Consider the following 72,089-nt stretch of genomic DNA (forward strand, 5'->3'; position numbering starts at 1 on the left):
AGGTGACATTGGAGTATCTAGGTGACATTAGGGTTTTGGTTGATTTGTGTCTTAAGGTGTTATTCTAGTATGAACTCTAGGGATGTTTGTGACACTTATAGGAATAGCCCAACGGATTGATTGGAAATAATAACTTTGAGGTGGTTTCATACCCTACCATAATCTCTTCGTTCGTTCTCCGCTATTAGTGACTTGGATTGACTCTTTGTTGCATGTTCAGGGATAGTTATGTGATCCAATTATGATATTACTGTTGAGGGAACTTACACTAGCGAAAGTATGAACCCTAGGCCCAACAACGTCTACAAGAAGAAGGTTGTGTAGTAGACATCAAGCTCTTTTCTGGCGCTGTTGTCGGGGAGGTTAGCGCTTGAAGGTATATCTTTAGATCTTGCAATCGCTTTTAGTTTCTTATTTTAGCACTAGTCTAGTTTATAAAAGAAAACTACAAAAAAAATGGAATTGAGTTTGTCTCATACGCTTCACCTTTTTAATATCTTTCGTGAGTATGATGGGAAGGATAATTGTGCTCAAGTGCTAGAAGAAGAATTACATAGAATGCTTGGCACTAAATATTTCAATGATGAGCATGATTGCAATGTTGTTAGTATGAATTTTTTGAATATCCATTATACTAATGATGATTGCATCAGTTATGATAAAAATGCCTCCTATAAACATGTTAATTTTTGTGGAGTGCATTGGGTTTGTAAGTACACACCAAATAGGGAAGATAGATATTGCAAGAGGAATAAGTACTTAGAAACCAAATTGTTGCAAGAAGAGCTAGACGAATGTGCTGAAAATTTAATTTTTCTTAGCCCTACTTGTGAACTTTGCAATGAATGTGATCATTTTAGTACCCAATGCAAATTGTTTCATGATCGTATCATGTCCAAAAATTGTGATGACTTGATTTCCCTTGCACATCATAATGAACTTAGTTTGCTCTTGGGTTATGAAGAAATTAAACATATAACTAAGGATATTCCAAAATTTGCCCTTGATAAAGTTCTTCATTTTGATCTAGAGAAAATTTATATGTATTGTGCGGGGAATTGCATTGAAAATCCTTATGCCAATTACATAAAAAAAAGAAAACAAATAGAGGATGAAGAGAATACTAACGAAAGGGAAGAGACTTCCCATTATCCTCCTATTATTTCTTATGATGAATCAGGTAACGAGGAGGAGCCTTATATTCAACCAATCTCATTAATAAGGAGCTCCAAAAAGAGGATTGAACCCACACATGATGTGCGGAAGAAGAAAAGAAAAAGGAAGAGAGGTAAAAAGGTATCTGTCCCAAATAAGGTTGCTCCTATTATTGTTGTGCCTCATGAAAATGATGATGATACACATGATGATGATCTCATTATGCCTATTGCTTGTTGTGATGATTATGATTGGGAAGATAATAATACTTCTTATGATCTTAAAAATCTTTTTGGCACTTGCTTGGAAGAATATGATAATTGCTATACTATTGGTGCTATCCATACTATTAATGATGAGAGTGATTATGCTTATAATATGAAAAGGCCCAAGCTTGAGGATGCTATGTTTGATGAAGATGATGTTTTCGAGAATATATTTGCTGCAATTAATGTTTGTCCCAAGCTTGGGTATGCTACGTTTAACAAAGATGATATTTTTAGTCTCCCAAGTTTAGATATGCAAATTTATAATGATGATAGCATGCCTCCTACCTATGATAATTATTGTGATGATACATATGCTATAAAAAGTAGTGAGGATTATATTTATAAAACTTGTCATGATTATGGTTACCCCTTTTATGAACATTACTCTTTTAATGTGGAAACAATTTATAGTATCCAAGTCTCTTATGATACTCCCACTATCCTGAATGAGAAGAATTTTGCCTATGTGGCGAGTAATAAAATTTATATGCTTGTAGATCATGAAAAGAATCTTTATGTGATAGTTATATTGTTGAATTCATTCATGATGCTACTGAAAATTATTATGAGGGAGGAATATATGCTTGTAGGAATTGCAATAATATCAAGTTTCCTCTCTATGTGCTTAAAGTTTTAAAGTTATGCTTGTTCTGCCTTCCTATGCTAGTTGATTATTGTTCCCATAAGTTATTTGCTCACAAAATACCTATGCATAGGAAGTGGGTTAGACTTAAATGTCATAGTTATATTCTTCATGATGCTCTCTTTATGTTTCAATGCATATCTTTTATGTGAGCATCATTGAAATCATCATGCCTAGCAAGGGGCGTTAAACGATAGCGCTTGTTGGGAGGCAACCCAATTTTATTTCAGTTCCTTGCTTTTTGTTCCTGTTTAGTAATAAATAATTCATCTAGCCTCTGTTTAGATGTGGTTTTATGCTTTTAATTAGTGTTTGTGCCAAGTAGAACCTTTGGGAAGACTTGGGGTAAGTCTTGTTGATCATGCTGTCAAAAACAGAAACTTTTGCGCTCACAAGAATTGCTGCCATTTTCATTTGGAGAGTGCTATTTAGTTAATTCTTTTTGAAGATTATTAATAGATAGATTCCTCAGGTCCAGCAATTTATTTTATAATTTTTGGTGTTCCAGATCTTGCGCTAGCTACAGATTACTACAGACTATTCTGTTTATGACAGATTCTGTTTTGCGTGTGTCGTTTGCTTATTTTGATGAATATATGGCTAGTAAAATAGTTTATGAACCATAGAGAAGTTGGAACACAGTAGTTATAACACCCATATAAATAAAGAATGAGTTCATTACAGTACCTTGAAGTGGTCTTTTGTTTTGTGTTGTGAAGTTTTCAAGTTTTGGGTAAAGATTCGATGGACTATGGAATAAGGAGTGGCAATAGCCTAAGCTTGGAGATTCCCAAGGCACCCCAAGGAAATATTCAAGGACAACCAAGAGCCTAAGCTTGGGGATGCCCCGGAAGGCATCCCCTTTTTCGTGTTCGTTCATCGGTAACTTTACTTGGAGCTATATTTTTATTCGCCACATGATATGTGTTTTGCTTGGAACGTCAATTTATTTTGTTAGGATTTGCTTGCTGTTATTTAGAAAAATGTTTTGCATCTTTTATTCCAATAAAAGTGGCATTGATAGCCTCCACTATGCCTATTTTAGAAGTCCACATGTTGCTGTTTGAAAACAGAAAGTTTACCGCTGTTGCAATAATTCCCTAGAAAATTCAGAATGTGATAAAATGTTGAAACCTTTTGCATATTAAGCTCTGATAAATTTACTATAGTGGGAATTTTATCTCATAATTTTTGAAGCTAGGGAAGTATGGATGTTGCTGCATTCTTTACAGACTATCCTGTTTAGGCAGATTGCTGTTATGTTTGCATTGTTTGCATATGTTTGCTTCTTTAATGATTCTATTTGAGGATAGGACTATTAAATATGCAGAGGTATTTAGTATGCAATGTTGAATAATAATTTTAGTGATTCTCTACAGTAGAGTATGATAAGGTTTTTGCAATGGTTTATACTAACTTATCTCACGAGTCCTTGTTGAGTTTTGTGTGGATGAAACTTTTGAGATTTAGGGAGACCATGATATGAGAGGAATTAAGGAGACACAAAAGCTCAAGCTTGGGGATGCCCAAGGAACCCCAAGATAATATTTCAAGAAGTCTCAAGCATCTAAGCTTGGGGATGCCCTGGTTGGCATCCCACCTTTCTTCTTTAACAACTATCGGTTAGTATCGGTTTATCCTAAGTTTTTGCTTCTTCACATGCTATTTTCCATTCTTAGAATGTCATTTTATTTTTCTTTGCTTGATTTTTGAATAGAATACCAAGATCTGAAATTATTAAATGTTAGAGAGTCTTCACATAGTTGCATAATTATTCGACTACTCATTGATCTTCACTTATATCTTTCGGAGTAGTTGGTTGTTGCTCTAGTGCTTCACTTATATCCTTTTAGAGCACGGTGGTGGTTTTATTATATAGAAATAGATGAACTCTCATGCTTCACTTATATTATTTTGAGAGTCTTAAATATCATTTTAATTTGCTTAAAATCCTAATACGCGAGGTATACAAGATTAGTAAAAACTTTCATATAGAGTATTGAATACTAAGAGAAGTTTGATGCTTGATGATTGTTTTGAGATATGGAGGTAATAATATAAAAGTCGTGCTAGTTGAGTAGTTGTGAATTTGAGAAATGCTTGTGTTGAAGTTTGCAAGTCCCATAGCATGCACGTATGGTAAACGTTGTGTAACAAATTTGAAACATGAGGTGTTATTTGATTGTCCTCCTTGTGAGTGGCGGTCGGGGACGAGCGATGGTCTTTTTCTACTAATCTATCCCCCTTGGAGCATGTGCGTTGTGCCGAGGTTTTTGATGACTTGTAGATTTTTGCAATAAGTATGTGAGTTATTTATGACTAATGTTGAGTCCATGGATTATACGCACTCTCACCCTTCCATCCTTGCTAGCCTCCTCGGTACCATGCATTGCCCTTTCTCGCATTGAGAGTTGGCGCAAACTTCGCCAGTGCATCCAAATCCCGTGATATGATACGCTCTGTCATAGATAAACCTCCTTATATCTTCCTCAAAACAGCCACCCTACCTACCTATTATGGCATTTCTATAGCCATTCCGAGATATATTGCCATGCAACTTTCCATCATTCCGTTCATCATGACACATTCATCATTGTCATATTCCTTAGCATGATCATGCAGTTGACATCGTATTTGTGGCAAAGCCACCATTCATAATACTTTCAAATATGTCACTCTTGGTTCATTGCATATCCCGGTACACCACCGGAGGCATTCATATAGAGTCATACTTTGTTCTAGTATCGAGTTGTAATCATTGAGTTGTAAATAAATAGAAGTGTGATGATCATCATTATTAGAGCATTGTCCCAAGTGAGGAATAAAAAAAAGAGAAAGGCCATAAAAAAGAGAAGGCCCAAAAAAGGAGGAAGGACATAAAAAAAAGAAAAGGCCCAAAAAATGAGAGAAAAAGAGAGAAGGGACAATGTTAGTATCCTTTTACCACACTTGTGCTTCAAAGTAGCACTATGATCTTCATAGTAGAGAGTCTCTCATGTTATCACTTTCATATACTAGTTGGAATTTTTCATTTTAGAACTTGGCTTGTATATTCCAACAATGGGCCTCCTCAAGTGCCCTAGGTCTTCGTGAGCAAGCAAGTTGGATGCACACCCACTAGTTTCTTTTGTTGAGCTTTCATACATTTATAGCACTAGTGCATCCGTTGCATGGCAATCCCTACTCCTTGCATTAACATAAATCGATGGGCATCTCCATAGCTCATTGATTAGCCTCGTTGATGTGAGACTTTCCTCCTATTTTTCTTCTCCACATAAACCCCCTCATTATATTCTATTCCACCCATAGTGCTATGTCCTTGGCTCGCGCTCATATATTGCGCGAAAGTTTATAGGTTTGAGATTACTAAAGTACGAAACAATTGCTTGGCTTGTCATCGGGGTTGTGGATGATGAGAGCATTCTTGTGTGACGAAAATGGAGCATGACTAAACTATATGATTTTGTAGGGATGAATTTTCTTTGGCCATGTTATTTTGAGAAGACATGATTGCTTAGTTAGTATGCTTGAAGTATTATCATTTTATGTCAATATGAACTTTTGTCTTGAATCTTATGGATCTGAATATTCATACCACAATTAAGAAAATCATATTGAAATTATGCCAAGTAGCACTCGGCATCAAAAAATTTGTTTTTATCATTTACCTACTCATGGACGAGCAGGAATTAAGCTTGGGGATGCTGATACGTCTCCAACGTATCTATAATTTTTGATTGCTCCATGCTATATTATCTACTGTTTTGAATGTTTATGGGCTTTATTATACACTTTTATATCATTTTGGGACTAACCTATTAAACCAGAGCCCAGTGCCAGTTTCTGTTTTTACCCTGTTTTAGGGTTTCGAAGAAAAGGAAAATCTAACGAAGTCTAATTGACCTGAAACTTCACGGAACTCATTTTTGGAAGGAAAGAAGCCCAGAAGACATGGAGTGCACATCGGGGGATCTGCGAGGAGGTCATGAGGCAGGGGGGCGCGCCCTCCACCCTCGTGAGCCCCTCGTGGCCCCCCTAACGTACTTCTTCCGCCTATATATCTCCATATACCCTAGAAACATCCGTGAGCATAATAGATCGGGAGTTCCGCCGCCAAAAGCCTCCGTAGCCACCGAAAACCAATCTAGACCCGTTCCGGCACCCTGCCGGAGGGGGCAATCCTTCTCCGGTGGCCATCTTCATCATCCCGGTTCTCTCGATGACGAGGAGGGAGTAGTTCTCCCTCGGGGCTGAAGGTATGTACCAGTAGCTATGTGTTTGATCTCTCTCTCACTCTCGTGTTCTTGAGGTGATACGATAATGATGTATCGCGAGCTTTGCTATTATAGTTGGATCCTATGATGTTTTCTCCCTCCTCTAGTCTCTTGTAATGAATTGAGTTTCCCCTTTGAAGTAATCTTATCAGATTGAGTCTTTAAAGATTTGAGAACACTTGATGTATGTCTTGCCGTGGATATCTGTGGTGACAATGGGATATCACGTGATTCACTTGATGTATGTTTTGGTGATTAACTTGCGGGTTCCGCCCATGAACCTATGCATAGGGGTTGGCACATGTTCTCATCGTGATTCTCCGCTAGAAACTTTGGGGCACTCTTTGAGGTTCTATGTGTTGGTTGAATAGATGAATCTGAGATTGTGTGATGCATATCGTATAATCATACCCACGGATACTTGAGGTGACATTTGAGTATCTAGGTGACATTAGGGTTTTGGTTGATTTTGTGTCTTGAGGTGTTATTCTAGTACGAACTCTAGGGCTGTTTGTGACACTTATAGGAATAGCCCAACGGATTGATAGGAAAGAATAACTTTGAGGTGGTTTCGTACCCTACCATAATCTCTTCGTTCATTGTCCACTATTAGTGACTTTGGAGTGACTCTTTGTTGCATGTTGAGGGATAGTTTTGTGATCCAATTATGATATTACTGTTGAGGGAACTTACACTAGCGAAAGTATGAACCCTAGGCCTTATTTCTACCATTGCAATACCGTTTACGCTCACTTTTATCATTCGTTACCTTGCTGTTTTTACATTTTTCAGATTACAAAAACTATTATCTACCATCCATATACCACTCGTTTCACCATCTCTTCGCCGAACTAGTGCACCTATACAAGGGACTCTTTGTTATTCGGTTGCAGGGTTGCTTGAGAGAGACCATCTTCATCCTACGCCTCCTACGGATTGATAAACCTTAGGTCATCCACTTGAGGGAAATTTGCTACTGTCCTACAAATCTCTGCACTTGGAGGCCCAACAACGTCTACAAGAAGAAGGTTGTGTAGTAGACATCAGGCATCCCCAGGCTTTGAATTTTATGTATCCTTAGATTATCTTGGGGGTGCCATGGGCATCCCCAAGCTTAGGCTCTTTCCACTCCTTATTCCATAATCCATCAAATCTTTACCCAAAACTTGAAAACTTCACAACACAAAACTCAAAGTACAAAATCTTGTGAGCTCCGTTAGCGAAAGAAAACAAAAGACCACTTAAAGGTACTGTAATGAAATCATTCTTTATTTATATTGGTGTTAAACCTACTGTATTACAACTTCTCTATGGTTTATAAACTATTTTACTAGCCATAGATTCATCAAAATAAGCAAACAAGACACGGAAAACAGAATCTGTCAAAAACAGAACAGTCTGTAGTAATCTGTATCTAGCGCAATATATGAAACCCGAAAAATTCTAAAATAAATTTCTGCACGTGAGGAATTTATCTATTAATCACTTTCAAAAAGAATTAACTAAATATCACTTTCCAAATAAAAATGGCAGCAGTTCTCGTGAGCGCTATAGTTTCTGTTTTTTATAGCAAGTGTAACAAGACTTTCCCCAAGTCTTCCCAACGGTTCCACTTGGCACAAACACTAATTAAACACAAAAAACACAACCAAAACAGAGTCTAGATAAATTATTTATTACTAAAAAGGAGCAAAAATCAAGGAATAAAAATAAAATTGGGTTGCCTCCCAACAAGCGCTGTCGTTTAACGCCCCTAGCTAGGCATAACAAGCAAGGATAGATCTAGGTATTGCCATCTTTGGTAGGCAATTCATAAGTGGCTCTCATAATAGATTCATAAGGTAATTTAATTTTCTTTCTAGGGAAGTGTTCCATGCCTTTCCTTAACGGAAATTGGAATCTAATATTTCCTTCCTTCATATCAATAATTGCACCAATCGTTCTATGGAAAGGTCTACCAAGAATAATAGGACATGAAGGATTGCAGTCTATGTCAAGAACAATAAAATCTACGGGCACATAATTCCTATTTGCAACAATAAGAACATCATTAATTCTTCCCATAGGTTTCTTAATAGTGAAATCCGCAAGGTGCAAGTTTAGAGAGCAATCATCAAAATCACGGAAGCCTAGCAAATCACACAAAGTCTTTGGAATCGTGGAAACACTAGTACCAAAATCACATAAAGCATAGCATTCATGATCTTTAATTTTAATTTTAATAGTTGGTTCCCACTCATCATAAAGTTTTCTAGGGATAGAAACTTCCAATTCAAGTTTTTCTTCATAAGATTGCATCAAGGCATCAACGATATGTTTAGTAAACGCTTTATTTTCACTATAAGAGTGAGGATAATTTAGCACGGATTGCAACAAGGAAATAGAATCAATCAAAGAGCAATTTTCATAGTTAAATTCGTTGAAATCCATAATAGTGGGTTTAGCAACATCTAGGGTTTTAATTTCTTCCATCCCACTTTTATCAATTTTATCATCAAGATCAAAAAAATTCTGAATTCTTGGAACGCCTTCTAGGTAAAAGTGGATCATATTCAGTCCCATCATTATAAAGATTCATATTGCAAAAGAAAGATTTAATAGGGGACACATCAATAACTTTTAGTTCTTCATCTTTATTTTCATAGGAACTAGAAGAACACGCTCTTATAAAGGCATCTTTCTTAGCACACATCCTAGCGGTTCTTTCTTTGCACTCATCAATGGAAATTCTCATGGCTTTGAGAGACTCATTGATATCATGATTAGGTGGAATAGATCTAAGTTTCAAAGAATCAACATCAAGAGAAATTCTATCAACGTTCCTAGCCAACTCATCGATCTTAAGCAATTTTTCTTCAATCAAAGCACTAAAATTCTTTTGCGAAGTAATAAAATCTTTAATATTAGATTCAAAATCAGAGGGCATCTTATTATAATTTCCATAAGAATTGTTGTAGGTATTACCATAATTATTAGAGGGATTACTAGGATAAGGCCTAGGATTGAAATTTCCTCTATATGCGTTGTTACCAAAATTGTTTCTACCAAAAAAATTCACATCCATAGATTCATTATTATTCTCAATCAAATTAGACAAGGGCATACCATTAGGATCAGAAGAAACACTCTTACTATCAAATAATTTCATAAGTTCATCCATCTTTCCACTCAAAACATTAATTTCTTCTATCGCATGCACCTTTTTATTAGTAGATCTTTCAGTATGCCATTGAGAATAATTAACCATAATATTATCTAGGAGTTTAGTAGCTTCTCCTAAAGTGATTTCCATAAAAGTGCCTCCCGCGGCCGAATCTAAAAGATTTCTAGAAGCAAAATTCAATACGGCATAAATTTTTTGTATAATCATCCACAAATTTAAACCATGGGTAGGGCAATTACGTATCATTAGGTTCATTCTCTCCCAAGCTTGTGCAACATGTTCATGATCAAGTTGCTTAAAATTCATAATATCATTTCTAAGAGAGATGATCTTAGCGGGAGCAAAATACTTAGAGATAAAAGCATCTTTGCATTTGTTCCATGAATCAATACTATTTTTAGGCAAAGACAAAAACCAAGCTTTAGCGCGATCTCTAAGCGAAAAAGGAAATAGCTTCAATTTAACAATATCATTATCCACATCTTCCTTCTTTTTCATATTACATAAATCAACGGAGCTATTTAGATGGGTAGCAACATCTTCACTAGGAAGGCCAGAAAACGGATCTTTCATGACAAGATTCAACAAATCATTGTTGTTGGTATTGGTGAAGTCACATAATTTAGTGTTATCTTGAGCCATCGTGACAAGCAAGCAAACTAACACACAAGAAAACAAAAAGCAAGCGGGCAAAAAGAGGCAAATAGAGAAAGAGAGGGAGGATAGAGAGAGAGGGCGAATAAAACGGCAAGGGTGAAATGGGAGAGAGGAAAACGAGAGGCAAATGGCAAATAATGTAATGTGGGAGATAAGGGTATGTGATGGGTACTTGGTATGTTGACTTTTGCGTAGACCTCCTCGGCAACGGCGCCAGAAATCCTTCTTGCTACCTCTTGAGCACTACGCTGGTTTTCCCCGAAGAGGAAGGGATGATGCAGAAAAGTAGCGTAAGTATTTCCCCTAGTTTTGAGAACCAAGGTATCAATCCAGTAGGAGGCTACGCGCCAGTTCCTCGCATATGCACAAAACAAATATATCCTCGCAACCAACGCGATAAGGGGTTGTCAATCCCTACATGGCCACTTACGGGAGTGAGATCTGATAGATATGGTAAGATATTATTTTTGGTATTTTTGTGATAAAGATGCAAAGTAAAGTAAAAGCAAAGTAAAAAGCAAAGGAAATAACTAAGTAGTAGGAGATTAATATGATGAAGATGGACCCGGGGTCCATAGGTTTCACTACAGGCTTCTCTCGAGAGCATAAGTATTCTATGGTGGGTGAACAAATTACTGCTGAGAAATTGACAGAATTGAGCATAGTTATGAGAATATCTACGCATGATCATGTATATAGGCATCACATCCGAGACAAGTAGATCGACTCTTGCCTGCATCTACTACTATTACTCCACTCATCGACCGCTATCCAGCATGCATCTAGAGTATTAAGTTAAAAACAGATTAACGCTTTAAGCAAGATGACATGATGTAGAGGGATAAACTCATGCAATATGATGAAAACCCCATCTTGTTATCCTCGATGTCAACAATACAATACGTGCCTTGCTGCCCCTATTGTAACTGGGAAAGGACACCGCAAGATTGAACCCAAAGCTAAGCACTTCTCCCATTGCAAGAAAGATCAATCTTGTAGGCCAAACCAAACTGATAATTTGAAGAGACTTGCAAAGATAACCAATCATACATAAAAGAATTCAGAGAAGATTCAAATATTGTTCATAGATAGACTTGATCATAAACCCACAATTCATCGGTCTCAGCAAACACACGCCGCAAAAAGAAGATTACATCGAATAGTTCTCCACAAGAGAGGGGGAGAACATTGTATTGAGATCCAAAAAGAGAGAAGAAGCCATCTAGCTAATAACTATGGACCCGTGGGTCTGAGGTGAACTACTCACACTTCATCGGAGGGGCTATGGTGTTGATGTAGAAGCCCTCCGTGATCGACGACCCCTCCAGCGGAGCTCCGGAACAAGCCCCAAGATGGGATCTCGTGGATACAGAAAGTTACGGTGGTGGAATTAGGGTTTTGGCGCCGTATCTGATCGTTTGGGGGTACGTAGGTATATATAGGAGGAAGGAGTACGTCGGTGGAGCAATAGGGGGCCCACGAGGGTGGAGGGCGCGCCTGCGTGGGGGGTAGGCGCGCCCCCTACCTCGTGGCCTCCTCTTTTGTGTCTTGAGGTAGGGTCCAAGTCTCCTGGGTCTTGTTCGTTGAGAAAATCACGTTCCCGAAGGTTTCATTCCATTTGGACTCCGTTTGATATTCCTTTTCTTCGAAACCCTAAAACAGGCAAAAAATGGCAATTCTGGGCTGGGCCTCCGGTTAATAGGTTAGTCCCAAAAATAATATAAAAGTGGATAATAAAGCCCAATAATGTCCAAAACAGTAGATAATATAGCATGGAGCAATCAAAAATTATAGATACATTGGAGACGTATCAGTGCCATGCATGGTTATACTTATGTTATCTCGCAACCGATTTTTCATAGGAAACTACGATGTCATGCATGTTATGTAATCATGTTTTGTCCTCACAAACAAATTCTTCAAGGTAACTAATAGACCATGCATTGTTATATACTCATGTTCTGTGGGCAAAAATTTTGTGAGGATATTATTCTAGCCATTGATTGCTGAAGGGCAAATATAGGTATGTACACATGGTAAGCATTACACGATTTCACTACTTCCAAATATAGAGTTCTCCATATGCACATTTACTTCCCTAATGTATGGTTACATGAAACTAACAGTGTAGTGCATGTTTCTACATCATGAAAATGAGGAAACTAACATGGCCATTGATACACACTCATATTTAGTAGTAGTATATAGATTACTGTAAAATAAGGAGAATATCCACATATTCCTAACCGTTTGATTATTCAGGGGTACAAATTGGCTGTAATGACATGGTCACAATCGCATGAATTAACTATTCCAAATATAGCTGATTTACGGCGTCTCTAATACATTGCCATAGTTCTACTCAAATTCTGCTCAAATAGGGATATGCCAATCATCACAAAAAGTTCAAACAGTGTCATGGCGTCATCATTAACATGAGACGGAAACAACTTACACGCGCCGTCCCAGCAATACGTGGTGCCATCTGCTTTGTCGATCGCGTAGGTGATGCCATTATGTTCAATAACATCACAGAAGTGTGTATCAGCTTTGACGATGATCCACTATGAGCTGAGTTGTCTCGAGCTAAAGAAGGCACCGATGTAAAGATAGGCGAGTCCGTGGTCAAACAAGGCAATTAGCTTGAAGTCTGTGTAATTCGCATGTCATGTGGGCACTTGGCAGATTACAACCTTCTGCAAAACAATGTCTGTCCAACTGACGTGGTAATCTAGATGACTTGGACTGCAATGGTAAAACTATATATAATCCAACAGAGGAAGGATAATCTCATGGGAGGTCTGGAAGTTCACGGGCACCAACTTTTTACCGTCTTCCCCTTCTCTAAAGGCAGCCATCCAGTGGGACTTCATGCCGACCAAGCACATACCTGCCAAGAAGTTTCGAGCGATGGTGATCGGATTGAAGTTGAGGGAAATGATGTACGGCGACCCACTACATACCTGCAAAGAAGTTTCGGCTAATAGAGATCGGATTGAAGTTGAGGGGCATCATGTACGCATCCATATCATGGTGAGCTAATCTCGCAAGACCAGATAGCAGCAATCTGGGTGTCTTGAAAAGCTTAGGCCTTGCTTCAACGATGGCCGTGTGCATGTCCCTTGAGCATGCAGCCAGCCGCAGGGCGCTCAACATATCCATACACGAACAACAGAGGTCGAGGATGTCACTGGGGAGACTACTCCAATCGCGGCTCATATGGATGCTGCGCGGTTCGCGTTCGGCCATGGTGGAGTTTGGAAGGTGGGGGTTTTGGGGGGCTTGATTTATGGGGGAGAAGGTTGTCGGTGCAAGCGAGGCAACGGTACACGGCGACACAGTGAGATGGAGACGGAGATGGACATGGAGTGGTGCTATGGGAGGGGAGAGGGAGACAAGGTGACCCATGCTAATGTGTTGTACAGCGGCGGTGACAGACTGCACAGTGCACAGGGTGAGGCTGACTTTGGTAACCCGAACATGCCGCCTGGACTAGTGTCAGGCGCAGGGTGTTGTCACTTCACTCTGAGGACCGGATGAATAGTATTTTTACCATCAAGTGTACCATAGTTGTACTACTACTAATAGTAGGAACTTGAGTACTCCTGTACTGTATAGCGGAAATAGGTCTCCCGTGCTAGCATGCCTGTTCACTTCATCCTCCAGGTATCATCCATATTGCGAGCAGAACCAAATTCCTGTGCATGCGGAAGCGCGAAGATGGGCCTTTTCTTTTTTGATGAGGATAACCGTGTATTCCTTAACTAGAGAATGTTGTGTCTCCCAGACACACGCCAATATCCATCTAAACCAGCCACGGCGCATTTTTTATTTGTTTGCATAGGTCCCACCTATCAGGAAGGATGGGCACGTACACGAACAGGTACGACTCCTCAGTCTACCCGCATAGCCTTTTTGTTTTTCTACCTAGCTGTCTAATCAACTGCCTGCACTCCACTTCTCCCATTTACTTCTCCATCGGGAACCGATTTTCCTCGGCTTCTTCACCTCCCCTTCGTCTTCATTTGCATCCAAACCCCACTACGTTCACATTGTTTTAACCTCTTTAAATAATAATATACTACTTCAGTTAGACTAGCCATATAATCCTAATTCTCCAAACCATAGCCCTACGTTCCAGCGGTTCCAAATGGCGAAAGAGATCAAGATGCAGGTTTTTAGCATCCAACATGTCCTCGTCGAAGGCTCATTGAGCATAGTTGCCACCATCACCGTCCACCCAAGGGTTGTTCGGAAGTGGATCAACAATGTATCCAACTCCCTCGAAAAGGTAGAGACGAGGGTCATCGGTCTCGATGCAGAGTACACGGAGCTTACCACTGGGAAGATCCAACACGCCGCCGTACTTCAGCTGTGCCTTGAAGATGATGTTTTTGTGTACCACATCATACAAGCGCCCTCCATACCAGGTGAGCTTCATGATTTTTTGTCTCAGGAGGACATATACTTCTGTGAGGCAGCCATCGAAGGGGACAAACAGAAGCTGGAGCCATACAACCTTGCTTTGAAAAGCATCGCTGACCTACAAACCATAATCAAAATTCCTGTAGAAGATTGTGATAAACAGACACCATCCCTATTCGACGTAGGAAATTTTGTGCTCGGTACAAATCTTCATAAGGGTGACGAGACAGTGGCATTAAGGTCATCTCGATGGGAGATTTATCCCTTGACGTACGAGCTGATAAAATATGCTGCCCTCGATGCCCGTGTGAGTTTCGAGATAGCTACAAGGTCCAAAGAGCTTGTTGCGAAGCCGTCTCCCCACAGAAAATGTGAACAAGAAGAAGAAGAAGAAGAAGAAGAAGAAGAAGAAGAAGAAGAAGATAAGGCTACACCAGTAGCAGGGCATTATGGATGGATGAACTATTTCCTCTCTTGTACAAAAAAAATATTCCCTCTCAGTGTATATTGATATAGATGGACTATTTTGATGGTGTGCATGTCTTTGGAACAAGTACATAGTAGCGTGGCTCCCCTTGACTATAAGGAACTATTAATCCTCCTAGCTTTCTCTACTACTCCTTCTAGTCATCGGTATGCAATGCATGTGTCCGTAGACATGACAGCTTTTCCATGGAAGTTCAATTACGACGACCATCACGTTTCATCCACTGCCACTCGCGATTCCCACGACGCCGCTCGAACCCACGGCACCACGTCCCCCGACGTGTGCCTCACCACTCTCGGCCGCACCGCCCTCTGCCTTTGTGTGCATGACATGTGGGCCACCTTAAATGCGGCGAGCATCAAGTTTCTACCATAGCAAACGTGATTCCCACGATGCCGCATGAACCCAGGACACCACACGTCCCCCGACCTGCGGCTCACCCCTCTCGGCCCCACTACCCCTCTGGGTTCGGGAGCATTACATGTGGACCAGCCACCTATCGGGTCCACATGTTATTGACTCAAAGGCAGGTGTAGTAAGGCGCTGAAGCTCAGTCCCGAGGGCCCTGAGAGGGAAATGTAACTCCTGCGCCAGGCTGGTGCTACCGCTGCACGAACTCGTGCCAAACTCGAGATTTGTTTCTTTACTATACATGCACGCAACGATTTAATGGACATTGTAATCTCAAAATGTGATGGGGAGCTCTAAATTTGAATTTGAAACTTATAAAACAAAAGATTCAAAACAAATAAACTGGGAGAGAGGGAGTATATCGTAGGATGTGTCCCATACGAAACAAGTCCCCTGATTTGTCACCGCGAAGATGCGGTTAGAAAGGAGCACAGCGTCTACGTACTCGTACGGCAACAAATTGGCTGCAGACAGCACGGTCCACCTTTGACCGCCATGTGCAAGGTTCGTGCTATCTTATTCAATCTCAACGTGGTTCCATCGTACCAATTCATGCGGTGGCCTTTTGCATGGCTGATCCCAATGTTGGACAAAGGTTCTACGGGAACGGTGTCACCGTTGTAAATGTTGTGCAAATTGATGTTGGTACCCTCCCGTACATATGCAAGCCAATCTCCACTCGCACCGAGCCTAACCTGAGAAACAGTGGGCAGGGGGAGAATTAGGGAATGGACACGGAAGTAGTCTTTAGAATGTATTTACTACATCATCAAACTCATCTTACCTGCTCATCGGAGGAAATCCGAGTGCCCCTCAATGTTGGCATCTCAAGGGGCGTCAACTTGCAACTACGTCCATGCCGCGCTGGAGAGACCCCCAAGGAAACATCCTCGTGCGTTCCACAGAACATCAAGATGCATTTGTATGAGTAGTTTATCTTGGGAGAGAAAAGGATGAACGAGGGAAGGCCTCTAGAGATAGAGATAGACACTACTACTACCAATGTGCTGGCCCATGCGTTGCAATGGATCCAAAGTAGTAGAATAAAACTTGTTCATGTGCTTGAAATATAAACACTCTAGTTTTGATATACATGTGTCAGGAGACATGACAGCTTGTCCATGGAAGTTGAACCTCGGCGACCATCATGTTTCTTGTTTGTACCACTTCCACACCCACACGCGATTCCCACGACACCGCTCCAACCCTACCTGTAAGCATGACGTCCGCCGACGTGGACATGGATCCTCTGACGTGGCTATCACTGCCTTACCCTGCCTTTCCTTCACTGACAAGTGGGACCCACACTTGAGGGTCCCACATGTCAGTGAAATAATGGTAGGATTGTTCATGTCAGGGGATCCTCATCCCCCGATGTGCGCCTCATCCCTCTCGGCCCCACCGCTCCTCTGCCTTTGTGTGCATGACATGCGGGCCAGCTGAACTGCGATGACCATTAACTTTCTACCACAACCACACCCGATTGGGCGCGGTTTGCCTGCTCTGCTGCTTTGCTCCAATCCGTACTCCCGCACCATCGAATTTTCATCCAGCGGCTGTGACACATTTCGTCCCGGGCATCAATCCTCAGCTGGAGTACTTCTGTACTATAGGTAGTACCCGCCGGTGTGGCCATCTACGCCTCGTAATGCCCCAACGCCCAGCTGTGGCACCCTCGGCACGGCCACGACACCACCAGCCGGTTCATCTCGAACGAATGAGTCGCGAACCACACCACCACCATGAGAATAACATGTGGGCCAGCCGCATTTAAGGTCCGCATGTCATTAACTCATAGGCCGGGCACTAAGCCACTGAAGTTCGATCCCGTCGGCCCTGAGAGGGAAATGTAACTCCTGCGGCAGGCCTTGTGGTGCTCCCACAGGACGATCGATCTCGTGCCAAACCCGGAATTTGTTTCTTACTACTACTCCCAACTACTAGTAAGGTACACGTGCATTGCACGCATGAGATTCTGGTGGTTTGTGCATTATGCTTCTACATGTGGAGTCTTCTAGATTCTACATGTGGCAAAATCTTGTGGAATGTAGATGATATCCAACGGCCAGTAGTGCTCGGATTTGCCATCTTTGTACTGTCGGATTGGCTTCATCCAACGACCAACTTTCAAAGTTATTCACACACTATATAGGGGTATAGATGTTTGGTTTGCAGCCTAAGGTTGCCACGTCTAAGCTTAGAGGTGCCACAAGTGTGTTTGCTTGCATTCTCGTCTCAGCATAGTTGTTCCCTCTTCATGCATGCTCAACTCAACACCCCTCTTCATGTATGCTCTCTTCATGCATGCTTCTAGTGTATTTGTGCTAAGCTAGTGTGGACTCAGGCACCCTCCATACACTCTACCAAACACCCAAAAGTGGGTCGAGAAGGGAACTCTTGGGATCATGCACCCTTCATACACCCTACCAAACACACCAGGCATGTGTTTGGTTCATTGCTACACTTGTGGCTTGCCACACTTTTCTAGCTACAAGGTCCACATGTCATAGACTCAACTTCTTGCCAAATCTTGCCACACTTGTGGTGGCCATTTTGTTAGCCACATTTTTTGTGGCAGACACTTTGCCTAAGCTTAGTTGTGGCAAAGTTAGTCATGAATGAAGTTCAACCATGGAGTCTTCTAGATTCTACATGTGGCAGAATCTGGTGGAATGTAGATGATATCCAACGGCCAGTAGTGCTTGGATTTGCCATCTTTGTACCGTCGGATTGGCGCTAGTGCAGAACCGGGCAATAGCACCGGTTCGTAAGGCCGGCACTAAAGTGTGCTCACTAAAGGCCCCCCCACATTAGTACCGGTTCAGCACAAACCGGTGCTAAAGGGCAACCATGTTGCACGAGCCAACTCTGGGGGCCGGGAGCCCTTTAGTACCGGTCGGTAACACCAACCGGTACTTAAATCTTTGGGGGGTTTTTGGTTTTATGATTTCTTTTTCATTTAATTTTGTGTTTTCCATTTTAATTCTTTTTCGTTTGCTGGTATTTTACGATACTACACATTGTACACGTTATGCATATATATATATATATATAAATAGAATTTCTAGTAGAACCAATCATATATATATCATCAATGTCTCACAAACCACCATATTAATTCACACATACACACATGTATGGCTATATACAATTTCTCCTACATATGCATGTTGCCTTCGGAGCCAGTGGCATTAGCCTAATTGGTGCCTTCGGAGCACGATGACAATTGGAAGTGGTTCATGACCTGGTCGATGGGGGCGGTAGCGGGTAATAGTATTCTCCCTTCGGATTTATGACCTGGTCGAGCAAAAATCCCGCTATTTCCTCTTGAAGTGCTTCTACGCGCTCCGTTTCTAGGAGCTTGTCCCGCACCTCTTTGAACTGTTAAGAAGGAGATCGATATGCATGTGTATTAGTTGTGTGACTAGATATCGATAATGGTGTAAAAATTGTTAATAGTGTTCTGACAAGCGTACCCATTCCTGTCTTTGAGATCTGCTCCTTTCGGACGCCATCATGCGAATGTTCTCGCAAACGCAGAATGCACACAGATTAGTCCCCTGCGCCTGCTTCAGGGCCTTTATTACGAGAATGGAATTTAATTTGATCAGATAATAATTAATCAAGCATGATAATTAAAGAGATGGCAGCTAGCTAGCTAGCTAGTACTACTTAATTACTTACCTTGTGTCGAAACCATTTCAGCTGTCGTTTCCATTCGCCTTCCGTGACGCTGATGAACCTTGCCCAAGCCCTGCCCGCCGACAAAGAAAATGAATAAAGGGGTTATTAAATAGTTCATATCATGAAATGACGAACTAAATAGGCCGAGATATATAGTTAATAATGATTGAAATTACCTGTTGACTATCCCAAACAAGATGTTATAGTCACTATTTGCTTTGAGTAGTGAGTCCAGTATTTGAACTGTTCCGGCGTCAACTTTAATGATACACAAGATCCAGTGAAATCTGCATGCACACACGTTTGCATGTCTTAATTAAGCAGGCATATGTAAGCAAAAACATGTAGCTAGCTAGTAGGCAAAAACAGAGAATTTGTAGTACAAGAAAGTGTGACTCACTGGAAGTTGTAAGGAAGTAGTATATCTTCATTGTATTTGAGGCGCTTCAAGAACTCTAGCATGCTGTCCTCTACCTGCTTTTCATGATGCTCGTTTATTGTCCATGTGTATTCATTAACGGTGTTTGGGTCAATGAACCCAATGCCATAGCGTCCACCTTTTCTCATTTCATACATCTTCATCCTGCATAATACCATAGAAAAGAATATAGTGAGGATAATTACAGGTAATGATTGATCAAAAGGATCACTACAGCTAGCTTGAGACTTAAATTACAGAAAGAAATCACTTACATACAATAGCAACTGACTATAGATTTGTCGAGTGCGTCTTGATTGTATAACTGAAATAGTTCAGAATACTCAACGGTCACAGGTTTCTCATGGTAGTAATGATCCTTCTTGACTTGCACCATGATGGACTCTCGATAGGATCTCTTGGTAATGTCCATGTACCATTGATGCAATTCATACATTCTCGTTGGGAGCTTCTTGACCTCTTCTGTCTTGAACAAAGGTTGGCCCCGGGCATATTTACGTTTTAGTTCCTCCTCTGTAAGCACAGGCCTGTCCTCGATCTCGAGGAGTTGTCCAACAGTGATTTTGAGAGTTTCAGCCTGCATTATATGCTCCTGGGTTATTACCACGTCGCCCACCTCGAGAACATAAACTGTTTGGCCACAATAATATTGGGCACGCGTACTGTCACGTGTTGTTGGCGGCACAACAAGCGGGGGGGTCGATTGCGCCGCCTATTCTCCCAGCTGGGCAACGGTTTTCCCGCATTTTTTGACAGCTGCTTGTTGTTTGCTCGAGCTCGAGCTCGCCTCCTTTTGTAGACGTTGTCGATGTAACTTCCTGATGTGGCGCTCATAGTCTGTGTCAACAGGCTTAGGAGCTGGTGGTTGAGCCATAGGAATGAAGTGGTCAACTACTTCCACAGGCACTTTCTCCCTTGGCGGTGGTGGCGGTTTCTGTCCAAAATGGGTGTCGACTTCTGCCCGCACTATGGCATTGGTTTGCTCCTCAGTCCTGCCGTAAGCCCTCTTAGGAAGAGGAGTAGTGAGGTTTGGACCATATTTATATCGCTTGCCTCCGCCTGTACTTCCTGTACTATGAGCTCGACTCGTACCGCTACGCACCATAGCTGCGGGGTGTCTCTTCTGCGATTGCTGAGGCGGCGGAGACGGCTGACGGGGCTGAGTTGGACGAGGAGGGGTGGCCTGAAGCTGTGCCGGACTTGCAGTGGCCTGAGGTTGTGCCTAACTTGGAGGAGTAGTGGCCTGACACTTTGCCGGACTTGGAGGAGGAGGAGTGGCCTCACGCGTTGGTGGACATGGAGGAGCGGGAGTCTGCTGACTCGATGGCGTACTTCGACGAGGAGTCTGGTGACGCGGTGTCGGTGGCCTTCGAAAGATGATGCAATCCTTTCTCCATAGGATGATACGATGTTTGGCATCTCCGAGTGTGTGCTCCTCGTCACCTCCAGGAATGTCAAGCTCTAGCCCTGAATATTGGTCCACCACCTCATCAACCATGACACGAGCATGGCCTGCTGGAATCGGGTTGCAATGGAAGGTTGCATCAGGGGAATTTGTATAAGCAACGCCGTCTGCCACCTTCAAGGATATGTTCTTAATTTTGAAGTGTAGCTCGCAGTTAGTGTTCTCCGCGATGTCATCCACGGGGTATCTATCCAGCATTGCGTCAAACGGGGCGGAACCCACGCTACTTCTCGGCATGGATGGGGCGGTGGTATCCAATGCTGGATCATCCGCTAGCTGCTGCAGCTGCTGAGACCCCCTTTGCTGGCTAAGTGAGTCGATCTGCTCCTGCTGCTGCTGAAATTTGATTGCCAAGTCCGCGTGCGCTGATTCTAGGCCTTGAAGGCGTTCATAGTCGAGCTTCCTCTGCTCCTCCTCCATCTTCCTCTTCTTCTCCTCCGCAATCTTCCTCTTCGTCTCCTCCGCAATCTTCTTTCTCGCACGGGTTCTGTAGTCGGCGTTCCAGCCCGAAAACCCCTCATACCACGGAATAGCGCCCATGCCTCGTGTTCTTCCCAGGTGTTCAGGATTTCCCAGGGCACGCGTAAGCTCATCGTTCTCTCTGTTGGGCTCGAACAACCCGGATCGAGCCTCTTCTATTGCAACAAGTAGCTTATCTTCGGCTCCGTCCAGACATGCCTTATTGGAAACTTTGCCTGTCTTCGGGTCCAACTCCCCCCCATGCGCATAGAACCAAGTCCTGCACCTGGGGGGCCAGCTCAATGTTTCTGGAGTGACACTTGCATCCAGCATCTCTTTCACAGACTTATCCCACTTAGGCATTCCCACCGCATAGCCACCTGGCCCCAGCTTATGGAACTTATCATTTTTTGCGGCATTGGCCTTGTTTATTCTTGACCGTTCTTTAGATAATTCTGAATCCTTGAATTTCATGAAATCGTCCCAATGAGCACTTTGATTCTCTAGTGTTCCCTCGAATACTGGAGTCTTCCTTCCTCCCTTGACGTACTTGTCCCATTCACGATTCTTGTGGTTCTTGAATGCAACCGCCATCTTCCTAAGAGCAGCGTCCTTGACTTTCTGCACATCTGCTTCTGTGAAATGATCTGGTAGGGTGAAATGTTCCATGAGAGTATCCCAAAGCAGACTTTTTTGTCTGTCGTCGACAAAAGTAAGATCTGTACGTGGCTTTGCTGGCTCTCTCCAATCTTGAAGGGAGATCGGGAGTTGGTCCTTCACAAGAACTCCGCACTGACGAACGAACTTGTCCCCAATCTTCTTAGGCGCTAATGGTTCGCCATTAGGTTTGATTGCCTCGATATTATACTTTACGCCCTCCTTCAACTTTTTGTTCGGGCCTCGTTTCGTCCTATTGCCTGAAGATTTGCTCAATCCGGATGGCTGAAAGAAGAAAGATCAATTCGTTAATATATCTTCAACTCATTTAAAACATGTGATGGTCACCAGATGCCTGCTTCTATAAATATATATACCTCTCCAGTGTTGTCATAATCGTAGTTCATGACTTCATCAATTCGGTCGTCGCGATCGAATATCATATCACCCTCTCCGGTGTTGTTTAGAAATTCGGAGCCGTCATAATCTTCTTCACTCTGATCATCATCTGGCCCGCGTATTATATCGAACATGGTCTGTTCTCCCTCTCTGTCGGTATTGTCCGCCATAGCTTTTATTTAACTATGCCAAAAGAAATATAAAACAATTTAGTATTCAAATTACATCGTCTCGAATAATAGATATAATCTCGAATACATCGTCTCGAATAATAGATATAATCTCGAATACATCGTCTCGAATAATAGATATAATCTAGAATACATCGTCTCGAATAATAGATATAATCTCGAATACATCGTCTCGAATAATATATAATGTCGAATACATCGTCTTGAATATTATATATCGAGTACATCACTGGCTAGGTAGATAATAAAGATCAAATACTACAGAAGAATCTAGGACACTCGCGGTTCCTGCGGCGTGGGCGGTTGACACCCAAAGAGAAGGAACCCTCACAGGATCATAGCTAAAGTGAGATCCCTGAAGAAACTGCCAGGTATTGGAGAACCTGCCGCCCTCTAACGCAACCATGTAGTGATGGACGTGCTCGTCCTCCTCCCTGACACGGCGACGTACCACCTCCGGCGGGGCCGGCTCCCTCCGCACCGAAACTGGCCCACGCGAACGCCACCAAATGAGATCAGGGTCGACGATGGGACCCGGGGCCGGGTTCCGCATCAAGTGGCGCGCCCCTCCAAGCAGCACCTCCCAGTGCCAGCCCGGCGGAGCCCAGTCCCGGACATGGGTCAGTCGGACGTCGTCGCGGACGGGTCGATGGCGAGGATGCGGGCCGGGCATCGTCGAGAACAAATACTAGCTATATGCCCGCAAAAAGTAACATTTTTTTAATGATTGGATTTTGATAACTAAAATTTCTAACATTTCTATATAACTAACATTTCTAGTATTTCTAGAACTAAAAAAAAGAAAAATTTCTAACTTTTTTATAACTATTTCTATAACTAAAAAACAGAAAAATTTCTAACAATTCTAATTTTTTATAACTATTTCTATAACTAAAAAACAGAAAAATTTCTAACAATTCTAACATTTCTAACTATTCTAACATTTCTAACTATTCTAACAATTCTAACATTTCTAACTATTTCTAAAAAACAGAAAAATTTCTAACAATTTCTAAAAAACAGAAAAATTTCTAACAATTCTAACTTTTTTATAACTATTTCTATAACTAAAAAACAGAAAAATTTCTAACAATTGTAACATTTCTAACTATTCTAACAATTCTAACATTTCTAACTATTTCTAAAAAACAAAAAAATTTCTAACAATTTCTAAAAAACAGAAAAATTTCTAACTATTTGTATAACTAAAAAACAAAAAATGTATGTGTGTGTGTGTGCGCGCTCACCGGCGAGGCGAGAGGCGACGGGGGGCCGCGACGGGGACGTACGGGGCGGCGACGACGACGGGGACGTACTGGGCGGCGACGACGGGGACGGGGACGACGCGGGACGGGCCGGGATGGGGCGGCGGTGACAACAGGGACGACGGGGACGGGCACGACGGGGCGGCGATGACGGGGACGGGGCGGCGACGGGGGCGGCGATGAGGGATGGAGACGTACGAGGGCAGTGGGTGACGGTGCGGAGGAGAAGAAGCAGATGAGAAACTGAAATTTTCATAAGTGTTGTTTATATAGGAGGGGCCTTTAGTACCGGTTGGAGCCACCAACCGGTACTAAAGGCCTGTTTTGGCCAGGCCAAGCGGCGGGAAGCGACCCCCTTTAGTACCGGGTGGTGGCTCCAACCGGTACTAAAGGCCCCCCCTTTAGTACCGGTTGGTGCCACGACCCGGTACTAAAGGGGGCGCGCTGGCGCAGGTGCGGTGCGCAAGTTTAGTCCCACCTCGCTAGCCGAGGGGCGACCGCACTGGTTTATAAACCCCCGTGCGGTAGCTCTCTCGAGCTCCTCTCCAAAGCAGGCCTACTGGGCCTACATGTTCTATGCTGCCCTGTTGGCCTACTGGGCCTTTGCGGGCCTGCATCCTGGCCCAACAACAACAGGTTGGGTTTCTAGTCATATGCAGGCCGCTCTGGCCTAGTAGGCAGGCTTTTTTTTATTTTTTTTGCTTTATTTATTTTTGAGTTGTTTTTTGTGTGTATTTAGAGTTTCTTTGTGAATATTTTTGCTTTAGGTACAAAAAATTACAAACCCTCTGTTAGTGCCTGTAGTTTTCAAATTTTAATAGTTTAAATTTTGAATTATTTGAAATTAGTGTGAATCACTAGTTTGTGAATAACTTAACTTTAAATATCAGTAAAGGCATGAAAGGATTTGTTTGCACATAAAATTTCTTCGCGTTTCAAATGCCAAAACACATAATTAACTACCCTAACTATTACAGAGATTCCCTTCTGGGTGTGAAACACAGAAGAAAGTGATGATAGTGAAGCCGATCACATCCCAGATCTTTGGGTGTGAAACTTTTTCTTCGCGTGTGTCCCTTTACGCCGTAACCATGGAAAATCTTCATCATTTAACGGGATGCTCGGGTCAATATTCACTGTGAATGGAGCAATTTCATCAAACTTTTCATAATCTTCTGACTTGTCTGTCTTGTCATCCACTCCCATGATGTTTCTCTTCCCAGAAAGAACTATGTGCCACTTTGGCTCATCATACGATGCATTCGCTTCCTTATCTTTTCTTTTTCTTGGCTTGGTAGACATGTCCTTCACATAGAAAACCTGTGCCACATCATTGGCTAGGACGAATGGTTCGTCTGCATACACAAGATTGTTGAGATCCACTGTTGTCATTCCATACTGCGGGTCTTCCATTACCCCGCCTCGTGTCATATTGACCCATTTGCACCGAAACAAAGGGACCTTCAAACCACGTCGATAGTCAAGTTCCCATATGTCCTGTATATAACCATAATATGTTTCGTTTCTCGTCTTGGTTTCTGCATCAAAGCGGACACCACTATTTTGGTTGGTGCTCTTCTTATCTTGGGCGATCGTGTAAAATGTATTACCATTTATCTCGTACCCTTTGAAAGTCATTATATTCGAAGATGGTAACTGGGACAGCAAGTACAGGTCATCTTCAATAGAGGTGTCATGCATGGTACGTGTCTGCAACCAGCTGGCGAAACTCCTGGTTTGTTCACATGTAATCCAGTCATCAGACCGCTCCGGGTGTTTGGAGCGTAGCAAATTCTTGTGTTCATCCATATACGGAGCCACCAAGGCGGAATTCTGTAGAACTGTGTAGTGTGCTTCAGTGAGAGAATGTCCGTCCATACATATTATTTGTTCCCCTCCTAGCGTGCCTTTTCCATCCAGTCTGCCCTTATGCCGCAATTCAGGAACACCAATCGGCTTAAGGTCAGGAATAAAGTCAATACAAAACTCAATGACCTCCTCATTTTGACGGCCCTTGGAGATGCTTCCTTCTGGCCTAGCACGGTTATGAACATATTTATTTAAGACTCCCATGAACCTCTCAAAGGGGAACATATTGTGTAGAAATACAGGACCCAAAACGTTAATCTCTTCGCATAGGTGAACTAGGACGTGCGTCATGATGTTGAAGAAGGATGGTGGGAACACCAACTTGAAACTGACAAGACATTGCACCAAATCATTCTCTAACCTTGGTATGATTTCTGGATCGATTACCTTCTAAGAGATTGCATTGAGAAATGCACATAGCTTCACAATGGCTAATCGAACATTTTCCGGTAGAAGCCCCCTCAATGCAACCGGAAGCAGTTGCGTCATAATCACGTGGCAGTCATGAGACTTTAGGTTCTGGAACTTTTTCTCTACCATGTTTATTATTCCCTTTATATTCGACGAGAAGCCAGACGGTACCTTAATACCGAGCAGGCATTCAAAGAAGATTTCCTTCTCTTCTTTGGTAAGAGCGTAGCTTGCATGACCCTGATGTATGCCGTCTTTTCCGTGCATACGTTGCTGGTCCTCTCGTGCCTCAGGTGTATCTTTTGTCTTCCCATACACGCCCAAGAAGCCAAGCAGGGTCACACAAAGATTCTTCGTCACGTGCATCACGTCGATTGCGGAGCGGACCTCTAGGTCTTTCCAATAGGGCAGGTCCCAAAATATAGATTTCTTCTTCCACATGGGTGCACGTCCGTCAGCGTCATTCGGAACAGGTTTTCCACTAGGACCCTTTCCAAAGACCACCTTCAAATCCTTGACCATATCATGTACATCAGCACCAGTACGGTGGCGAGGCTTCGTTCGGTGAGCTGCCTCACCTTTGAAATGCTTGCCTTTCTTTCTTACCGGATGCCTGCTCGGAAGAAATCGACGATGTCCCAGGTACACATTCTTCTTACAATTAGCCAAATATATACTGTCGGTATCGTCCAAACAGTGCGTGCATGCGCGGTATCCCTTGTTTGTCTGTCCTGAAAGGTTACTGAGAGCAGGCCAATCATTGATGGTCACGAACAGCAACGCCTTTAGGTCAAATTCTTCCCCCATGTGCTCATCCCACGCACGTACACCTGTTCCATTCCACAGTTGTAAGAGTTCTTCAACTAATGGCCTTAGGTACACATCAATGTCATTGCCGGGTTGCTTAGGGCCTTGGATGAGCACTGGCATCATAATGAACTTCCGCTTCATGCACAACCAAGGAGGAAGGTTATACAAACATAGAGTCAGAGGCCAGGTGCTATGGTTGCTGCTCTGCTCCCCAAAAGGATTAATGCCATCTGCACTTAGACCAAATCATACGCTCCTTGCGTCATCTGCAAACTCCTTCCCATACTTTCTTTCGATTTTTCTCCACTGCGACCCGTCAGCGGGTACTCTCAACTTTCCGTCTTTCTTACGGTCTTCTCTGTGCCATCGCATCGCCTTGGCATGCTCTTTGTTTTGGAACAAACGTTTCAACCGTGGTATTATAGGAGCATACCACATCACCTTGGCAGGAATCTTCTTCCTAGGGCGCTCGCCCTCGACATCACCAGGGTCATCGCGGCTGATCTTATAGCGCAATGCACCACATACCGGGCAAGCATTCAAATCCTCGTACTCAACGCGGTAGAGGATGCAATCATTAGGGCATGCATGTATCTTCTGCACCTCTAACCCTAGAGGGCAGACAGCCTTCTTTGCTTCGTACGTACTCTCGGGCAATTCGTTGTCCTTTGGAAGCATATCCTTTATCATTACCAGCAACTTTCCAAATCCCTTGTCAGATACACCATTCTCTGCCTTCCATTGCAGCAATTCCAGTGTGGTGCCCAGCTTTTTCTTGTCACCTACGCAATTCGGGTACAACAATTTTTTGTGATCCTCTAACATGGCGCTGCAACTTCTTCTTCTCCAAATCACTTGAGCTGTTTCTCTTTGCATCGGCAATGGCCAGACCTAGATCATCAACGGGCTCATCTGATGCCTCTTCTTCAGCTTCTTCCCGCATTGCCAGCTCAGCTTCTTCCCGCATTACCGGCTCAGCTTCTTCCCCCATTGTTGTATCATCGTATTCAAGGAACCCATGGCCAGGATAGCTGTCGTCATCCTCTTCTTCTTCATTGTCTTCCATCATAACCCCTCTTTCTCCGTGCTTGGTCCAAACATTATAGTGGGGCATGAAACCGGACTTAAATAGGTGGACGTGAATGGTTCTTGACGTAGAGTAATTGTGACCCTTCTTACAGCGAGCACATGGACAAGGCATAAAACCATCCGCCCGCTTGTTTTCCTCAGCCGCAAGCAGAAAAGTATGCACGCCCTCAACGAACTGGGGAGAGCATCGGTCATCGTACATCCAGTGCCGGCTCATCTTCATTACACAACACCGAATAGACCAAATTAATACAAGTTGATACAAAAAGTTCACACAACACTTAAATTCAACAAACAATTAACTCTCTAGCTAAAGCATTTAAATGCAACAACAAATATGATCAAGATCGCAACTAAGGTAACAATGGATCCAACAGCATAATGATACCAAGCCTCACTATCGATGGCATATTTTCTAATCTTTCTAATCTTCAAGCGCATTTTCTCCATCTTGATCTTGTGATCATCGACGACATCGACAACATGCAACTCCAATTCCATCTTCTCCCCCTCAATTCTTTTCAATTTTTCTTTCAAGTACTCGTTTTCTCTTTCAACTAAATTTAACCTCTCGACAATAGGGTCGGTTGGAATTTCCGGTTCACATACCTCCTAGAAAAAATTGCATATAAATCAAATACTAGCACATATATATATATATCCTCCCAAATTACTAAACTCACAAATTAATCACTATATAAAGCATTGCAAGAGCTAATCTAGCAATGAGAGATGAAAGGACAAAGTTGCTAACCTTTGTGATCATTTGAATGGATGGGGGCCTTCAAATCTTGACAAAATTTGGGCAAAATGTGTGATTAGCTCGAGAGGAAGAGGGGAAGAACAGAGAGGAGAGGGGAAAGGCGAAGAATAGAGCGAGCTCGGGTGGACGAAGGGTTTATGTAGGACGACCTTTAGTACCGGTTCGTGCCAAGAACCGGTACTAAAGGGTCTGGAGGGGCCCCAGTCTGACAACATCCTACCACCACTCTCATTAGTAACGGTCTGTGGCACGAACCGGTGCTAATGGTTCGCCACGAACCGGTACTAATGAAATCGGCCCAGCTAGCCGTTGGAACCGGCACTAATGTATACATTAGTGCCGGCTCAAATACAAACTGGCACTAATGTGCTTCACATTTGACCCTTTTTCTACTGGTGTGGCTTCATCCAACGACCAACTTTCAAAGTTATTCACAAACTATATAGGGGTTATAGATATAGATGTGTCGGCCCATTGCAATGGATCCAAAGTATATCTATTTAGTGGAGTGCACTCTAAACACATTATCTATTTATTTTTATCTAACCTTTCTTAGCCATGCAACCAAGCCACATAAGCTTCATGGGTGCCCCCCACATCATATTATTCATACTACGTTGACTGGAAAAAAAGATAAATCACGCAAAACAAGATCTTCCCGTTTTTTGTTCCTACGATGTTGTGCCGTGCACGTACCTACTAGTTGTATAGTGGTAGTACTAGTTGTATAGTACAAACTTGGTACTAGTAGGAGTAGAGTAGTACGGAATGCTCCTACTCTATCAACGAGCCCCATCTGACACCAAATTTCTTGGCTTCCGTGCTATAGCTAGATCGTCCCCACGTTTCTGTTTTCCAACCCGGCGGCAGGAGGGGTGCGGTTTGCCAATAGTCGGTTTGCTCAACGGCGGTCCCACATGAAAGTGAAAATGCTAGGGAACACACCTTCCCTAAGCTATGTGTTGTGTCGGACGGGCCGTGGAGTACTCCTGATTCCCGGGCGTGTGGGGGGGGGGGAGTGCGACGCGAACGTGGCAGACATTTTCCTTTTACTAGCAATGTGCCCGTGCGTTGCGACGGATCCAAAGTAGTAAATAGCAGTACTTGTTCACAAACTTGAAAGAAATCACTCTTGTTTTGATATACTCCTAATATATTACTCCCTTCGTTCCTAAATATTTGTCTTTGTAGTGATTTCAAATGGACTATCACATACGGATTATATAGACATATTTTGAAGTGTAGATTCACTCATTTTGCTCCGTATCTAGTCACTTATTAAAATCTCTAGAAAGATAAATATTTAGGAACGGAGGGAGTACTTTTCACTCAAAATATATTTCTCATGCTGTTTTGATGAGGTGGGGGAGGGATGTGGTTGCTTTCAAGATAATAAGGTTTTTTTTTGCAAATTCGAGTAGAGAAGTGGGCTATTGTTGCAAAAATGCCACAACTTACCTCATAGTCGTTAAATGCAGATCTAATGGTCAGAAACGATGGATGGCAGACACACCACCATCACCCACTGAGTCTTTTATAGGAGTAGGAGTAGTGAAACATGTATAAATTGTAACATTTTGGTTCTGCTCCTTGGCACGATCGATAGATAGAAATAACAATTGGAAACGCTAGGGCGGGGCTATTTCCGCCAAATAAGCAGGGTACGTAGTAGTTAGGTTGGCGCATCGTCGGTTTGGTCACATGCGGTCCGACATGTTCTAGTGTTTCTAGCAAGATGCCCGCGCGTTGCACGAAGTTGATGGAAAAGGTAAGCACAACTTATAAATTGACGGATGGAGTACTAGTTACAGTGATGCATATAATTAAGCAAAGGGATCACACATGTCGGTATTGACTGGAACGAGAATGCAACATCACAATAAGAATTAAGGCCACGATGATGATGCGATCGCAGTCGTGGTTATATAAGGCAAGAAGAAAGATGCATCCATCAACGTACGACCTCCTTCTCCTCAACTTAGTGTGCTGGGCCACTGATCGGCGGCTAAGGAGCTGCTGCTTCTGTGGCGAGGTCGAGGTGTTTCTCAGCAAAGGCATCCAAGGCTTCCATCCGGTTGAGGAAGGCCAATGTCGTAGCATCCTCACTGGCCTTGTAGATACCTATGTACACGATTTGATCGTACACGTGGATGTGTAGGTCGACGAATTCTTGCAGGGCGAGGCGCCTCATGGCGAGCGCGACCTCTAGGTGGACATTATTCGTGGCGTTGGCGGGCAGTCACAGGGCCACCAGTGCTTGAAAGAGGTTCCGGCCATGGAGGCCGATTAGGGTGGCAGGCAATTAGGAGCCCGGGCGCGCGGGCTGGAGGAATACGGCGATGTCATCCGCGAACTTCTTGAGGACGGTGAACATGTTGGTGGTGGCAATGATCATCTGGTCCAATTGAGAGTCGTAGTTGGCGTCGACGACGGCCATCCACCAGCCGGTCGCCAACACCGTCTGGAGACGATCCGCCATGCCGCAGGCCGGCGTCGTGGACCATCTGGCACCACCGCTGGCCACTGACGCGCATCGCCTCCATGGGTCTGGAGCGAGGACTTTTGTGCGTAGTGTAGGTGCTTAGGCAAATTCTTAGGCGCGTACGATGTGGTAGATGCATTGGAATGGAGGGGCGCCTTTACATGAGGGCAAACTGCGTTGCATTCACATCGTGCAGCCTCTTTTTCTGGTCCTCATCGCATAACTTCCCTGATGCATTAATTGAAGGAGGATGCATTGGCCATTCAACATTTCAGGAACCGCTACTCCCTCCATCGTCTGCATTAAAGCCATATCGAGAACTGCACCACCTGCTGTCAAATCGAATAGTACCGCGCTGCCTGCTGCACGCCCGGCTGAACACGCCTCCTCGCCTCTATTAAACCCACATGCAAACCGAGAAACCCACTCCGGCCACACGTCCGTTCATGAGCGGGCCAAAATTAAATGCAACACCGGCCAAGCTCCTCCCGTCCGCCCTCAGTTCAAACGAGGCCAGACATCGGACAAGATCCTACCGTCTGCCCTCTATTTACACGAGGCCAGACAGACAGCGGGCAAGAATCGCACCCCTCCGTAGCTCCCCCATCTCCTCATTCACCATTTTCTCCACACTTCCGATGGCTTCCGAGGAGCTGTTCTTCGGCATATTACCCGGCTGGGTGGCCCGCCGAGCCCACCTGATACGAGCGAGGCCGCTCGGTGCTTCACCAACCTCGCTTGGCCCGACGGAGCCAGTTGCCGCCCCAAGCAGGGGCGTGGTTCAGCAACTCGCCGCTCTAGTACAGCTCGATGAGGAGTGCCGAGTCGCTCCACGCCGGCACAGCGGAGAGCACACCGATACGGGCATCGTTGTTGTCGCGTCATGCCACGCCACTAGTGTTTGTGGGCACGCCTCCCGTGCCTGTGGCAGCGCCATGCAGGCAGAGATAGAAGCCGGGTGTGTGGAGAGCGACGAATCGGTGGCCAGCTTCTCCATGTCTGCCGCCATCATCGAGGAGAAGTATAACATGGGAGGTCACCGCCACTTGGGTCCCATGAAGGCCACTGAGGGAGTCCTGGATTAGGGGGTGTCCGAACAGCCGGATTATACCCTTTTGCCGGACTGTTGGACTATGAAGATACAAGATTGAAGACTTCATCCAGTGTCCGGATAGGACTCTACTTGGCGTGGAAGGCAAGATATGCAATGCGGATATGTATATCTCCTCCTTTGTAACCGACCTTGTGTAACCCTAGCCCCCTCCGATGTCTATATAAACCGGAGGGTTTTAGTCCGTAGGACAACATACAATCATACCATAGGCTAGCTTCTAGGGTTTAGCCTCTGCGATCTCATGGTAGATCAACTCTTGTAATACTCATATCATCAGGATTAAATCAAGCAGTATGTAGGGTTTTACCTCCATCAAGAGGGCCTGAACCTGGGTAAAACATCGTGTCCCCTGCCTCCTATTACCATCCGCCTTAGACGCACAGTTTGGGACCCCCAACCCGAGATCCGCCGGTTTTGACACCGACATTGGTGCTTTCATTGAGAGTTCCTCTGTGTCATTGCCGTTAGGCTCGATGGGTCCTACGATCATCGATAGCGATGCAGTCCAGGGTGAGACTTTTCTCCCCGAACAGAGCTTTGTGTTCGGTGGGTCCGCACTGCGGGCCAACTTGCTTGGCCATCTGGAGCAGATCCAAAGTTACGCCCCTGGCCACCAGGTCAGGTTTGGAAGCTTAAACTACACGACCGATATCCGCGGAGACTTGATCTTCGACGGATTCGAGCCCCTGCCTTGTGCGCCATGCGGTCCCGATGAGTATGATCTAGCTCTACCATTGGACAGTGTTCAAAAAATCGCACCGGCAGCCGCTCAGACCATCAATTCGGAGCCAGTTGCGCCATCCATGGACGGGTGGATAGACCCCGCCATGGAGGCCATATCCTCTGCGGCGATCGAGCCGAATATCGACCTTACCCTTCACGAGAGCCGTGTTGCCAAACAGCCAGATCCTTCTCCGGGCACGTACTCCGAACGGCCTGCGCCCGTTCCTGTCGAATCTGATTGGGCGCTGATCATGGAGTTTGCCTCCGCGGGTATTTTTCAGCGCTCGCCATTTGACGACATACTGAACTCATTAAGGTCTCTCTCCTTGTCAGGAGAGTCCTAGCCGAACTACGTCCGGCAGGATTGGGATGCGGATGACGAAGAAGTTCGCCGCCCACCCACCACCCACTTAGTAGCCACTTTCGATGACTTAACCGATATGCCCTACTTCGACTCCAAAGACATCGACGGTATGGACGACGATGCGGGAGGCGAAGAGGAACCACTGCCCATAGGGCACTGGAAAGCCACCTCATCATATGACGTATACATGGTGGACACGCCCAAAGAAAAACAACGACGAGGAATGGAAGGACACAGCGAAGGATTGTTCCCTCGAGAAGCAGTCAAAGCGGCGGCGTAAACGCCGCTCCAAATCCTGCCTCGGCAGAAACAACGATCATATAGACCCAGCGTTAGAGCAGGGCGAACCATTGTCCGACCACGGCAACACAGAAAATCAATCTGAAAAACCCAACCTCGTCGAAGATAATAGTCCGGACAACATCACACCGGACAGGCACCCGGAGCAACAGAATGCCCATCAAAGGCTGCTTGCCACTGCGAGGAGTCTGAAAAAACAGAAGCAAAGGCTCAAGGCTGCGCAACACACACACAAAATCAAATGGAGTGAAGTACTCAACACTACAGCAAAGTATGGCAGTAATCGCCATACCAAGAGCTATGCGAAGTGAAAGTTGCTACCTGAATTCGATGAGGAGGCCTTAGATCCTCCGCACTTAAAAAATAAAATGGCCATCCGGTCGAATAGACGACCTCATAGCCAACATAAAGCGGCGAACGACGCCGCACATAAACCAGTACGCGATCCGCGTAAAGGCTCACATCAAAAGGACGACGCAACCAGATCCATCTATGGACCACGCAAGCGCGCTCCAACATACAACGCAACACAATAAACATCCGAACACAACGGCACACCCAGATACAGGGGTGCCGCACACCCCCTATGTTTCACCGATCAGATGCTGGAACATGAATTTCCAGAGGGATTCAAACCCGTAAACATAGAGGCGTACGACGGAACAACAGACTCTGGGGTCTGGATTGAGGACTACATCCTCCATATCCATATGGCTCGAGGAGATGATCTCCACGCCATCAAGTACTTAACCCTCAAGCTCAAAGGGCCAGCTCGGCACTGGCTTAAAGGCCTCCCCGAAAACTCCATCGGAAGCTGGGAAGAACTCGAAGACGCCTTTCGGGCAAATTTTCAGGGGACATATGTCCGACCACTGGAAGCAGACGATTTGAGTCATATAACTCAACAGCCCGGCGAGTCAGCCCGAAAACTTTGGAACAGGTTCCTCACTAAAAAGAACCAAATAGTCGATTGTCCGGACGCCGAAGCCTTAGCTGCTTTCAAGCATAGCGTTCGAGACGAGTGGCTTGCCAGATACCTCAGTCAAGAAAAGCCGAGGACAATGGCAGCATTACTAGGCCTCATGACCCATTTTTGCACGGGCGAGGACAGCTGGTTAGCCCGATGCAGCACCAGCGACCCAAGTACATCCGAAGTCAGTGATGGGAATGGGAAATCACGACGCAGCAAGAATAAGCGCCGGAATAAAGAAGACAGCCCGAGGAGCACGGCGGTAAACGCCGGATTTAGAAGTTCTCGGCCAGGCCAGCAGAAGCCACCCTACAAAGGCAACAGAGACGAATTGTCCAGCCTAAACAAAATTCTGGACCAAATATGTCAGATCCATAACACCCCTGATAAACCTGCAAATCATACCCACAGAGAATGTTGGGTCTTCAAATAGTCCGGCAAGCTCAACGCCGAGCACAAGGGGCAGGATACACCAAGCGAAGACGAGGATGAGCCTCGCAAGCTAAGCACAGGGGAACAGAAGAAATTCCCACCAGAAGTCAAAACAGTCAACATGTTACACGTGTTAAAGGGGTAAACAAAGCGGCACCCCTATAAAGACATGCCCAAGGGCCTATCACCATAGAGCTCCACCACTGGTCGTCCCAACCGATCACCTTCGACCATCGGGATTACTCGGCAAGTATCCGGCGTGCAGGATGGGCTGCCTTGGTATTCAATACAATAATTTACGGATACCACTTCACACGAGTCCTGATGGACGGCTGCAGCAGTTTAAATCTGATATATCAGGACACAGTCCGCAGAATGGGGATAGAGCCAACAAAAATTTGCCGCAGCAATGCTACCTTTAAAGGAGTAATGCCAGGCCCAGAGGCCCATTGCAGGGGCTCCCTACTACTAGAGGTTATATTCGGCTTCCCCGATAACTTCCGCAGCGAAAATTTAACCTTCCACATCGCTCCGTTCCAAAGTGGATGTCAAGCACTGCTCAGACGCGAGGCCTTCGCTCACTTTAACGCAATACTGCATTACGCTTCCCTTACGCTTAAGATGCCCGGTCCACGCGGCATCATCAAAGTAAATGGAAATATTGAGCGCTCCTTGCGCGCCGAAGACAGTGCGGCTGCCTTGGCAGCCGCACAGTAAACGGCCTCACCAACTAAAGTATCTGACAGGTCGTTAAGACCATGGACACGGTTGGACGAGTCCGGTACAGCTATATATAATTGATACAGGTTTGATGGCTATACCCCTATTATAATACAAGGGGCTCAACGCGCACGCACAAGTGGCAATAAGGCTCACCTTTACTCATTTTTTGAACTATATATTGTTTATTTAGTATAACTTAACTTTGGCACGGCAACTTTTCAATTGAGTTTCTCTCCTTTTCAGATGACCATAGTGCTACACCCGTCCAGGATACGGCACAACGGAGACACAGGCGCAGACGTGCAGCAGGGCCCCGTTCCAAGGATTCTTTGTAGATTAAGACCCTGCGTATACCTTTCTTACTATCTCTTGTTGATTTACATCCCTCGGATTCTCAGTACAATCGAGAAGGATGCTGACGTCTTGGCATGTGGCCACGCCAGAATAATGCACGTATCTGGACACTAGGGGCTTATTACAAAGGGTACCGTTTAGACCCGGTTTACACCATAAAGACCGAATACCTTAGGGAGTGTTCGGCGTCACGAGTTTGGCCTTATATGCATTAGCTTCGAATCATGTCTTTGGTCAAATGTTGGGTTTGCCCGGCTCCTCTGTTTTGCTGCCTTACGTTCCGCTCTATCGCTAAGGAGGCACCAGGAGAACTACTGCGATTGTGCCCTGGTTCATCCGGACGAGCACCTCAGTAGAGAAAGCCGAAAACTGACTGTCATGATATAGCGTGAGACTGGTCAACCACTCGAGGACCTATTGGAATCTTCGGGATTCCTCCGCATTAATGAAGGGCCGTTTCCCGGCCAGGCATGTACGCACCCCGAATCCAGACGAGTGCGGAGCCACCAGGGGCTATATAGTAGCCCCACTGTCAAACACCTCTGGCTAAGTGAAAGTGTTAAAGCATCATAGTCCGGTTGCCTAGTTCGCTGCACTATCACCTCCTTAATAGGACCAAGACGTTGGATTAAGTGTGACTACGCGTCTTCTGCGAACACCCCCGCATTATATGCATGGGGCTAAAGCCGACGACTGCAATCTTTCAGGTTATATACATGTATACATAAACGGCCGCACAGGAGGCATCACAATACTTTCGGGCAAAAGTATAAATACAGCCTTGATAAATTCAATAAAACATTGTTTTTACAATGGGAATACATGTCACTCAAACATAACATTCTTCGAGCACTGGGCCTCTATCGAACGAGCGCCCTCGAGAACTTCTTCAAAATAGTGCTCGGCAGCCACTCGGCCTATGGCCGAACCCTGCGTCGCGACAGTGGTGGCATCCATCTCCGCCCAGTATGTTTTCACACGAGCAAGGGCCATCCGCGAGCCTTCTATACACGCCGACCTCTTCATCTTATCGATGCGTGGCACTACACCAAGGAACTGCTGCACCAAGCTAAAATAGTTGTTTGGCTTCGGCCTTCCCGGCCACAGATGATCCACAACAGAACTCATGGCGAGTCCGGACAATCTATTGAGTTCGGCCCATTCGGCAAGCTGATCAGTCAACGAAAGCGGACGCTCTGGAACGTTGAATTGCGACCAGAACAGCTTGTCCACTTCATGATCTGTTTGATCTCGGAAGTATTCGGCCGCATCGACGGCGCTCGCCGCCAAGTCCAGATATGCATCGGCCGAACTCCACAGCCGATCCAGAGGGGCATATCGTGGATCGCCGAACTTCCTCCGTAGCATAAAGGGCTTCCCAGCCACAATGTCCCCGACTTCACGCAGTTCCTCCTTCTTTGCTCTCATTGCAGAGCGGGTGTCTTTGGTCGCCGTTGTGGACTTTTCGAGGTCCGTAGCCTTCGCCCAGTTTTCTTCTTCAAGATGATATTGGAGTTGCATGTTGCGGATGTCGTCGATGATCACAAGATCATGATGGATGCAATGCGCTTGAAGATGAGAAAGATTAGAAAACATGCCATTCATACTGAGGCTTGGTATCATTATGACGTTGGATCAATTGTTACCTTGGTTGCAATTATGATCGCATTTGTTTTCGCATTGAAATGTTTTACATAGTTTCAATGTATGGTTTAATTAATTAGATGCTCTGGAGAGCTATATGTTGTTAGATGAGAACTATGTATGTACTTTGGTTTTAATGTGATGATGAACTTCTATTAATTCGGACAATTAATTATATATCATGCATGCAGATGAACCGGCAATGGATGTACGGTGATAGACACACCTCCGAGTACATTAAGGGCGTGCATGAGTTTCTCGATGCGGCTGAGGCAAACAAGCAGAATGGTTTTATGTGTTGTCCATGCACTGAATGTGGAAATACGAGGTCTTACTCTAACCGGAAAATCCTTCACTCCCACCTGCTTTACAAGGGTTTCATGCCACACTATAATGTTTGGACGAGGCACGGAGAAATAGGGGTTATGATGGAAGACGACGAAGAAGAAGAGTACGATGAAAACTATGTGCCCCCTGAATACGGTGATGCTGCAACGGGGGGAGCTGGTGAAGATCAAGAGGAAACAGACGATGTGCCCAATGATGCTGCAACGGGTGAAGCTGCTGAAGATCAAGAGGAACCAGACAATGTGCCTTATGATGATGATCTCCGCCGGGTCATTGTCGATGCAAGGACGCAATGCTAAAGTCAAAAGGAGAAGCTGAAGTTCGATCGCATGTTAGAGGATCACAAAAAAGGGTTGTACCCCAATTGCAAAGATGGCAACACAAAGCTCGGTACCATACTGGAATTGCTGCAATAGAAGGCAGAGAATGTTGTGGCTGACAAAGGATTTGAGAAGCTACTGAAAATATTGAAGAAGAAGCTTCCAAAGGATAACAAATTGCCCGACAGTACGTACGCAACAAATAAGGTCGTATGCCCTCTAGGATTGGAGGTGGAGAAGATACATGCATGCCCTAATGAATGCATCCTCTACCGCGGTGCATACAAGGATCTGAACGCATGCCCGGTATGCGGTGCATTGCGGTATAAGATCAGACGAGATGACCCTAGTGATGTTGACAGCGAGCCCCCCAGGAAGAGGGTTCCTGCGAAGGTGATGTGGTATGCTCCTATAATACCACGGTTGAAACGTCTGTTCAGAAACGAAGAGTATGCCAAGTTGATGCGATGGCACAGTGAGGACCGGAAGAAAGACGGGAAGTTGAGAGCACCCGCTGACGGGTCGCAGTGGAGAAAAATCGAGAGAAAGTACTGGGATGAGTTTGCAAAGGACCCCAGGAATGTATGGTTTGCTTTAAGAGCGGATGGAATTAATCCTTTCGGGGAGCACAGCAGCAATCACAACACCTGGCCCATGACTCTATGTATGTATAACCTTCCTCCTTGGATGTGCATGAAGCGGAAGTTCATTATGATGCCAGTTCTCATCCAAGGCCCTAAGCAAACCCGGCAACGACATTGATGTGTACCTAAGGCCATTAGTTGAACAACTTTTACAGCTGTGGAATGGAAACGGTGTACGTACGTGGGATGAGCACAGACAGGAGGAATTTAACCTAAAGGCGTTGCTGTTTGTGACCATCAACGATTGGCCCGCTCTTAGTATCCTTTCAGGACAGACAAACAAAGGATACCACGCATGCACGCACTGTTTAGATGACACTTGAAGTATATACCTGGAAAAATGCAGGAAGAATGTGTACCTGGGCCATCGTCGATTTCTTCCGACCAACCATCAATGTCGAAAGAAAGGCAAGCATTTCAAAGGCGAGGCAGATCACCGGAAGAAGCCCGCCATGCGTACCGGTGATCACATACTTGCTATGGTCAATGATTTACACATAATCTTTGGAAAGGGTCCCGGCGGACTAGCTGTTCTGAATGACGCTGAGGGACACGCACCCATGTGGAAGAAGAAATCTATATTTTGGGACCTACCCTACTGGAAAGACCTAGAGGTCCGCTCTTCAATCGACATGATACACGTGACGAAGAACCTTTGCGTGAACCTGCTAGGCTTCTTGGGCGTGTATGGGGAGACAAAAGATACACCTGAGGCACGGGAGGACCTGCAACGTTTGCACGAAAAGACGGCATGCCTCCGAAGCAGTATAAAGGTCCTGCCAGCTACGCTCTTACGAAAGAAGAGAAAGAAATCTTCTCTGAATGCCTGCTCAGTATGAAGGTCACGACTGGCTTCTCGTCGAATATAAAGGGAATAATAAATATGCCAGAGAAAAAGTTTCAGAACCTAAAGTCTCATGAATGCCACGTGATTATGACACAACTGCTTCCGGTTGCATTGAGGGGGCTTCTACCGGAAAACGTCCGATTAACCATTTTGAAGCTATGTGCATTCCTCAATGCAATCTCTCAGAAGCTGATCGATCCAGAAATTGTACCAAGGCTAAGGAGTGATGTGGCGCAATGTCTTGTCAGTTTCGAGCTAGTGTTCCCACCATCCTTCTTCAATATCATGACGCACGTCCTAGTTCATCTAGTCGATGAGATTGTCAACCTGGGGCCCGTATTTCTACACAATATGTTCCCCTTTGAGATCTTCATGGGAGTCCTAAATAAATATGTCCGTAACTGCGCTAGGCCAGAAGGAAGCATCTCCATGGGCCATCAAACAGAGGATGTTACCGGGTTTTGTGTTGACTTCATTCCTGGCCTTAAGAAGATAGGTCTCCCTAAATCGCGGTATGAGGGGAGACTGACTAGAAAAGGCACTCTTGGAAGTGACTCAATAATATGTAGGGACGGATATTCTTGGTCTCAAGCACACTACACAGTTCTACAGAACTCTACCTTGGTGACCCCGTATGTCGATGAATACAAGAACAGTCTGCGCTCCAAACACCCGGAGCAGTGCGACGACTGGATTACATGTGAACACATCAGGACTTTCAGCAGTTGGTTGGAAACACGTCTCAGAGGTGAATACATCATACGATGAGCCAAAAGCCACATAGTTCTTTCAGGAAAAAGGGATATCCTGGGAGTGGAGCGCAAGACAGACATGTCTGAAGATTATGAAAAGTTTCATGAAATTCCTCCCTTCAATGTCAAGGTTGACCCAAGCATCCTGATAAACGATGAAGATTATCCATGGTTACAGCGCAATAAGCAAATGACACAAGCGAAGAAAAAGTGAAGACTTTCTCCCGCAACTATTATGATGATACCATGCCAACTTTGTAACACACGAGTATGCTATGCCAACTTTTTCAGAGTTCATTTGAAAACTATGAATTTAGGTCAAATTTTCTCTATAGGTGCATCTATGTTCATTTTTTTAGTAAAGTTAATCACAAACTTGTGATTCACACAAATTTCAAAGAATTAAAATTTTAACTATTCAAATTTGAAAACTAATGGCACTAACAGAAAGTTTATAATTTTTCTAAAACTAATGGCACTAACAGAAAGTTTGTAATTTTGCTCACCTAAAAGCAAAAAGAATTAAAAAATAATGCAAAAAACAAAAGAAAATAAATAATACAGAAAACAAAACAAAAAAATTGAAACAAAATAAAAATAGCAACAATAAGTATTTTGTTGTAAGTAGAAACAAAATAAAATAAATAAAGCAACAAAGAAAACTAAAAAACTAAAAAAGTGTTTTCAAATTTGAAAACTAATGGCACTAACAGAAAGTTTATAATTTTTCTAAAACTAAAAGCAAAAGAATTAAAAAAATAAAGAAAAAAACATTAGAAAATAAATAATGCAGAAAGTTTATAATTTTTATGACCTAAAAGAAAAAAGAAATCACTAAAAAACTATAAGTATTTTGTTCTAAGTAGAAATGAAAAAATAAATAGCAAAAAATGAAAAAATTCCTATAATATTTGTTATGACTAACTAAAATTACCAAATTGAGTATAATGATAAAACACAGTAATATTAAATAGCAGGAAAAAGAATGACTCAAAAATCAATTTTTATAGTAAAGTTATTCATACACTAGTGATTCACACAAATTTTAAAAAATTCAAATTTAAACTATTCAAATTTTAAAACTAATGGCACTAATAGAAAGTTTATAATTTTTGTGACCTAAAAGAAAAAAATCACTAAAAAACTATAAGTATTTAGTTCTAAGTAGAAATGAAAAAACAAATAGTAAAAAAAATGCGACCTACTGGGCCACCACGGCCTGAATACGACTAGAAGCCTATCCATGGGCCAGGATTCAGGCCCACACAAGGCCCAGCAGGCCCACAGGTATAGCAGTGTGAGATTAGGCCCAAAGGCCTACAGTTCTGAGGAGTTCAATGGAGAGGGCGGGGCAACGCTTATAAACAGGTGCGGCCGCTCCTCAGCTAGTGAGGTGGGACTAAACATCCCACCGCACCGTGGCTTTGGCAGGCGCAGGCCTTTGGTCCCGGTTGATGGCACCAACCGGGACTAAAGGGGGCATTGGTCACGGTTCGTGGCACAAACCGTGACCAATGCCCCCCTTTACTCCCGGTTGGTGCCACCAACCGGGACCAAAGGCCGCCGCTTCCCGCCCTTTGGGCTGCTGAAAAGAGGCCTTTGGTCTCGGTTGGTGGCACCAACCGGGACTAAAGGTGGCATTGGTCCCGGTTGGTGCCACGAACTGGGACCAATGCTCTTGGTATATAACCAGGACTTGTGAAAATTTCAGTTTCTCATCGACCATTTGCCCCCCATGACGCCGCCAGGCTGCCCCGGCACCGTCCGCCGCCTCTGCAGTTGCCCCCGACCGCGCCGCCGGTCGTGCCCTCGCCCGACGCCGCTCGCCGCCCTGCCCCAACGCGCGTCGTGCGCCCCGGCCCGCCCGTCGTCGTCGCCCTGCCCCGCCTGTCGTCGTCGCCCCTGCCCCGCCTGTTGCCGTCGCCCCTGCCCCGCCCGTCGCCGTCGCTCCGCCCCGCCCGTCGCCGTCTCCCTGCACCTCCGTTGGTCCGGCCCCCCTGTTTTTTCATATATTATATGCTTGTGTATATTGTGTATATTGCTTCTTTGTGTATATTATGTATATATGTCAGTATATATATTGTGTATATTGCTTCTTTTCAGATTTTTTTTAATATATATGTTTGTATTTTGTATTGTGCTTTTTATAAAAATGTATATATGTTTGTATGTTCTCTGTGTATATATGTTCATATATGCAAAAGTTAGATTTAAATATTTAGAAAAGGATTATCTATATATGTTCTCTCATTTAGTACATTTTAGGTTAGTTTCATTTCTAGAAAAGTTTTATATATTTAGGAGAAGAAAAAGGAAAATAAGAAGAGGAAAAAGGAGAAGAAGAGGAGAGGAAGAAAAGGAAGGGGAGAAGAAGAGGAGAGGAAGAAAAGGAAGAGGAGAAGAAGAAAGGAATAGAGGAGAAGAAGAAAAATAGAAAAAGTTTCTATTTTTCTTCTTCTCCTCTATTCCTTTCCTTCTCCTCTTTTTTTCTTCTTTTTTTTCTTCGATCTTCTCCTCTATTCCTTTCTTCTTCTCCTCTTTTTATTTCTTCTTCGTATTCTTATGTTTTATCGGGTCTGTCGTCGATATACCCCTCCCGATAACTTCAACACGAGGAGGGTCGATATACCCCCTCCCGATAACTTCAACACAAGGGGGGGTCGATATATATACCACCTCCCGATAACTTGAACATGAGGGGGGGGGTCGATATACCCTAAATAGCAAGTATCGTCGGTGTCAGATACATGTGGCCGTCGGTGTCGGACAGTACATCCATGTCCCACAAGTGATGCAGGCTTCGACGCCCACGTCACTTGTGGGACGTGGATGCAGTGTCCGACACCGACGGCCACATGTATCTCACACCCATGATACTTGCTATTTAGGGTTTCCTCTACCGCTCGGCGACCCTCGACGACCCTTGTTCCCAATAAAAAAAAGAGGAAGAAGAAGAAAAAAAAGAGGAGAAGAAAGACTCGTTCCCGTTAAAAAAAAGAGGAGGAAGAAGAAAAATAAAGAACTCCTCTATTCTTTCTTCTCCTCTTTTTTTCTTCTTCCTCTTCTTTTTTTATCCTTGAAGCGTTGTCGAGGCCACTCCAAACCCTAGAGAAGCAGCGTCGAGGCCACCCCAAACCCTAGAGAAGCAGCGTCGAGGCCACTAATTAATATTAGTTCTAAGTTTGCCACTAATATATCCATCTGTCATGTTTGAATAATAATTGCCATGTTGTAAATATTTTTAGAAACTATGGACACCGCCCTAGACGAAGTACAAGAAGAGTTGTTGGGGGACATAATCGCACGAGGAAGTGATGCCGTCTGCTCGCTGTTTCTCAATGACACCGATGGTCTGGAAGCAGCTGGCTAGTATTATGATGGCTCCGGTGACCTAATGCCGGTGCAAGAAGGAGACCGTGAGGACGACTCCGGTGACACAATGCCGGTGCAAGAAGCAGACCGTGATGACGTCTCCGGTGACCGAACCGAGTCCGGCCAGGTATATATATTAGTTAAGCTTCTGCTGACTAGCTAATTGATGCATTCATTGTTTTGGTATGTACACATATTAATTAAGTCTTTGTTCTTTTTTCTAGCCCTCCGGATCGAGCACAACTTCGGTAAAGAGACGAGGCCCGAAGAAAAAGTTGAGCTCGGATGAAAAGTTTGTGATCATAGCAATCGCGCCCGACGGCCAACCGATTGAACCCCTCTGGACAAAGAGCGCATTTGTTGCTCAGTGCGGGGTTTTGGTTAGGGACAGGATCCCGATCAGCATGCAGTAATGGTTAAATCCGGCTATAGAAGACCCTGAGGTGTCTTATGTCAATGATATGCAGAAAAATGATCTTTGGACGGAGCTGAAGTCAAATTTCACCCTACCTCCAGAGGATGATCCGGAGAAGCCAGTTAAAGAGCAATTAATCAAGTCTTTTGATCTTAAGAGGATGGCAGAACTATTCAGGAGGTGGAAGAAAGAGCTGAATAAGTTTGTCGAAAATAAAGAGACACCAGAATTCAAGGGCAGATATGAGAAGATCAGAGATCACTGGCCCGCATTTGTGGCCCACAAGACATCGGAAAAGAGTAAGAAGATGTCGGCGACAAACAAGCAAAATGCTGCGAAGAAGAAGCATCACCATCGCATGGGGTCAGGTGGCTACCTTGCAGCCCGGCCTAAGTGGGCCAAGATTGAGAATGATCTCATTCATAAAGGGATCGAACCAGAGACAATTAACTGGCCAGACCGTTGCCAGACTTGGTTCTTCGGGGCTGGCGGAACCTTGGACCCTGTATCAGGGAAGTGCATTTGGACGGACGAGCAAATGGAAATACCAGTCAAGAGGCTTAAGCACTATATCGAAGCAGCGCAGCAAGGGACGTTCGTTCCAGACAGAGAGAACGACGAGCTCACAATGGCCCTCGGGAATCCGGAGCACCCTAGACGGACACGAGGCACGCCCGGCTCCATTCCGTGGAAGGCTGGGTTTCTGGACGCAGGCGGTTACAAATGGCACGAGAGGAGGAAGAAAGTGGAGCAGACCCAACTGCAGGCACTGCACGCTAGGGTACAAGCGATAGAGGAACGAGAAGCAAATCGCAGCAAACGAACTATCGAAGCTTCCCCCGAAGCTACCCCGCCATCTCAGTGAAGAAGTAGCGTGGCTTCCACCGAGCTGCTTCAGCCAGAGCATGTCTTGACGGCTCCTGCTAGCTATCCCGTGGATGCTATCACGGAGTCTCAAAATTTCCACCTTATGACGCAATGGATTAATATGAAGGTCAAGGAGGTTGTTGGCTCTGTTTTTCCTACTGAACCCGGCGCAACTTTTCACTGCCAGCCGATTCCAGAAGGATATGCTAGGGTGATGGTGGATGAAATAACAGAGGGATTTGAGGACCTCCAGCTTGACCACCCTACCGGTGAAGGGGAGACTCGGATGGGTTCTGCTCTCAAGACTCCATGCCAATGGCGGAAGGAGCTCATCAACCTTCCGAACTAGACGCCTCCGCCTCCTCCTCCTCCTCCGGCGAGTCAAGGCACTACGCCTCCTCCACCGCCTCCTCCTTCGGCGAGTGACGATCAGGGCACTCGGCCGGCTCCTTCTCGGCACATGGCGACACTCCGCCTCCTTCTCCGCCTGCGCCGGCGCCCCCGAGCAGGAAACCTCCTTCTCCGCCTCGTCAGCAAGGGCGGAAGAGACCTGTCGCCGCTCCGGCTGCTCCGGCGCGTCGTAGTACTTCTCCTCTGCCTCGTAAGCAAGTAAAGAACACAACTGCTCCGTCTGCTCTGCCGGCGTCTAGCGGTACAGCCAGAGGCGGGAGGACATACAGATTCGGTCCTTCTCTGAAGACTCCAGAGAACATACCATACGAGAGGACCCCGGAGGAGAACGCCGAGATCACGCGAGAAGAAGTGAGGAACTTCTTTGAAGAGGTGAAAGCAAACAAACATCCACCTCCGGAGGAGAAGGTAGATCCGGTGAAAGAGAAGCGCACTCTGGCTGCCCTGACAAAACCACCCAAGTCTCCGCTGAAAGGAAACTATGAGCGCATTATTGGAAAGGAATTTGCCGAAGCGGAGCGGTCGGGAAGTACTGTCAGTGATCAAAGCCTGAAAGAACGACGAGCTGGGAAACAAATTGCCCAGCTCGGCGAACAAGCGAAGCAATTGTGCCCCCCGCTTAAGGTGCCTAGCGACATCGTCGCTAATGATCCGAGGATGGTGCCCGGTTATAGCAATCTTGGAGATTACCTGCCCGACGATGTACATTATGATTTCATGGAGGTGCAGATACAAAGATATGAGTACGGGAAGCCTCTAGTCAAAGATGAAAGATCTCTATCAACGATGATGCGAAGATTGCATGATTGGTACTTGAAAATCTACAGAGAGTCTGGGGGAGGAGTACTTTGTATGTGAGAGTTAAAAAGGAGCATGACCTCGTTGGAATTGATCTGTTGCCTGTTCCATTTGAGGAGTTCTTTTAGTTTTTCAATCAATTGGCCCTCGATAAAGCAACGGTCACTTGCTACAGTCTGTAAGTAGTACTACTTCTGTCATTAAGTCTCTCTATATAGCTCAGCTCTTTCATTGCATGTATTTATAATTATCCTCACTATATTATGCAGATTGAAGATCATCGAATTGAAGAAAAGACAAATCGGTGATATTGGGTTCATTAACACAAATATCTTAGATGCAACTCAGGTTAAATTTCATGCTGCAGATACCGAGGCCAACTTGCTACGATCGTTGGTAATAAATGAAAACAAATATATAATACTCTTTCCTTACAACTTCAGGTGAGTGTTACTGTCTTGTGCATATTCAGTTTCCCTTATATATTAGTCAAGGTTATAGTAATGTAATTGATGAGTTATGCATGCGTGTGCAGTTTCCACTATATTCTCCTAGAGATTAAGCTTGAGCAGGGACTAGTAACGGTCTTAGACTCAAGACGAAAAGATCCCCAGGACTATGCGGACATGACTCAAATGCTTGAGAAGTAAGTTAAATCGATCATTATCCACCATATCAGCAACTTTTTTCATTTCCTGATATATCAAGTAATTGTTTTCTTTGTCTGGCAGGGTTTGGAAAAAATTCACCAAAAAAGCTCCGGGACTCCCGAAGAAGCTGCTATTTAGACACCCGAAAGTAAGTACTATAGTAGCATGTTCCGCGCATCTCCTATTGATTCAAGCACCAGTTTCATCAATACCATTTGGCATTCTTGCTTATCAGTTTGATTGACCTCTATTTCTTGTAAAGTGGTTGTGGGAGGAACAAGGGAATGATATCTGTGGATACTATGTTTGCGAGTCCATCCGCTACACGACCTGTGAGCGGGGCTACTCTGACGAACAATATGAAGTGCATAAATAACAACATTCACAATTTTATTTTATTACCATCATTTGTGTTGAGTTTCATTCATTCATATATATATATATATATATGTATTGACCCCCTTCTTCAAATTAGATGTTTCGGAAGCGGGGTGAACTCCTAGCACCAGCTCGCATGTGAGCAATTCAAGAGGAATTGGCGGCATTCTTTCTTGACCACGCGATCGCTGAAGACGGAGAATACTGTGGACCATGAGTCCGTATGTTAGGAGATTATATTTGTAAGAGATAATTATTGTATATATGTAGCCGGTAGTGTCGGATAGATATACGAGAACTTGTTGTTCGACCAATCTCTCAGAGAAGGAGAGGTGGTCGATATCACTTCTCTCTGTATGCATATATGTTCATGACGATCTTCTGTTTCCTTTGTTTGCTTACTAGCTAGCTAGCGTGTCTAGTCCTCTCTATACGTATGTATAGTACGTAGCGTCGACCAAGCACGGACATAAGAGAGGACACTTCTCTCTATTAATTATAGCTAGCTAACACAATATTTGAAACACCTAAATTAACCCCCCAAAACCCCCAACCCCTCCCCCTTCAAAAAAACAAAAAAAACCCGGGCATAGAAATGCTGACGCTGGATGCCTATTGGTCCCGGTTTGTGCCACCAACCGGGACAAAAGGCCCTCCTGCCTGGGCTCCGTGCACAGGCCACGTGGAGGCCCATCTGTCCCGGTTCTGGATTGAACCGGGACTAAAGGGACATGGCATTAGTACCGACCCTTTAGTCCCGGTTTAGGAACCGGGACAAAAGGCCCTTACGAACCAGGCCAATAGGCCCTTTTTCTACTAGTGACGGTGGCAGCTCCAGCTGTAGTCACAATATATTAAAGATACTGGCATCACGTTGCTCTTACTATGTGACATTCACTATAAATATCACCTACCCTGTGCCTCGTCAAGCCGCTTGCTAACAAGCTCGATGTCGGCATCCGCCGCATCCAGTCGCCGCTTTAGTTCGGCAACCCCATCAGTCCGGCTAGCCACCGGAGCTTCAGACACCTGCACATAAAGGCAGTCTGGTTATTGCCTGGGACTACGATCCTCTGATCGCCGCCGTTCTCGATGACAACCAGAGTCTCAGGGGCTACTATCTACACAGGGCGCACCTAAAAATGTGCGGTACTACTACAAATGCATATCATTTCACGTACCTAGAAGCCCGTCAGTAGACTCATAAAGGCTTCATGCAACCCGCTTTCGGCGGACGAAATCCTTTCAATCACCATACCCATCAATGTACGGTGCTCTTCTGAGATAGTGGCTCGCCCTAGCTGATCCCTCAGTGCGTCTGACCGCATACCAAACGGTGCCGGATTCTTTTGGTTGCTCTCTTCTAGAGCCGGATACTGGGGACTTCAGGCGACCATAGGATTATCTTCAGGCCTTACCGGATCCGGAGTGACCCTCCGCGATGACACTTCAAGGTCGCCCGATTCTTGAGCTGGGGAGTCCGGGGGAGGTGTTTCGCTCTCCATCATCTCCGGAAGAAGATCCCCGAAGACGAGCTCTACTGAGAAGGGCGCAGATCCGAACTGCAAGATAAATGCTTCGGTTATTTTCCTCAGAAGTAAGGTAGTATATCTTTGCTATTAAGTACTTTTTGATTACTTACAGCTCGTTAGAGGGCTGATCCCTGCACGGACTTTGTGCGGCAAGAGCACCCTCCGAGGCAGAACCCTCTGGTGGAGTTTTCTTCTCCCGCTTGGAGACCTTAGTTTTCGGATCTTCAGAGGTAGTCCTCTTCCTACCCCGGGGTGATGGAACGTCAGATTCTTCCCCTTGGTTATCCTCCCTCATGGAGGCGCTCGTTCCCTCGGTTGGAATAGGTAGCGGTGGAGGCCTGCTCTTGCCCCCTTTATTCCCCCCTTCGTTTTCCCTTGAGGGCACCGGGCAAGGTGCTGGCTCGAGTATCTTTTCCAGCACCAGATTACCCAAGCCTTCGGGAAGGGGAGCCGAACACCAGATCATCTTCGCCTTTGTTATCCAGTCCTGGTCAAAGAGCGATTCTTCAGAATGATGTCATGATATAAAGAAAGACAGTGTTCGACTAGAGGATTACTTACTTGGGCCGCGGTGTGGTTGCTGCTCAGACCCACGTCCTCGGTGGTGTCCGGACACTCTATTTGGGGTCCGAAGAACGACTTGTACACCTCCTCATGCGTTAGGCCGAGGAAATTCTGAATAGCGCGCGGTCCTTCTAGGTTGAATTCCCACAAACGGAGGGGCCGACGTTTGCAAGGCTGGACTCGATGAACCAGCATAACTTGCACTACCATAATCAAACTAAAATCTCCCTCGAAGAGATCTTGGATGCGGCTCTGCAGTGTGGGAACATCCTTGGCTGGACCCTAGCTCAGCCCCCTGCTGATCCATGACATCAGTTGTGGAGGAGGGCCCGAGCGAAAGGCGGGGGAAGCTACCCACTTGGCACTTCTAAGAGCGGTGACGTAGAACCACTCCCGTTGCCATAATCCGAACAGCTCTGGAAAGGAACCCTTTGGCCATGGAGCTCCAACGATCTTGCTTATTAATGCACCTCCGCACACTGCAAGCTGCCCCTCGACCGTCTTCGGCTTCACATCAAAGGTCTTGAGCCATAGGCCGAAGTGAGGGGTAATGCGGAGGAAGGCCTCACATACGACAATGAACGCCGAGATATGGAGAAAGGAATCCGGAGCTAGATCGTGGAAATCAAGCCCGTAATAGAACATCAAACCCCTAACGAAGGGATCTAGGGTGAGGCCTAGTCCTCGGAGGAAGTGGGAGATGAACACGACGTCTTCATTGGGCTCGGGAGTAGGGACGGCCTGGCCTCGGGCAGGCAGCCGATGCGAAACTTGGACGGTCAGGTATCTTGCCTCCCTGAACTTCTTGATATCCTCTTCCGTGACGAAGGAGGGCATCCACCAGCCCTGGAGGCTGGATCCGGACATGATTGAATGTCCGAAGCACCTAACCTGGGCTTTGGTGTTAGAACTCGAGGCGGGGGAAGGATTCAATTGAGCACGGGAGAAAATAGTAAAAGCCTTGTCCCTTTATAAAGGGGGTGAATATCAAGCGTCCTCCTCGTGGCCGTTTGGGACTTGCCTAAAATCTAGCAGTCCTAGGCACGGTTGGGTTACCCACACCCGTATTGATGAGAATCCCGTAATAAGGGGGACACGATCTCTACTTTGACAAGACGTGTCAAGAAACTGCCTCGCGTTATTTGCGGGGCTGGTTAAATAAAAACGGTTCGAATAATCACCGGGCCATGGCATGATGTCATGTTGCCAAAACATATTAGCAGATTAGATTTGTGGAAATATTATTCTCTCTACGGTGGTATATGGAACTTATTTTGCAGGGTCGGACACTATCTTTGTATTGAAATTTTTCCGTGGTATGTTCGGAGGAGGAACCCGCCTTGCAATGCCGAAGACAACACTGCATGCCGGACTCATCGTCATTGAAGCCTGGTTCACGGGCTACTGAGGGAGTCATGTATTAGGGGGTGTCCGGACAGCCAGATTATATCCTTTTGCCGGACTGTTGGACTATGAAGATACAAGATTGAAGACTTCATCCCGTGTCCGGATAGGACTCTACTTGGCGTGGAAGGCAAGCTAGGCAATGCGGATATGTATATCTCCTCCTTTGTAACCGACCTTGTGTAACCCTAGCCTCCTCCGGTGTCTATATAAACCAGAGGGTTTTAGTCCGCAGGACAACATACAATCATACCATAGGCTAGCTTCTAGGGTTTAGCCTCTCTGATCTCGTGGTAGATCAACTCTTGTAATACTCATATCATCAAGAATAAATCAAGCAGGACGTAGGGTTTTACCTCCATCAAGAGGGCCCGAACCTGGGTAAAACATCGTGTCCCCTGCCTCCTATTACCATCCGCCTTAGACGCACAGTTCAGGACCCCCTACCCGAGATCCGCCGGTTTTGACACCGACAGCCACCGTCGAGGCAACGACAGCGCATTCAGGTGGTTTCTTTGCTGCTTCGTCTCTTCCGAGGACCTTCGTCGACCCCACAAGTGTCTGCCGGACATGAGGAAGACAAAGGGATCCGCGGACGGCCATTTAGATTATGTACTCCCTCTCCAGCTGGCGGGAAATATTTGTTCTAAGAATGGATAAATGTTATGTATCTATAACTAAAATAAGTCTAGATACATCAATTTCTAGGACAACTATTTTCGGATGGAGGGAGTATTAATTATACCAAGAGAGCCGGATTGGCACCGCTTAGTTCCTGTAAATGTAATCCTTCATGCTTATATCATGTTTATATGAAGATCCGACTTTTTATATGAAATCCTTCATGCTTATATGAAATCAGTCTGTGTTTTCACAAATTTCATCTGGTTGGTTAGAGTTGTGAAAATGTATGTCGCTGGTGTTTCATGTCGTCCTCCGCGGAAGGAAGCGGGAGGAAATTTGCCGGCTGCCGTTGGAGATGCTCTTATGCTGGAAATAATATAGTGACATCCAACCCATTTGAGTTAATTGCGTGTATGATTGTCCCTCTATAAAAAATTAATTGCATGGACAGTGTACATGTGGCTTGCAGGGTGGCTACAACTTCGTACAGAAAGTTAAAAGGAAACAAGTCCATCCGTAATCTTGTATTCTAAGTACTCTGTGGTTTCCACTGTCAGTACAGTAGTGAAAGAATTATATATTAAATAAGTATTATATAACATACAATAAAGACAGAATTCGAACTCATGTCATCACGTTGCGAGCATCCGGCGCTAACCAGTCCAGCACATTTTTGTTGTAGACCATGCTGGAGATATATCTCCATGTCTACTCTTATACTCCATCCGTTCCTAAATACTCCCTTCGTTCCCAAATATAAGACCTTTTAGGGATTCCACTATAGACTATATACGGAGCAAAATGTGTGAATCTACACTCTAGAGTATGTCTATATACATCCGTACTTAGTTTATAGTAGAATCTCTAAAAGGTCTAATATTTAGGGAATGGAGGGAGTATTTGTCTTTTCAGATTTCAAATGGACTACCACATACAGATGTGTATGTAGACATATTTTAGAGTGTAGATTCACTCATTTTGCTCCATATGTAGTCACTTGTTGAAATCTCTAAAAAAGACAAATATTTAGGAATGGAGGGAGTAGAAAACAGAGTTGGTGATGATGGTTTGCGTGCCATCCTGCAATATAGGCCATCGGATTTATATCTAACGGATAGGAAGGAAACTATGGCAATTTTGCAAAAATATACCCACACCCCTCTCCACGTTCGCAAATACGGCCTTCCCTCATCATCATTTTCTCTCACAAGATAAACTACTCATACAAATGCATCCTGATGTTCCGTGCAATGCACGGGCATCTAGCTAGTTTCTTTTAAAATAGTTATTGCGATAATTGGGTTGAAGTGATATATTTTATGTCTGCCCCGAATGATTTCAGATTCACTAGTAGTAACAAAGAAAAGGTTGCGTTGTTAATTAACAGAAAACAGGGTGAAAACTATCACATGAGGCCGGTAAAAACGAGGCACACTGGGTTCAGCGTCATCGTCACTATAGTTCTGCACGCGCGAGAAGTCTACATATCGAGGGGGCTACTGAGCGAGGCATGGAGACACAATGTTCGAGAGAGAAACCAATTGACAGATTAAGATCAGATCGAGTTGTCACCCTTCTGCTTTCATTGTTTGGGTGGGGGGAGGGGGAGGGAGAGAAAGACGTATCGAGAGTGTGCGCGGTAGGCATAGAGGCACAATTAGCGAGTGTGTGTGTGTGTTTGAAAGAGGAGTAGATAGATTACTATCAAGATCGAGGTGCCACCCTACTCCTTCGCTGTCGGGTAGTGTGTGTGCGTGTGTGTGTTTGAGAGAGAAGCCAGTCGATAGATTAGTATCAAGATCAAGGTGTCACCCTACTCCTTCGGTGTTGGGAATTGTGTGTGTGGTTGTGTGGGCGTGGGTGATGCCCGTCACTTACATATCTCTACTCTTATAAAAAACAAAGTTGGTGATGATGGTGTTCCTGCCATCCTGCAATATAGGCCATCCGATTTATATCCGATGGATAAGAAGAAATTGTGGCAATTTTGCAAAAAGATACCAACACCCCTCTCCGCATTTGCAAATAAGGCATTCCCTCGTTTATCCTTTTGTCCCACAAGATAAACTACTCATACAAATGCATCTTGATATTCCGTGCAACGCATGGGCTTCTTGCTAGTAGGGAGAAGGAGTTTGTGTGACACATATCTAGCTATATTATGGGATAGGTAGATAACATTTGTGCGAGGCATACTTAAAGCATCACGAAGATAAACAAAACGATGTGAATGCAAATGCAAGCGTGTGTGTGTGTGTGTGAGAGAGAGAGAGAGAGAGCGAAATCTCAAAACAAAAGGTGCTCTGTTGGAATCCCATTGTATGTATTCATATGGTTCCGGAACTCGAGTTAACCTTAGGCATATGTGTGAGAGACATTATTATACTATGAGACATTAGTGGCAATAGGTGGGCGAAATTAAAGGGGTAGGCGTGTTCGACAGAGAGAGTGTGTGTGTTTCTGTGTGAGAGACTTGTAGGACGGGGTAGAAAGACGAATTCTAACCTTGGCGGAGGGAGAGAAATACACGAAGTGCGCGTGTGTGATTCCGATGCCCACAGGGAAATGAGATATGTATGCATGTGAGAGAAATTGCACAATTCATTCACGTATCACTATCTAGCGATCATGGACGTGCATCGCTTGAGCATAAATCAATATCTACTTCGTATCGTGGACAAAGGTACAATATCGAGTCAACGCTATAAAGATTGGACACTCATGTATCACATTTTTTCTATTTAAATAAACCTTTTCAGTTGTGCATGCCAAAGTTACAGTGATGTTTCTTCAAACAACCAATGTAGCTATCATGTACATGCACCATTGTTACTCTTGGATTCAAAATCATTAGTCTTGAATGATTTAAGATTCTATTATGAAGTAATATATGTAATATTCATATATGAATTCAACGGGTATGCAATTTATGAAATGAAGGCTATGTAATCATATGAGATAACACTTTTATGTAGCGGACTACAATATCCATTTCTTTTTGTGCGCCTCTACACTAACACGTTAATGCATTATGTTTAAAGAAAATAACCAATTGCACTAAATTATCTATTTACACGAGAAATACATAGGCTGAGCATTTGATCCCTTTTTTTGAACGAGCCACTACACCCGTACGATTGGCCGCGCCCGTGTGGAAGTCCAAGTTATCGGCGCATCTTCTCGAGTTATTGTATTTTTCTGGGGTGGACTTCACACCAGTTATTAACTGCTGACGCGTGCCCCGTGTACACAGTCTCGTATGACCTTCCCGCTAGCACGGTCCAAAATTAGTTGAAACTGGACGAACGATCCCGCGGGCGGCAAAATCTCCCGCCTCCTTCTAAAATTTCTGCCACCTTAGTCTGTAGCATGCGAAATTCCCATTTTGTCATTGGTGCACGAAGACCAACAGTTACAATACCGTCCTCATATACATAATAGGTTGGGGTTGCTTTGGTAATTTCCGGTTCCCCCCACTACACGGCACCCCCATTTCCTCTCCCCTCCCGCAAAAACGGCTAACTCCACAGCACCAGAGCATCTTACATCACGCCGTCCGTACTTCATCGGCCTTTCTCCCCTCCCCTCTCGAAACCCTAGACTGCTCATCCACTGGCGTACCAGAGCCCATTCACTGCCAGCGGCGTCCACCTCGCCGGATCTGCTTCTGCGCCCGCATCTACCCCTCCCACCTCCCCTAGAAACAAGTAGACTGCTCATCCACCACTGTACCACTGCCCATTCAGTGTCGACCTTGTCCACGGCGCTGGATCTGCTTCGCTGGTACTCCCGTCAACTGCAGGGCATCTGCAGCGGCTCATTCGTACTCGCCACCGGAGACGCTTCGTCCACACCCTTCCGGAGCTGCCCCACTGACGACCCCGTCGACGGCCTCTGATCCTCTTTGCCGACACCTTCCTCAACCCTACCGGAGCCGCTTCACCAACACCATCGTCAGCCCCACCGGAGTAGCTTCGCCTATACCATTCTCAACCCTACTGGGACCGCTTTCCCAACTCACAGGTCCACGGCCTCAGATCCGCTTCCTCGCACCCTCATCCAACCTACCGGAGCAACTTCTGACGCCCCGTCCACGGCCACAGATCTGCTTTGCTCACACCGTAGTCCACCCTACCGGAGCTGCTCCATAAACACCCTACTCGACGGTTCTAGATCTCCTTACCGGACCCCGACAGCCAGCCCAGCGTCATCACCCTTGATGTTTCTAACCAGATTCCCACCATCTGGCAAGATGCAAGGCACCCACCACGGCCTAGGTACTTGTCACCTTTAAACCCGTCCAGCATCACCTGCCCGATGTACTTCAAATATACTAACAGGTCGCTGTTACCTATTATGCAGCTGGCAAAAACTACAAGGACGATGTTTCTTCTAGATCTAACAGCTTGGCCAACCAAGATCCTGGACTGAGGCATTGCTATGAACTTGTCAGTGCGGCTCTCTCTCTTGTATTGTTCTGTGCCTACGAGCGTGCTTTGCTAGGATTTTCGACCAGTAATCCCTTTGTGCAGACAATGATTTCTATTACTGACTGCTAAATTAGATATGTAGATGTCATACATGATACTACCTCGTACCTCCGGTCCAAAATATAAGTCTTTCTAGAGATTCCACTATAGGCTACATACGGAGCAAAATGAGTGAATCTACACTTGAAAATGCATCTATATACATTTGTATGTGGTCTATACTGGAATCTCTACAAAGACATATATTTAGAAACAGAGGCGGTACATTACACAAAATCATAGGTGGCATGTAGGAATTCTAGTGCACTACATTAGGCTCCCTTAGAGTGCCTGCTAGTCTAGCACACAGAGTCATGGCTAGTTTATGCTACGCACACAATCATTAATTGGTGGTTTAAATATGCGCAAGGGATATGCAATGTATTATCATGTAGAGATGTCTAAAATTAGTTGTGTCAACTTGCAGATAGGGTTACACAACGAGAAAGTACAAGATGTATGTGGCAATTTCATGGAACATCGCAAAAAAAAGGAGAGGGCAGCGGTGAGCCTATACAATGTGCTATGGTACGTCACTCCTCCATTGCAATCATCGTGACATGTTACTTGTATGTCAGTTCTATTGGCTAAGTTTCTTAGGGACAGTTGTTACGAGTTATCCTAAGAAAATAAGCACCTGTGAATATAAGCTCCATGTAATAAGCCAACCGGTTCTTTTCATTGCATTTTCAGCTTATCTTTGGTATGATCAGTGAAAAGTCTAGATTGCATTATATTTTTTTCATTTTCCTCCCCATATGAAAATTAATTTGACTTGCAAACATCATAAATTGAACCCAGTGCAGTAATTAATATGATAGGAAAACAGACCATCACTATTTGCTCAAAATACAAAGATACCATCTACTTGGCACAATCTACTTTGGTCAATGTTTCCATAGAGATCCCATTGCCTAATTTAAACGAAGAATGCATGACCCACATTTAAATGAAGAACAATTCTATACATAATATTAAAGGATGGAGGCCTTCGTAGTTCTCCATACATCATACTTTTATATCCATTGATTTTCTATTAATTATAACTATTGACGGCTGAGATATAAATTTAAAAGTAGATAAAAAAGAGGATGGGTGGGTTGAAGTCTAATCTTGGGTAGCCAACCAAACCACCAAGCTTTTGTTAGCGTACACGTTGTATTCTTTCTTTCTGAATTAAAGAGTTATCCTAACGTACAATAGAATCAGTAGTCCGGTAATCGTCGGTTAAGAAAGGGATCCAGAATAATTGGGCACAATTATATCCACGATTAACTCCTCCGGTGCCGCGTGGGTAGCGAGAAATCCATCGACGGCGAAGACTGCTTTGTGACACACCGTCGAGAGGTCCACCACAGCCGCACGGCTAGGTTGGCGCTGCTGAGCGGAGCGGACGCTGGGCTGGCGGTCGCCGGAGCGGCCCACGCGGATGGTGATGCTACTCGATGGGGCTGGGTCAAGGCAGACGGGATAGAGGCAGGCGTTGTCCGCAGGATGCAGAGGCATGGGTGAGCGGCGTGGGAAGACGAGGGACTACGGCGGCGAGGAAGTTGGAGGTGGACAGCTGTCGGCTGCTGGCACTGGTCGTCGGGGAAGCACGCCATTCTGGCTGCGGCGAACTCTTGAGTCCTGGGCTCCTGCGGCGAGATGAACAGAGAGATGACGGAGGGAGAAAAGAAGAGTACACGGAGGAAAGAGACAGGTGCGGAGTGCTGGTCGGCGGCGGCTGATCGGGAGCCGACGCGAGGAGGTGCTGCGCTCGATCTGCTCGGGCAGATACGGGCTCGGCCTGGAAGCTGCGAAGGCTGTGACAAATGGATTTTTTTAGCAATATATTTGTTGCTGCACCAAACGTATGGGCGATCGAGCGTTTTTGATCCTGAACATGTGGCGTTGATTAGTTGACGACAAGACGGGAAGGTTGCACGTGTTGGAACTCCACATGCTTCGATCTGCCAGGTGCGAGCGGGAGCTCATGGGCGATCTCCCAGTCAGCACATACCATCTTGGACAACTTGGCCTAGAGCTCGGAGGTGTGGTACGTGTCTTTGCTCGTCGACTCAATGATCGCGGACCACAACAGTTACGACACCCGTTATAAGGGATGCCGCGATGCGTGGATGCATAGCTGGTAGAAGGAGCTTGCCTCACAGACACACCTATCGATCCAGAAGGTAGACTCGATGCCGACCTCCATAATCCTAGAATGACAGGTCCTCCGTCCTCTACTTCAAACTTCATGCATAACCTTCGTCGATCCGCAAAGAAAGCGCCGACTGCGGCCCGGCTAAGTAGATGGCAGCCTCCATGCGACTACATGCCTACTACTCGGATGGATCCATTGGCCTCCTACTTTTAACCATCCCGGGCATGACACCAAGCAGTGTTCTTTGTTTCGAGTTACTTCAAGGTACGTATGCATTTCAACCAAAAAGATTTACTGATGTATCCTAATGACTACTTCAGAAACGGTGGCGTGGGGTGTTTTCCCACTACCCATGGATCATGAGCGCTTAATATAATTGAAGGTCTGCATAAATGTGAATGGGATTTTCTATGCATAAGTGAAGCTATGGAGTTGGTGTTTATCGGACCATCCAGTATATAGTATGCTCTTCTTTATAGGGTGAGGCAATGGGTTGAAGAGGCTTACATCATGATGTCTCTATCAGTTTCCTTCGAGCTCTATCAGTTTCCTTTGATCAATTAAAAGTAACCTACATCTTTCCATGGATCAATTGAACGCAACCACATTTTACTTTCCCCTTTTGATCCAGTGTACTGATATTTTCGTGTGTTTTTCGAAGAGGAGGATGACCCTCGGTCTCTGCATTGGACGATGCACATAAATTTTTTATTAATTATTCACCAAGACCTTGTAAAGTAATACATTAATAGGTATGAAACCATCATCTTAGCAACATCTATTGCTACTCCTGTCAATTTGACGAAGGCTGCACATGGTCAGGGCCGCATGCCTAGACCTCACACCGAAGCCCAACATCTAAAAACGGGAGGCCTCAACCAAGCCGCCCATCGCCGGATTTGGGGCACACACCGGTCCAGCGCACTCTCAGCATGCACCACATGTGCAGGCTGCAGAGGCTGCTGCCACTGTCTTCCATTGATCCATCTTTAGAGCAGGTACCAATGCATCGACCTTGCCAGGCCCACCATCGACGCCACCACGGCGCAAAACAACGTGATCTCCGTAGCTGAGACCCTGCAGCGCCACACCATCGAGACTCCAAGTCGTCGATGCTTCACATGAAACGCCACTCCATCCCTGAAACCATCCACGGTTCCTCGAGTCAATGCAGACCTCAAAGAATGACGCCGCCAAGGGTGGAACAACACAAGGACGCCGCCATCATCCGATCGACTGGCAACACAAGGACAACACAAGGTATCAGATAGAGGTCTGGAGCTTCTCCATGGCGATGCCTTGAAGAAGGAGATGACACAGAAAAGCACCACCATCGCAGGCCTTGGCAACTAGCCGAGAGAAGGGTTTTCATTCGGATCTTCTTGACGAACCTCCATCCAACATTGTTTGCATGGAACGCCACCAGTCTCCACCGACGCGCAGTGAGCAGGCCACACCTGCCAGATCAGACCTGACTGAAGGACAGACCACGCAAGCAACCGGCCCCGTCATCGCCTTCGCCCAAAAAGGGCCGGTCGACGCGCCGCCAAGACCCAAATGGTGACGCCTTCACACGCCGAGGGGCCCGCACCAGCCCCACGCCGTGGGAGAGAGAGACCTCCGCCACCATCGTTGCCCCCGGCTTAGCCCAGAGGTGCCTCATGGCGGCAACGTATGGATCGAAGGAGGGAGGTAACGCCCCGGCAGCGGCAGGGGTTGGGGTTCCATCCGGGTCGCCCGAGAAGGGACGACAATTGGGTTAGGATTAAGATGGCTCCCTGTGAACGAAAAATGTTGATATTTCCATGTGTGATTCCACCAAAATATATTCCATGGAGCATTGGTGTCCAGCGGTACAAAGTGTGTTCCTTAGAATGAGCTTGTCCGATCACTTCCAATTGCACCAAAAGTGATTACATCCAAGGGATGTGGGCACTAGATCTAGGCAGGGCATTTAGGCGACAATGGTTGACAAGGTTCTTGGCATCGATTCCGTGATTTTAAGTTAGTGAATCATGTTCTTGAAATCAATGATTGTTTGAGATTGTGTGTATATGTAGTAGCACATGCTTAACTGTGAGGCTTTGACATCATCCTTTGCTGATTATAGTGCCGCTCCGCAACACGGTTATGTTTCATGCCGAACTATCCAACCAGTCATGTTTCATTCCAATTGGCATTTTGTCCATGTGATAATGGAAATCACAGGGGTGTGCGCATGATGAAATTTGGAAAAGGATGGTAGGAGAAAGAGCATGGTGATAATGAAGAGATGGTAGAAACTTGCAGATACTGCACAATCGAGATAACTGGCCAATTCATAGCTCTGTTACCCCGTTGCAACGCACGGGCATTTTTGCTAGTATTTATTTAAATTGGATGGTCCAAGTGGCTGGTCATTATTATATAGCAGCACCACCTGAAACCATCATATAGCAGCAACAGCAGCTCATCGCAACTCATCATATAGCAGCAGTGTGCAATTCATCATATACCAGTAGCAGCAGGGGCAGCTCAAAGCAATTCATCATATAGCAGCAGCAGGAGCTGCTCATAGCAATTCATCATATAGCAGCAGCAGGAGCAGCTCATAGCAATTCATCATATAGCATCAGAGCAGGTTATAGCAACTCATCATGTAGCAACAGCAGGAGCGGCTTATAGCAACTCATCATATAGCAGCAGCAGCAGCTCATAGCAATTCATCATATAGCAGCAGCAGCTCATAGCAATTCATCATATAGCAGCAGCAGCTCATAGCAATGCATCATATAGCAACAGCAGAAGCAGCTCATAGCAATTCATCATATAGATGATCAGAATGAAAATTTGGCAAAAAATCAGAGGAGATCCTCACCTTGTTGGATGAGCTCATCCTTCAACAGCACCTCAAGGCCATGGCCTGGGAGGTGGGGAGGGGGAATAAGGTGCCTTCTGCGGTAGTGTGGCATCAGCCGTAGTTGTGCAGCGCCTGCCGGAGTTGTGTGTTGGATGAACCAAAGTGGAGAAGCTGCTGGAGACCATGAGAATGAGGGGCGGCGCCAGAGGGAGATTTCCCCCTACCCGCCGGCCATGTAGCCTAGATGGACAGAGCATCGTCCAGGACCAGGCAAGATGGGACCAGTGGCGATGACTCGCTGCAGGAACCCTAGTGTTGCAGGCAGGGGATCGAGGTAGAGTGAAAGGGGAGAGGAGATGCAAGAGGGCAGGGCAATGAACGCTTGCGTATTTGTTTTGACTTGAGGGTGAGGTGTGATGCGGGCGTTAGCAGTTGCACTTTGAGTGTAATATAGGCAGACAATAGAGTCATTTCACTATTCCCCTTCCCTTCAATTTTTAGTGAGGTTCTACTCGGAACACCCCCCTCCAAAGCGAAATTAGTTAAGCCCAGGCCCATAACTAAAAAATGACTTCTTTACATCTTTTATGGCTTATTTTAACAATAAGCCCTGAAAAGGCAGAATAGAACTGGCCCTTAACCTGCAATTCAATTGTGCGTGCAATGATGAATCACTCCTGCCTGATATAGTCTACATTTAGGCATCATCATACATGGCATAAACTAATACATGTGCATTCCATTGTAGAATCTGGAATATGCAATGTTTATGTTATTTCATACGTTGCACATGATGTTTAAATGCCCCTTAAATCTAGTCAGTCAAGTGATGGTCTTTAAGGCTCCTTCTTTGCTTCTTTTCTTGATATGTAAGATTTGCTCACACATCTGTTCAACTGCTTGTTTGCATCAGCCATCCATACTAGGACTGTTTGCATTGATTACTTGTTGTTCTTGACCTAACGCTCTAACAGTGCTTGTCAATGATTTAAACACTAAGGGCTGATGTAGTGGGGCCTTTTCTAACTCATAGGTGACATAAAGTTTTGGCTGTAAACAAAAGTAGGCTCTCCAAGAGTACCTGGAGATCCATTTCGAAGGTATGCCTAGTTTTTACATAGTGTAGACACACTAAATGCTCATTTCATTGTGTGCAAGTGCAAGAGATGGGGCATGTTTCATTATGTGGTATTGTTTTGTTATAATCTCATCCTTTTGTGTTCACAGACTGGAAAGTATGCATATTTATCTTCCAAGGAGATGAGTAACTATTTGTGTCACCTTGCAGAGGGGGTGCAATGAAGATAAGAGTGAGGATTTCCAAGTACGAGTTGTTAGGAAGAAGCCTTGCAAGAGAAGTAGGAGATGCACTGAGCCTCTTCAACCTGTTAAGGTAAGTCACTGTATCCAACTCAACAGTTCAATTCCTTGTTTGTTTCAGGCGTAGTTAATTTGCTCTTTTCAATTGCTTTATTTGTCCTCAGTTAATGAGATGCCCAAAGAATGATGCCTCATGTTGGGTACTTGTATAACTATTAGTTGACATAATTAAAGGCCTTACCATTTAATTACTCCGCCGAAGTGTGCCTAAAGCTTTGAAGTCTATTAACCAACTATTATTGCATGAGGCTCACAATCTAGTTTATACTAGGCTAATGATTGCATAGTTTTGCTTGCTGTAGTATGTTTGTATCAAACCCTCTGTTGTTCATTATGCTCCCTAAGACCTTAATTGAGCTACATAATGGCCAACTGCTTGCTTACTTCTAGGCAACGTGCTGTCTAAATTTGTAACTTGTCTGTGTTTTGGATTGGGCCCCAACATCATGCTCCTCTGGTGAGCTAAGAGAGATTTCTGTATGCAGGCTGCACAGACTACCTTTTTATAATTTTTAAAATATCACCTGCTTATGCTTCATGACATGTAACATTATTGTTAGTCATGTTTTGCCATGTACAAAATAGTCTGTCTTGCTCGCTTCACTGTTGTAACTATATTTTTGCCCTAGTCATGTGTACTTGCAGAAACATTTCAGGATGAAGTGTCATCAACACAAAGATCTGTGAGCAATGCAGCATGGCCATTACCAAATGATTATGAATTGGAATTGGAATGTGCTGATGTTCTCGAGCATCAACTAGAGGTGGCAAGACAACGTGTAGTGTAATTTCTTTATTGTATAGTGTAGGATTATTCTATGTTTCTATGCCTTAGTCTCTTTATTGTATAGTGTATGTTTTTTAGAGGTGATAGTATAGAGTAGGATAATTCTTTGAATATGCTATATCGTTCAAACGGGGGCGAACTCGTCCAAACGTTGTAGTGACCATGGCCCTCCACAGGCCATACGATCCATGGGCCATCTACGGGACAGATGATCCATGGCCTTCTATGGCCGTCAGATCCGTTGGCCTTCTATGCATTGTCGGATCCATGGGCCTTCTATCAGCTGTCGGATCCATGGGCCTTCTATGGGCTGTCGGATCAATGGGCCTTCTATGGGCCGTCGGATCAATGGGCCTTCTACGGGTCGTCTCATCTATGGGCCTTGTACGGGCTGTATAAGGGGCCGTAAACGGGCTAGAGTGGAAATCGTACGTTTTATGGGCTGACCATAACGGGCCATTAATAGGTCGTATTTGATGATGATATGAAAATGGCCCAACAAATTAACGGGCCACAAACGGGCCCACTGTATCCACGGGCTGAATCTGGCCCACAAGCAGAAAAGGCCAGTAATGGGCCGTAAGTAACCGAATGCTGGAAATGAGCTCAAGAATAAATGGGCCCTGAGAAGGCCAAAAGGTAACACGGGCTAGAAATGATCCAATGGAATAATGGACCGCTAATGGGTATAAAGCGATACACTGTTCATTACGGGCCGTTAATGGGCCAAGAGTTACAAAGGGACTCATATGGGCCGAAATACGTCATGGGACATACATGGTCCGGAAGTTACAACGGGCTGGAATCATATTGGATGGCCCAGATGACGCTACTGGGCCTAATTCCGGTAGGGCGTAACGGGTTGTGAGTTAGCGGGCTGTAAATGGGCTATATGCGAACATGCCGTTAACAGGCTTTCCGTGGGCTGACACGCCACCTTTTGACCAAGTCAAATGGGCCGGACTTTTCACAGGAATGGGCCTCTGTTTGGCCGTGCCACGTGTCGACGTATCATAGGCGCCTTGGGTCCAATGAGTGGATGACATCTGTCTCAACGGTGAGCCGGCACGTGTTTTCTCCAGCCAATGATGATTTTACACGTGGAAGATCCCCATTGGTCGGGGCTGTTAACGAGTTATCGGATCCAAAACCGGACCCAATAGCTTAACGGTGTTCCGTTACGGTGGATGTCAAGTGTCAGTCACCCTTTACGAAAGCACTTCTGTGACGCGCGATTTATCGTCATGGAAGTGGACACTTCCGTGATGATAATTTTGGTAATGTCATGGAACACTTCTACGACAGCACAGGTATGACTATCTTGATTCTGTCATAAAATTGTCATGGATGTACATGCATGACAAAAAACGTGACCTATTGTGACAAACACGTATCATCACGGAAGTGTATTTTTTTGTAGTGAGTAGGGTAGTCTGAGCCATACATACCTAGAAGGATCCCTATTACGTTGACAGTTCATTAGCAAGGGGTAAGCAACTAGCTAACCTGGAACCTTAAAAAATCACACAAGTCAATGATCCAGTCCTCTGAGTGCAATAAATATTTAAGAAAACTATATGCCAAAAAATATTTATTTGATAAAAAATGTTTTTAGAGCACTCAAATTTCTTTCGCAGGGGACACAAAATGCTTATTTTGACAAAAGATTTACAAGAATGTTATAAGCTCAAACATGCACAAGCCTAATTTCGGCTTCCATCCGCTGTGCGACTGCATCCACAAAAGCCAAAACACTACTCCCTGCAGAAACGTAGATACATATTTCTAGTAATGTATTTATTCCTATTTTTATTTTCATATGAACGTACATTTATATGTATGTGAGACAATTTATGTAATAATCTGATTAGTTAATTCAGGAAAGCATTTTCACTAATCCACGTCCTTGAAGCTAAAGATAAACAAGTATATTCTTTGGTGTCCCGCATCTATAATAACAATGTTCAATTCCATGTTTCCTTGGGGAATGTATGTACAATTAACTAACTAGGTTCCATTTCTGATGACCATGAAAATGTCTTATTCATTCTTCTCCATTAATTGGGCATGTGTTTGCTTCTAAAAATTCTTGAAATTCCATATTTCATTTTGCTTCCAATTTATCTCTCATGGTTGTATTTTTCTCTTAATTCATGATATATAATGATCTGTTGGGAGATGCTGAAAATAGATTGCCAAGATCTCATATATTTTGAACACATGCTATATTAACATTAAAAGTTCTCCGGTTGTTTAACTACTTCTGTTTTTTCAAATTTACTAGCCCGTGCTGACGCACGGGCCGATGACTAGTTTTTATTATCTGAATAAATAAAAATAGCAAGCTAGCAAATAGTAAACGAGCACAAAAACGGTATTGCAATGATTGAAAATGAGGCCTAGGGCCCGTACTTTTACTAGTGCAATAGCTCAACAGTGCTAATATAATTGGATCATATAACCATCCCTCAACGTGCAACGAAGAATCCCTCCAAAGTTCCTATCTAGCGGAGAGCCTAAGAAGAAATAGTTTGTAGGGTACGAAACTACCTCCAAGCTATTCTTTCCAATCGATCTATCCAAGAGTTCGTACTAACATAACACCAAATAATTTCAGATTCATAATACTCAATCCAACACAAAGAACTTTAAAGACTGCCCCAAGATTTCTACCGGAGAAACAAAGATGAGAACGTGCATCAACACTATGCATGTATTACCCCAATTTCATCACGGGAATCCACAAGTTGAGTGCATCAATATGATACCCCATTATCAGCACTTGTATTCATATGTAAGGCATATATCAAGTGCTCCCAAATCCATAAAATTATTCAATCCGATAACAACGAAATCACAAAGGGAAAAACTCAATTCATCACAACAAGATAGAGAGGGGAAAACAACATATGATCCGACTATATTAACAAAGCTCGCGATGCATCAAGATCATGATAACTCGAGAACAAGAGAGAGAGATTAAACACATAGCTACTGGTACAAACCCTCAACCCAGAGGGTAGACTACTCCTTCCTCATCATGGTAGACGCTAGGATGATGAAGATGGCCATCAGTGATGATTTCCCCCTCCGGCAGAGTGCCGGAACGGGGTCTAGATTGGCTTTCCGTGGCTACAAAGGCCTGCGGCAGCGAAACTTCTGATCTAGGGTTACCTCGAGGGTTTTTGGAATATTTGGGAATTTATAGGGTGAAAAGGGGGTGCGGGAGGCCACCGAGGTGGGCACAGCCCACCTGGGCGCGCCTGGGCCCCCAGGCGCGCCCTGGTGGGTTTTGCCGCCTCGAGGCACCCCCCAGGTGATGCTATGGCCGACTGGTGGTCTTCTGGTCCATAAAAAATCTAGAAAAGTTTCGCGGTGTTTGGACTCCGTTTGATATTGATTTCGTCTGATGTAAAAAACAAGCAAATAACAGCAACTGGCACTGGGAACTGGGTCAATAGGTTAGTCCAAAAAAATGATATAAAGTTGCTATAAAATGATTGTTAAACATCCAAGAATGATAATATATTGGCATGAATACTTCATAAATTATAGATGCGTTGGAGACGTATCAGCATCCCCAAGTTGAATTCCTACTCGTCCTCGAGTAGGTAAATGATAAAAGAAATAATTTATGAAGTGTGAATGCTAGCAAAGTGCAAAAGTTTGACCAAGGACAATTTCAATCACTTTTCCTAGCATCATAACAACAATTCTTTCTTATACAACTTCTCATGTTAAAGTAGCAACCAATCCACAAGCTAAGGTTCAAACAATGAATTCTCTTGAAACTCAACAACCTATGTTATCAGTCACCAAGCAATTGTATTTCAACTGATTCAATAGAGTTTAAGTAAGAGCTCCACATACTCAACCATCATATAGTCTTCTATGATTGCTAACACTCACCACATACACATGAGGAAAATGTTTCAACCAGACACATAGAAAGATAGGGGCTTATAATTTTGTCTCCCAACGTATTCACCTCAAGGGTGATGTCAACAATAATAACTCATGCTACCCATATCCAACTGGATATATGTGCCTAGATCTTTCCTCACCACATGATGCTTGCCAAAAGAGAAAAATAAAAAGGAATAGAGAGAAAAACTTTGACTCTTGCATGAAAGTAAATACATAAAAGTAAAAGATAGGCCCTTCGCAGAGGGAAGCAGAGGTTGCCATGCACTTATTTGTTTGTATGCTCAACCGTTAGTACAAAAGAATGTCACATTATATTTCCCCTTATGATAGATACCTTTATTATGCAGTCTCTCACTTTTATTCTTTGCCATCACAAGTTCGTACAACGCTCAATTTTCTCTTACACTAAAGGATCTAACACTTTTAGAAGCAATTTTATTGCCTTATTGCACCGACGACAACTTACTTGAAGGTTCTTGCTCAATCCTTAGGTAGGTATGGTGGACTATTGAAGATAAGATTAGGGTTTAAGGATTTTTGGATGCACAAGTAGTATCTCTACTTGGTGCGGAATTTTTGGCTAGCAAGGATGGGGGGCAAGGACCATATGTTGAAGGAGCTATGACAATATAACTTCTATATGAATATGAACAAACATGAACCATTACGTTGTCTTCCTTGTCCAACATCAACAATTTTGGCATATAATATTTTGATGGGGGCTCACAATCACAAAAGATTTCCATGATAGTGTATTTGCATGTGAAAGTTCTCTTCCTTGTACTAATTATTCGTGAATTGCTTGTATGACCAATATTGTGATTGTCAAGCCTCAAAAGATTCACTTTCTAAACCCAATGAAGCTACCACTAGGCATGACATAATTCAAATTCATGATATTCAATTCATTCAACGATTTACTCATAGGATATAAGTGAAGCACAAGAGCAAATGACGAGCTACTCCAAAAATGATATAAGTGAAGATCAAGCGAGTAGTTAAGTAAATAGGTAGCTCTTTGAGGACTCTCTCTTATTCAAAAACTTTCAGATCTAAGAACTTTATTGAAACAGCAAGCAAAACAAAATAAAATGACATTCCAAGAATAGCACAAATCATGTGAAGAAGTAAAAACTTAGGCTCAACCGATACTAACCGATAATCGTTGAAGAAGAACTCGTGAGATATTATCTTGGGGTGCCCTAGGTATCCCCAAGCTTGATCTTTTGTGCTCCTTAATTCCTTCTATATCACGGTTTTCCTAAATCTCAAAAGCTTCATCCACACAAAACTCAACAAGAACTCGTGAGATAAGTTAGTATAAACCAATGCAAAAACCTTATCATTCTCTACTGTAGCAAATCACTAAAATTATTATTCAACATTGCATACTAAATGCCTTTGAATATTTAATACTCCTATCCTCAAATAGAATCATTAAACAATCAAACATAGGCAAACAATGCAAATATAACAACAATCTGCCAAAATAGTGTAGTCTGTAAAGAATGCAAGAGTATCAATACTTCCCTAACTCCAAAAGTTATGAAAATTTACCACACTGTAGAAAATTTATCAGATATACTTTTTCAAAAAATTTCAACATTTTATCACATTCTTACTTTTCTAGGGAATTTTTGCAACATCGATAAACTTTCGGTTTTGAAACAGCAATAGGTACACTTACAAAATAAGCATGGCAAAGGCTATACTTGATATTTTTATTGAAAAGAAAGATGCAAAATATTATTCTAAATAATAAAAAGCAAATCCTAAAAAAATAAAATGATGCTCCAATCAAAACACATATCATGTGACAAATGAAAACATAGCTCCAAATGAGGTTACCGATAATGCGGGAGATGAAAGAGGGGATGCCTTCCGGGGCATCCCCAAGCTTGGTTGCTTGGATCTTCCTTTAATATTACCTTGGGGTGCCTTGGGAATCCCCAAGCTTAGGGTCTTGTCACTCCTTATTCTCGTCATATCGACATCTCACCCAAAACTTGAAAACTTCAATCACAGAAAACTTAACGGAACTTTGTGAGATAGGTTAGTATGATAAAGAGCAAATCATCACTACTGGAATTAGCTTATTTGCCGTCTGTGAGTTCTTTTCCGTCCACTGGCGAACGACAAACCTCTGCACTTGGGGGCCCAACAACGTCTATAAAAATAAGGTTGTGTAGTAGACATCAAGCTCTTTTCTGGCGCCGTTGCCAGGGAGGTGAGTGCTTGAAGGTATATCTTTAGATCTTGCAATCGAGTCTTTTTGTTTCTTGTTTTAGCGCTAGTTAGTTTATAAAAAGAAAACTACAATAAAAATGGAAATGAGTTTGTCTCATACGCTTCATCTTTTTAATATCTTTCGTGAATATGATGGAAAGGAAAATTGTGCCAAAGTGTTAGAAGAAGAATGCATTAAAATGTTTGGCACTAAATATTTGAATGATGAGCATTATTGCAATACTGTTAGTATGAACTCCTTGAATATCAATAGTACTAATGATGATTATACTGGTTATGATGAAAATGTCTCCTATAAACATGTCAATTTTTGTGGAGTGCATTGGGTTTGCATGTACACACCAAATAGCGAAGATAGATATTGCAAGAGGCATAAGCACTTAGAAACTAAATTGTTGCAAGAAAGGCTAGATGATTGTGCTGAAAATTTAAATTTTCTTGGCCGTACTTGTGGACTTTGCAATGAAAGTGGTCATTTAGCTATCCGATGCAAATTGTTTCATGATCTAATCGTGTCCAAAAATTGTGATGAGTTGATTTCCCTTGCACATTATAATGGACTTAGTTTGCTTATGGGCTACGAAGAAATGAAACGTATAACTAAGCATCTTCCAGAATTTGCTCGTTATAAACTTCTTGGTTTTGAGCTATAGGAAATTTATATGTATTGTGCGGTGAATTGCATTGAAAATCCTTATATTGCCAACTACATAAAGAAAAGAAAACAAATAGAAGATGAAGAGAATACTAATGAAAGGGAAGAGACTTCCAAATACCCTCCTATTATTTCTTATGATGAATCAGGTAACGAGGAGGATCCGTCTATTCAACCAATCTCATTAATAAGGAGCTCCAAAAAGAGGATTGAACCCACACATGATGTGGTGAAGAAGAAGAAAAGAAAAAGGAAGAGAGGTAAAAAGATATATCTCCCAAATAATGTTGCTCCTATTATTGTTGTGCCTCATGAAAATGAATCAAATATAATTGTGAAAGATAATGATAGATCTTATGATCTTCAAAATCTTTTTGGCACTTGCTTGGAAGAATATGATAATTGCTATACTATTGGTGCTGTCCATACTATTAAATGATGAGAGTGATTATGCTTATGATATGAAAAGGCCCAAGCTTGGGGATGCTATGTTTGATGAAGATGATGTTTTTGAGAATATATTTGCTGCAATTAATGTTTGTCCCAAGCTTGGGGATGCTACGTTTAATGAAGGTGATATTTTTAGTCTCCCAAGTTTTGATATGCAAATTTATAATGATGATAGCATGCCTTCTACCTATGATGATTATATTTATGAAAGTGGGTTTGGAAGAGTGTCAACTTTAGGAAGTAATGATCCCACTATTTTGGAGGATGTTGAATCTTATAATATTTATGAAAGTGGATTTGGAGAGGTCATGACTTTATTTAGCGATGTATCCACTATTTCGGAAGAGGTTTCAATTGATTATGATGAGAACAAAGTTGCTAGTCATGACGATTACTATGATGACACTTATGCTACAAAAACTAGTGATGATTATATTTATAAAACTTTTCATGATTATTATTCCCCTTTTTCTGAACATTACTCTTTTAATGTGGAGACAATTTATAGTATTCAAGTCTCTTATGATACTCCCACTATTCCGAATGAGAAGAATTTTGCTTATGTGGAGAGTAGTAAATTTTCTATGCTTGTAGATCATGAAAAGAATGCTTTAGGTTCTTGTTATATTGTTGAATTATTTCATGATGCTACTGAAAATTATTATGAGGGAGTAATATATGCTTGTAGGAATTGCAATAATATCAAGTTTCCTCTCTATGTGCTTAAAGTTTCAAAGTTATGCTTGTTTTGCCTTCCTATGCTAGTTGATTATTGTTCCCATAAGTTGTTTGCTCACAAAATCCCTATGCATAGGAAGTGGGTTAGGCTTAAATGTGCTGGTAATATTCTTAATGATGCTCTCTTTATGTTTCAGTTATTATCTTTTATGTGAGCATCATTGAAATCATCATGCCTAGCTAGGGGCGTCAAATGATAGCGCTTGTTGGGAGGCAACCCAACTTTATTTTTGTCCCGTACTTTTTGCTCTTGTTTAGTAATAAATAATTTATCTAGACTCTGTTATGATTGAGTTTTTATGTTTTAATTAGTGTTTGTGCCAAGTAGATCCTTTGGGAAGACTTGGGTGAAGTCTTTATGATCATGTTGTAAA

This window comes from Triticum urartu, chromosome 7, assembly GCF_003073215.2.
Source record: "Triticum urartu cultivar G1812 chromosome 7, Tu2.1, whole genome shotgun sequence".
Classification (NCBI taxonomy): Eukaryota; Viridiplantae; Streptophyta; class Magnoliopsida; order Poales; family Poaceae; genus Triticum; species Triticum urartu.